Source organism: Trachypithecus francoisi, unplaced genomic scaffold (assembly GCF_009764315.1).
Source record: "Trachypithecus francoisi isolate TF-2019V2 unplaced genomic scaffold, Tfra_2.0 Lachesis_group5, whole genome shotgun sequence".
Classification (NCBI taxonomy): domain Eukaryota; kingdom Metazoa; phylum Chordata; class Mammalia; order Primates; family Cercopithecidae; genus Trachypithecus; species Trachypithecus francoisi.
In genome coordinates, this window is record NW_022681470.1 from 64,401,071 (window position 1) to 64,473,159 (window position 72,089).

The window sequence follows — 72,089 nt, forward strand, 5'->3', positions numbered from 1 at the left end:
ATAAAGAAAATGTGGTACATATATACTGTAGAATACTATGCACCCATGAAAAAGAACAAGAACTATGCACCCATAAAAAAGTATAAGATCATCCTTTGCAAAAACATGAATGGAGCTGGAGGCCATTGTCCCTAGCAAGATAATGCAGGAAGGAACAGAAAACCAAATACCTCATGTTATCACTTGCAAGTGGTAGCTAAACAATGAGAACACATGCACACATAAAGGGCAACAATGCACAGTATTGGACCTATTGGAGGGTGGAGGGTAGGAGGAGGGAGAGGATCAGGAAAAATAACTAATGGGTATTAGGCTTAATACCTGGGTGATAAAATAATCTGTACAACAAGCCCCCATGACACAAGTTTACCTATATAACAAACTTGCCCATGAACCCATGAACTTAAAATAAAAGTAAGATTAAAAAAAAGAAGAAGAAGAAGAAGAAGTTTTTGGGTTGTCTTTCTCGTGCTACGAAAACCCTATGCAGTTTAAACATGACTAAGGACATTTTCCTTTTTAATAATATTTCTCTAAGTCACAGATATCTCAACGTTCCAAGTTTCTAAATTACCCTTACAAGCTTCTTTCATTAGCAACTATTTCGCTTTGGGCCCTCCCAGAGGCAGATCTGGGTATAAGTAGTCTACGGGGAAGGTGATGCCGGGAAGTACTGGTAGGGCCATGTGAGAGTGAGACAGGAAAAAGAAGGAAACTGACAAAGTGTGGGTGTCCATGCTAGTTAACACTGAACACAGCTGCTGGCATTTAGCCTTACTGGGGACCTCTGAGGGATGGTGAAGAATCCACCTCATACTTATCTCAAAGGAGGGGCAGAGAAGTGGGAGTATTTTGCCACCAACTTCCCATTTGCCATTAGTTGAGAACTGCTTACGGGAGCATGACTCTCCAGCAGTTCTGACTTGTCCTGTGCTGGCCCAACATGCTCCCATAGTGAGGCAGAGAGTCCTAGAGTTTGCCATAAACAGCCTTAGGTGGGTGGGTAGAGGAGAATGCCAAGGGTCACGTATTGCTATCTATAGCATCTACTGCCACAGCTCTTTTCACAGAGACCAAAGGATATGTGCCAAGACACAGTCTCTGTGCTTCTGCTTTTCTTTCTTTATGTGCATTTATCAAGAGAAGTCATTGTATCACCCATCACTTCATTTAGCTTCTCTGTGCTGAAAATTTTTAGTCTGTATTTCATATTCTGTTTTCTCCCCCAAACCGTTTTCACATTCCTGATTGTCAGTAGCATAAGTCCACTTGGATATCTCAATGTCAACCTTCAAAATCCCAAATCGTTTCTCGTTGTTCTTGGAAAATTTCCATCATTCAATAGATATTTTTTGAGCCCTAACTAGGATGCCAGGCATTGCCTCGGTAGTAGGGATATGCCAATCAATAAACTAGATTTGCCTTTACAGATTTTAATGTCTGAAGGCACATATAGGAATATAAGCAAATAAGCAGGTAATCCTAGATCAAAAAGCCCTGGGATATGGGGCAGGCTAGAGTGCTATGGGAGACAGTGGAAGGGCCTACAACCTATGCATGAGGATTCAGGAAAGCTTCTTGAAAGAAGTGAAGCCCACAGTTCACAATTGCAAATATGTGGAACCAACCCAAGTGTCCATTGACTAATGAGTGACTAAAGAAAATGTGGTATGTATACACCATAAAATACTACCCAGCCATTAAAAGGAAAGAAAGAATGTATTTTGCAACAACTTGGATGGAGCTGGAAGTCATTATTCTAAATGAAATAACAGAGGAGGGGAAAACCAAAAACCATATGTTCACACTTATAAGTGGGATCTAAGCTATGAGTATGCAAAGGCATACAGAGTGATATAATGAACTTTGGAGACTCAGAAGGGGGAGGGTGGAAAGGAGGCCAGGGATGAAAAACTACACATTAGATACAATATATGCTATTTGGGTGACAAGTGCACTAAAATCTCAGAATTCACCACTATGTAATTCATCCGTGTAACAAAAAAACCACTTGTACCCCAAAAGCTACTGAATTTTTTTTTTAAAGGCCCAGAGTGAGACCAAAAACATAAACAAAACTAGTGATGGTTACCATGGGTATCTTCCCAAGACTTAGCACAGGGCCCAGAGCAGACTCAGTTCCCAATTAATGTTTGACAAATGCATGAATAAGGAAAAAACATTTTGGACAGAGAAAAAAATAGATGGGAGACTCAAAGTTTTGAAAGGAAGTGCTTTGCATTTTGCCGAATAGAAGGACTATTTGTTTTTTGTTTGTTTGTTTTTTGTTTTTGTTTGTTGTTGTTGTTGTTGTTGTTTTGAGATAGCCTCCATCTGTTGCCCAGGCTGGAGTGCAGTGGCATGATCTTAGCTCACGGCAACCTCCACCTTCCGGGTTCAAGCAATTTTTCTGCCTCAGCTTCTCAAGTAGCTGGGACCACAGGTGCCTGCCACCATGCCTGGCTAATTTTTGTATTTTTAGTAGAGACAGCGTTTTGCCATGTTGGCCAGGCTGGTCTCAAACTCCTGACCTCAAGTGATCCACTTGCCTCAGCCTTCCAAAGTGTTGGGAGTACAGGCGTGAGCCACTGTGCCCAGCCTTAGAAGCACTCTTGCATGGATAAGAAATTGATTAATCTTCATCTGGGCTGAATAACAGAGTAGAGGAGAAGTATTCAGTCCAATAGATAGAAATGTGACTGCAAAGTTGTAGCATCCACTGTGCACTCCCTTCTAGCTCCAGTAACATTTTGAGCAGTTAAGTAGTAAAAGCACTTATCTAGTCTTGGGGAGTAGAGAAGGATCCCCAGGAAATGTGAGATCCAAATTGAGACCTGATGGATTCAGAAGATGTCCTAAAGAGCAGTGGTGATGATAGTGGCAGACAAGGAGGTGGAAAAACATCCCAGGCAAGGAAACAGCTCATTCAAGGATGAAAGCTCGGAGACTTGGCAAGTTCAGGTGGTAACGCAAGCAATTAAGTACTTCAGCAGGAAAGACAAGGCAAGAGGCTGAAGGATCCTGATATTTAGTCTTACAGTTCATGTTAAGATATTTGGGGTACATGGAATGACGGGATCAGGTAGCATAAAGGGTAAGATGGTGAGAAAATCAGACTGGCCAGTCACCCACAGAAGATTTCTCAAGGTTAACATATGTGTTCTCATGTTCCAGGCCTCATCTCTGGCTTCACAGTTTCAGAAAGTGGCTTCCATCAGCATAAGGACCATGGATTGTTTTCTAGTGGAGACATTCACAGAAACAAAACTCCCAAGCAACCGTTTTTATAAATTGTATGGCTTTTCCAGTGACCAGTACCTTCATGTCTCCTACATGGAGCCTCTCCTGTTTTTTCCTAACCAGCATCTAGGCATCAGAAGGCTACTTCTCAATTTGGAATCAAAGAAAAGATACAAGGAAAGTATATTGAGAGAGGTTTCGCCCGATTTCACGCAAGGCTGAGACTCTTAACCCTGGCTGTACATTAGAATCACTTGGTGAGCTTTTTAAAGTCACCGATTCCCCTTTGAGACCAATGATCAGGTTGGTGCAAAAGTAATTGCGGTTTTAATTAAAAGCAGTTGCACAAACTGCAATTCCTTTTGCACCAACCTGATAGATCAGAATCTCTGAGAGTGAGCCCTAGTTTATTTCTGTGAGCCTCTTCCATGAGTCTAATGCTCAGCCACTGATCTCACCAGCAAAGCTGTCTCATCAGGTTAAGGCAGGGCCCAGATCAGTAGCCAGATCAAAACCGCAATTACTTTTACACCAACCTGATAATTGGTATTGGAAAGGAATCAGTGACTTTAAAAAGCTCCCCAAGTGATTCTAATGTACAGCCAGGGTTAAGAGTCTCAGCCTTGCGTGAAACTGGGCGAAACCTCTCTCAATATACTTTCCTTGTATCTTTTCTTTGATTCCAAATTGAGAAGTAGCCTTCTGATACCTAGATACTGGTTAGGAAAAAACAGGAGAGGCTCCATGTAGGAGACATGAAGGTACTGGTCACTGGAAAAGCCATACAATTTATAAAAACTGTTGCTTGGGAGTTTTGTTTCTGTGAATCTCTCCACTAGAAAACAATTCGTGGTCCTTATGCTGATGAAAGCCACTTTCTGAAACTGTGAAGTCAGGGATCAGGCTTGGAACATGAGGACACATATGTTAACCTTGAGAAATCTTGTGTGGGTGACTAGCCAACCTGGATACACAATGCCAACTTTCTTGTCTCTGGCCCCAGGTTTTCTAGTTTCTGTTGCAAACCACCTCTGTTCCATTGAAATGTTCTTTCTGTTTTATTATAAAATGTTTCAAATATACAGGAAAATCAGAATAACAATGATCAACTATAAGCCCACTACCAAACTTTGCCACATCTCATTATCTTGCACATGCGCTTCAGAATTTTTACAATAAAATAACAGCTACAAAGCCCTTGTACAATCCAAGTTCCCTCCTTCTACACTTAGAGATAAGCACTATCCATAAAGTGGCAATCATCCTTTCTATGAATGTTTTATCATTTTACCAAAAGTAGATACATTTTAAAACAAATGCATTTTGTTAAAAATGTATGCAAAACAGTACTGTTTTGTATAGCTGTAATTTTTATATAAATGGCATCATCCTTCATGTATCCTGCAATTTGCCATCTTTGCTTCAGCACCATTTTGAGCGCCATGCTAATACATGTAGCTTTAATTCAATCATTTTCACTGATAAAATCATTAAAAATTGTATAAATGCTTGAGTTTCTCTTGGGTGTGTGTAGAGGTGTAATTGTTGGGTCAATACATATATACATCTTTAAATTTACTAGATACAAACAAATTATTTTCCAAAGTAGTTCTAATTTTATGAAACTCCTTGATAATTCTCAGAATTCTATAAGACTCCCCCTTCTACAATATGTGAATGCTGGCAGAAATCGTTTATAAAGCAGCATATACAGACACAGAATATTGAGACAAGGAAAGGGACTAAAAGTAAGTTAGCCATTAAAGATGTTACACTAAGAGAAATAGTGTACTACATTATTGCATGATGAAACTGGAAACTGCCTTCCAACTCAGTGGAAGCATCCTTATTTTTCCAAACAGACCTCAGCAAAGATAAGTGGGAGAATTATGAAAAAATTTACTGACAATTTAATGAATTTTCAACAGTTTAACATTAAACTGAAATGAGAGAGTGATACAACGTGAGAGTAAATAATAATCCAGTAGAAGAGAGACATAAATAAACAACGACAATAACACCTTTTACTGAGCCCTGACGAAGAGCTTCTTTGTGAGATTATGTGCTTTTCCTCTTCCTAAAAGCTAAAGTAGAGACTGAAGTCCAGTCCAAATTAGGCTTCCCAGCACTGGGCTCTTTATGCCTGGAGGGAGGGCCCTGTTCTAGAAGTTATTGCAAGGTGCTACAAAGTATATCAACAAATTTTCATAACTGCTATTAAGCTTTCAAAACCACCAGACAAAGAAATAGCAATGGATTGTAAATTCCCTAGAGAAAAACTACATGTCTAACTACTTTGAGCAAATCCACATTTTATTACTTATGGTACTTCTTATGCAAACTGCTTTGGAGAAGTAAAATTGTTAGGATGTATGATGGACAATATACTGGGGAATTATTACCTGCAATTTAGGATGGCTGAAAACATTCACTATGTTAAAAGAAAAATAGTTACTAATAGAAGTAGTAAATATCTTTGGATACAATGGTTTCTTAATATTTTCATGCATTGTTTAACTTTGATGTATGAACTATTTTCTAAAACTTATGAAGGAAGAAAGATTTTCTTTCCTTTGATTGGCTGTATACTGGCAGTGGAACTTGAAATGTCTACTGATGACCGCTTTAAATTGTATGTTATCTGGCAAGAATTTATAGACTTTCTGGGAGGTTAACAGTTGGGGAAGGAAGCCAATCTTATGTATCTCTGCTCCTATTAATTGGAATTAAAAGTGATATTGAATATATGTAAATGTATTTCAGTATATTGACTCACTATTGTCTTTTGATCATAAGTTACAGACCCTTTCTGGACTTTGAGCTTTTCATATATTTGCTATATTTCCAAATATTAACTGTTATTGTTCTACTTCTATTCTGTGTGTGGCATTTTTATATAAATGGCATACACACACACACACACTCACAGACAGAGAGAGAGAGAGAAATCTCAAATTGTTTTGTGTTACCAATGATCTAGAAAGTTTGGAACTGTTTATAAAATAAAGGTTTTATTACGTATATTTTTGCTGTTGTTTTTATTGCTTTTAAGTTTAGAGAATTATTTGTCACCTTCAAATCATGTAAGCTAAAGTGAACATACTCATTTGGAGTCTTTCCCAATGTGTTAAACTTGCTTTAATAAGTTTATCAACTTCTAATGTATATTGTTACTCCTGTAACAAAGAAACTATATTTTAGCTTGGTTAGTTGTGTTATTTGTCACATATTAATAAGTAACTTTACAGCTTATTAATTCTGAAGAAATTCAAAAGTACTTCACTTGATTACACTGTCTTATTTCCAGTATTGATAATAATTCTTTTTAATGCCTCTTAATACCCAAATTGAACTCCAACATATGAAAATCATTTTGCTTCCTCTCAGAATACCAAGTACTCTTGTGCTTTAAAAATGCCTCTTCAAGTTCTTACTTTGGGCTGGGCATGATGGCATGAGTTTGAGGCCAGTCTGAACAACATAGCAAAATCCCATCTCTAAAAAAATTAATTTAATTAAAAAAATAAAATTTTACTTTGCAAAATTGTAAAATTTCACTTGGTAACTGGTATGTACATTTCAATTAACTACCAATTATCTGGATATCCTGGCAGTGCCTTTTCTCAATCTTCAGTGACGAAGTTTTTAAAAGTTGATTGCTGATCAATTAGGGAAGGGAAAGTAATTTATTTTTACTAAAATACTATTCTAAGTGTTTCAGATTTAGTTTTGTGTCACCACTAAATTACATTAAGTTACATCACTAAAGTAAATTTGCTTATTAAAGTTCTTTTTAAACTGAAGTCTCCATAAAGAAGGTCAACTATAGGACTTCTCCACACGTCAGGGAGAAGTAGAAATAAAGATGAAGAGACATGACTAATCCTGTGTCTTCTTGAAGCCAAAGATATTTGTTTAAATGAAGATTTGGAAAAACTCCAAGAGAAACAAAAGGGCTATTAAGAAAAGGTAGGGAATTCTGGAAGGAGTGTGAAAGGACACCCTCTTCCACTACTTACTGGCCCCTCACTGTTCCTCAGAATCACGGCCACCTCTGGAGGCAGACAGAGGATGCCCCTGATGACAGCAATCCGTCTCTGTTCCCAAAGGGTATTCTGCATCCCTTAAAACAGTGAGGGTTCAAGTCTTTGTTTCAGTACCTCATAAACACAAAATCTGAAATAAGTAAAATACAGTAAAATATGACACGCAAATCCATGAATTTTGCAGGAAGACAGGTCCAAATGGAAAGAAAATGTTTTTCTGCTTTGACTGAAAGGAATGAAAACAGAAATGGTGATGAAATGCCTGCAAAGCATTAGGCAGTCTGGAAAGTCCCTGCAAATGTCCCTGTCCCCCATCCTCCAGACCACCCCACACCATTATCACCACTAGCAACACGACCAAGTCACAGAGATGTTTGACCATTTTTGTGGACTGTTCATTGATTAGCATTATGTGACAGAGGTATTCTGAGGCAGCTTACTGCTTACTGTAGAGGGTGCTGGTTTTCAACGAAGATAGTCAAGTGGTTTGGAAAGGGAGGGATTATCTTAGCCGGAATCTAGACACTGATTCTACTCATTCTGATACTACATTAATTCTGCTTTGCAAAGGGGGAAGAATATTCTTCTTATGTGACTTCTGAATGAACTTCTTTCACTATTGAGGGCCCAACATCCCACACATCCCAGGCCAGTGCGGAAACCCCCTAAAGGAAGCAGTTCCTCTTCTGCTTTTTGGATAACTGACCAGATTTTTTTCCAGGAAATCTCTAGGACTGATTTTGTTTTTTTATATATGACTTTTGTGTTGTATTCAAGATACCCAAATTCTAAATAATGTAAGTTTAATTAGATTGCAAAACATTGCAACTGTTTTAAAACTCCATGTTAGTGTCATGACAGGAAACCATAAATGATTTTTAAAATACTTGAATAGGGAAAAATTAAGTCTCATGGAGAGTGATTCTCTTATCTTGCAGCCACCTGCATGGTCTCTACCATGCCCCTACACTTGCTATGTGTTCTTGGCAATACCCCAGGAGGTTCAGACAATAGCTCATCAACACTGAGAACCACAACTTGCAGATGTGGTAGCCCCATTTACACAATGGCAGTTGCTTTGTGTTGAAGCAAGGATCTCATCCGCAACCTATGGTCTGAGGGTAACTTGTGCATAAATAGAATTCTGCTGTAAGGCAGGAGGACTAGAGATGGTTTATAATGGCTTGATATCAAACTTCTTTATAATTCACCAGAAGCTAGGAAGTTCCAAAACTGATCATAGAAACAGATAGTATCTTTGGATAAATCACAGATTGAGAAACATTTTGCTAAGGACTTCTGGTTGGTTCATTCTGGTTGCTGTTGACAGCAAACATACCCTGTCTTCTTGATCAATCTGCAGTAATGATCCCTTATACCTTTGTAATATTCATCATTACTTTTATTTTTATCCTTCTCTTTATTCTTGATCATTCTTACTAGTCATTTGTCAAATTAATTCGATTTTTTAAGAACTCAGCTTGGCTCTTGTTTGTGATTTCACTGATCTTTTGTTTCTCTCTCTCGCTCGCTCGCTCGCTCGCTCGCTCTCTCTCTCTCGATGGAGTCTTGCTCTGTAGCCCTGGCTGGAGTGCAGTGGGGCCATCTCGGTTCACACCATTCTCCTGCCTCAGCCTCCCGAGTAGCTGGGACTACAGACGCCCGCCACCACGCCCGGCTAATTTTTTTGTGTTTTTAGTACAGATGGAGTTTCACCGTTTTGGCCAGGATGGTCTCCATCTCCTGACCTCGTGATCCGCCCACCTCAGCCTCCCAAAGTGCTGGGATTACAGGCGTGAGCCACCATGCCCAGCACCTTTCTTCTACTTTCTTTGGATTTTTTTTTTTTTTCTGACCTCTTAAGACAAGTGATTTTCAGGTTTTCTTTTTTTCAACATATCTAGTATCGCTTTCTAAAACGCGAATTAGCTGTATCCCATAAATTTTAATATGTTATTTTCTCCTTTGGCTCAGTTTGAAAAACACACTAATATATGTTCATGTCTATTATGATTTTTTTCTGCCCTATGTATAATTTAGACATGTCTATCTTAATTTTCAAACATATTTTTAAAAAATATTTATAGAATATTAATTTCTAGCTCAATGGCATTGAGATCAGAGGACATATTCTGCATGATTTCAATGTTTGAAGTTTTTAGAGACTTGTCCTATGATCTAGCTTGCAATCAATTTTTGTACATTAGCTTTCTGTACCTGAAAAAAGGTGTCTTCTGCATTTATCAGGTGCAGTGTTCTGTAAGTTCCCTATGCCTGGCACGTTAATCATGTACAAATTTTCAATTTATTTGTGAATTTTGTCGACTTATTCTATCAATTATCAACAGATAAATTAAAATGTATCTGTGAGTTTAAATTTGCATTGTAAATTTGTCTGTTTCTTCTTGTATTCTGTTGAACTTTGTCTTAAGTGTTTTGAAGATGCACTATTATATGCAGAAAAACTTAAATTATATCATCTGAGTGAGTTGTTCTTAAATTCTCTTTTGTCAACAATTGATACAATTACATATATCTTTTACTACTGTTTACATACTGTATCTTTTTCCATTACTGATTTTCAAGTTTTCTATATCTTTAGGGTTTTTTAAATAGTTTTATTAAACCATAATTCATATACCATACAATTCACCCATCTAAAGTGTGCAATTCAATGGCTTTTAGTGTATTTACAGATACATTTAGTCATTATCAGAGTCCATTTTAGAATATTGTCATCACCTGAAGAATATTCTTTAGTATCACCCTCTATCCACTCTCTATTATCCATCCTCCCATTATCCTCCCCTCCACTCTAAGCAATCACTGATCTATTTCCTGTCTCTATAGGTTTTCCTGTTGTGGACTTTCACATGAATGGAATCATACAATAGGTGGACTTTTGTGACTGACTTCCTCCACTTAACATAATGTTTTCATGTTTCATGCAAGTTGTAACATATCAGTACATTATTCCTTCTTACAGTTGTTTCCGTTATATGAATGTACCACACTTTGTTTATCCATCAATCAGTTGATTGACATTTGAGTCATCTCTACCTTTTGGCTGTTACAAATAATGCTGCTATGAACATTCATGTACAAGTTTTTGTGTGAACATATGCTTTCATTTCTATTGGATATATACCTAGGAGAGGAATTGCTGGGTTTAATCATTTGAGAAATTACCAGATTGCTTTCCAAAGTACGTGCACCATTTGACATTCCCACCAACAGTGTAACAGGGTTTCAATTTCGCTACATCCTCATCAGCACTTTTTATTATCTGTGCTAATTTTAGCCATCCTAGTGAGCTTTGATTTCTATTTCTAGTGGCCCAAAATTCTAAAAGAATCAAAGCTCAAATTCTCCCACATCCCTAAAATGACCTAGTGGATTTCCACTTTCTCTTTTATGTTGCCCTAATAATTTCACTTATACATTCTGATTATATATATTTATAGGGATATCTAGATATCTAGATAGATAGATAAATAGATAGATAGATAGACTAGATAGATAGATAAATAGATAGATAGATAGGATAGATGGATAGATAACATAGATAGATAGATGGATAGATAAATAGATAGATAGGATGAATAGGTAGATAGATAGATAGATAGATCTAAACACACACACACACACACATATTTCAGCACTTAGGGTTGTTTTCAGTGGAATTATTCATCCAGTTAATCTAGGACATAATATTACTGAAAATAGAATTCCATTCTTTTACCCATTTTAATTGGTATATCCTTCCTATGGATATGCAGCAGTTCTTCATATGTTCTACATAACAGTCTCTTTTTAGTTATATGTGTTGCAGATGACTTATGTCTTATGTAAGTCATGTGGTTGTGCTCTTGTAATAATATAGTTTAACAAATGAAGTTTTTAGAGTTAATATACTTGAATCCATCAAACTTTTCCTTTATCACTTGCATTTTTACGTCTATTATAATAAATATTTCCTTACCCCAAGGTCATAAAAGTACTGTCATGTATATGTTCTTCCATATTTTTAATGTCTTACCTTTCACATTTAAGCCATCATCCATTGGAAATAGAATTAATATGTATGGGGTTGGGATCGATTTTATTATTCCACTATATGTAATGAACTGTCCCCAAATTATCTGTTGAATAGTCTAATCTTTCACCAGCAATCTTCAGCACTACCCATGCCATGAAGCTAGTTTCTATATATGAGTTCTTTTTCTTTTTTCTTATTAATCTATTTTTCTACTCATTCATCAATACCACACTATCTTAAATATTAAGAATTTACGTCTTGATACCTACTAGAACAAGTATCAGCAAGTATCAGTTTAACCGTTTGTATCCCTTTGCTATCATGTATTTTAGAATGACATTGCCAGATTCCTTTAAAAATGTTAAATTTTGACAAAAATTGCATTGACTACACATCTGATCAGTTTGTAGAGAGCTCATATTTTTTTAATCAAGTTGTCCTATACATGAATGTGCTTATTTATTCATTTCTTTAGGTCATATTCACTTTACCTGAATAAAATGTCATAATTTTCTCCATAAAGATTCTTCAACTATTCTGTTAGATTTATTCCTATTACGCACTTTTAGTAAGCATCTCATCTTCTTAAGATTTAAAATGAGCTCAATTTTAAAAAGATACTTCTGGTATTTTACCATAAGGAATGATATTTGCTGAGGTATTTTTTGTAAATATCTTTATAGGGCTAAGGGAGCTCTTTTCTATTTCTCTTTAGTTAAAAGGGCTTTTAAAAATCAGTTAAATTTTATTAAATCTTTTGTGAGTTTATGTTTGTGGTAGATTTTAATCTGTTGAAAATCTGTGTTTGTAATCTTAGCACTTTGGGAGGTCATGGCAGGAGGATCGCTTGAGGCCAGGAGTTTGAGACTAGCCTGGGCAACAAGTGAAACCCTGTCTCTAGAGAAAATCTTTAAAAATAGCCATGCACGGTGGCATGTGCCTGTAGTCCCAGCTACCGGGGAGGGTGAGGCAAGAGGGTCACTTTAGCCCAGGAGTTCGAGGCTGCAGTGAACTATGATAGTGATACTGCAACTCCAGCCTGGGCAACACAGCAAGATACTGCCTCTAACAAAACAACACAAAAAAACTGAAGGTTGCTTCCTCTGAGAAAGAATGTGTTTCCTTCTGTCGGAAGCCAGAAGATCACAACAGTACCCTTCCGGGTCACTTGGCTTAATTCAAGTATCTTAAGCCAAATTACCTACCTTGTGCAACTGCCTACATACAAAGCTTAGTCAATTGTAGTAAAAATTAACACAGAACAACCTCCTTTGTGTACACCTACAAATCACTGCTCCAGTTTTAGTTCCATTTACCTTTTTTTAATTGTCCCCATTGGCACCAACATGTATGTACTCTGGATTTTGTTTATTATAAACAACTACAAAATCCTTTTAATGTATATCTAATGTCTTAAGCATATTACAGGATGAAAACCCTGTGCAGAATCCCCATTTTCTGATGAGATTTGTGGATTTATTCATTCAAAAAAATTCTATGGAGTGTCTACCATGGATCAGGCAATATTCATGGAACTAGGGGGTTTGAACATAGAGAAACAGACAGACAAACAAACAAAATCTTTCCTTCATGGATCTTACATTGTAAGAGAGACAAACACAAATGAGGTCATTGTAAAATATATAATGTGTTCAATGGAGCTAAGTAGTAAGAGAAGAAAAACAGACCAAAGAAGGGGACATGAATGGAAAGGCAGGTAAAAGTGTAAGAGGATATCTAGGAAAGATCTCACTGAGACGGCGTCTTTGAGGAAAGACTAGAATGAAATGAGGGAGCTGGCCACTGGGCTATTCAGGAGAAAAACAATCTGGGAAGAGCAAACAAGACCCTCCGAGGGAAAATGACCCCAGTCAGAGTACAAAGAGTGAATACTAGAGCATCAAAGGCCATTGTGGCCAGAAGGAGAAAAGAAGGAGAAAAGGCTCGAAGATGAACCCAGAGAAGTTAAAGGAAAGCAGATCACATTGGACTGAATGGATCATAGTTATGACATTGCCTTCTACTTTGAATGAGATAGGAAATTATTGGAAGGTTTGGAGCAGAAAGCAGTGATTTCTTTTTTCCTGACAAGCATGTGAACAGGATCACTGCAAGATACTAGACATCAACACACTAATCTATAGAGGAGTTGAGCTTTCGTGTTGGTGAGAAGTGTTTATTCATAAAAATATATTTGGGAAATTTATGAGGGTGGACAAGAATAAGCATCAAAAAAACATGAATCTAACTGTAAAATAAATGAAACAATACAAGTGCAAGAAGAAAACATGGATGAATTATTGTGTAACTTGGGTATACAGAATGGTTTTTAAAACCATGGCTCCTAATCCAGATGCAATAAAAGAAAAGATTTATCAACTTGACTGCATTAAAACAGACAATGCTTACAAGGCAAAACGATGCCGGAAACAAAGTCAAAATACAACTGACAAACTGGGAGGAAATATTTGCAAAATACATCCAGAATAACAATCTTAATATATATAAATAAGTCTCAAACATTGAGACAGGAAAACGTAAATACACATGATAAAAATATGTTTTATGAATGTTCAGACTTACTCATAAGGAATGCAAATTAAAACTACACTGAGATAAAATGTCTCATTTATTAGATTGACTAAAATTTAAAACCACGATGACAGCACATTAGATTAATGAGGTGCTCTCACAGTTTTGTAGGAATATAAATGGTACAACTCTTATTAAGGAAATTTGGCAATATCTAACAAACCTACATATGTGTTTGACATTTGACCCAGCAATCCCACTTCTAGGAATTTGAACTGAAGACATGCTTCTAACAGCAGAAAAATAAATATTCACAAAGTTACTCTTTAGAGTATTGAAAACAACCGAACTGTCCACACAGAGAGATGGTTGAATAAACTATGGCATATCCACACAGTGACGTATTGCATGCAACTGTAAAAATGAATGAGGAATATTTGAATTTGTAGGAAATAGTGGATTCCAGCATATTCGTTAAGTTAAAAAAGAAAAGTGCAAACGAATATCTATAGCATGCTTTTAAGATGTAATAAAAAAGGAGAACTAAGAAGACAAATGTGTAGCAGCTCATTTGAGCAAAACTAAAGACAAACCAGAAACTATTGAAATTGAGTACCTATGGTGGGAAGGATAGAAGTGATGGAGGGAAGTGACATTTCCCTTTTATTGTGTCTTTTTATATCAAGCTGACATTTGGGACTACGTTAATGTTTTATTATTATTATTATTATTATTTTTTTTTTTTTTGAGACGGAGTCTGGCTCTGCCGCCCAGGCTGGAGTGCAGTGGCCAGCTCTCAGCTCACTGCAAGCTCCGCCTCCCGGGTTCACGCCATTCTCCTGTCTCAGCCTCCCGAGTAGCTGGGACTACAGGCGCCCGCCTCGTCGCCCGGCTACTTTTTTGTATTTTTTAGTAGAGACGGGGTTTCACCGTATTAGCCAGGATGGTCTCGATCTCCTGACCTCGTGATCCGCCCGTCTCGGCCTCCCAAAGTGCTGGGATTACAGGCTTGAGCCACCGCGCCCGGCCGTTAATGTTTTATTTAAGCAAAAAAAAAAAAAAAAAAAAAAAAATCAAAAAGATTGAGGGGAAACTAAAATAGAATACAAAGAGAAACAAATTAACAGTATTTTACAATCACACTGAAAAGGGGGAATAATCTGAGTAACTTTTGAACGCAACAATGCTGTTTTATATTTTTCGGGCTATAAACAAAACAAAACTTTAAAAACAAGTAGATCTGATTTCCATCATGGTATAGAGTTAGCAATTTTAAACTTCTTTCTGTGTATTCTAGGATTAAGCAAATAAGTAAATACATTGTGGATGTAGGTGTTTCACTATTGAAGAAGGGAGTTACACATATGGAAAGACGGAAGAATAGAATGAACTCTATGCTAACAGACTGAAATTGGAAGAATTGCTATGAATTCATGACATATATAAATATAGATATGGGAATGGATATACGTATATATAATACATATCCTTGATCTGTCTGCTGAGAGGGTGCAGAAGCAATGATACTCCAATAAAAACGAACACACTTAGCATCCAATTCTGGCATCTAAATGCCATTCTCTGCCAGAAAGAACCAGCATTCCTTGGAGAAACAGCAAATTCCAGTGTCAGGTCTAGAGGTGAGTCTGGAGCACCTTTTTTTGTGTGTGTGTATACCAGAAAGTAAGGAAGTGCTGAAAGAACAATAAGAACAAGTCAAAATGACACAGGAACTATTTTGAGGGCTCCCACTGGCCCAATCAGGGAGAATTTAAGCATCAAAATAAATAATGGTAGCCATGAATTATGACCCATTGAGTAAATAAATAAAATTCATATTGATATAGTTTATGCTGATATAGATAAACGAATAAATAGAGAAGGGAAAACTTTTATTTACAGTAAAATGCCAACAGATGAATATAGAAGTAATTATTAAATTAGAAAAAAACACCCTTTGACAACCATCATAGTAAAAATTGATTCAAGAAAGGATCATCAATAGACACTAAAATTTGTGGGTAAAAATTTGATGAAAAAATGAGGAATTTATATAGTTTTAAAGTATCTCCCTATAAAATACTTCTTAATTACAAAGGGAAAAATACTGAGTCTACACTAAGAAATATGGCAGGCACCATCTTAACTAAGTGATGAAAGTTACCACCACCAGTAATAGGACAAATAGACAACATATGCCTCCCCATAAGGACACGACATCCTTTCTGGTATGCCTGTCAAATAATTAGATTCAATAACCTGAATCTATCATGAAGAAATGATAGACAAACCCAAATTGTGGGGTGTGATTCTGTCTCCTGACATTCCCATCCACGTATACTGCCCTCCTACACTGAAAAGGGCTGATCTGTATAATCAATAGGATATTCTGGAGATAATATATTGTGATTTCTGAGGACAGGTCACAAAGGACATTGTGGCTTCTTCTTTCTTGTTCTCAGAGAAGCTAGCTGCCATATCACAAGGACACTCAACATACAAGCAGCGAGCCCTATGGCAAAATCCACTTGGTGAAGAATGAAGCTTCCAGTCAAGGGTTGGTAAGTGAGTCATCTTAGATGTGGATTCGCCTGTCCCAGTTAGCCCTTCAGATGACTGCACCTCCAGCTGACATCTTATCTGCAATCTCCTGAGAGATCCCAAGCCGGAACCACCTGACCGACCCACAGAAACTGTGAGATCATAAATGTTTATTCTTGCTTTACACCACTAACTTCAGGGTATTTTGTTATTATAATAGATAACGGACTTAAAAGTCATTCTCCAAAAATAATTGCAGTGTATTCATCAAAAATGTAAAGGTCATGCAATATCAAAAAGGCTGAGGACATTTTTCCAGATTAAAGAAGTGTGGGGGAGGGGGGATGGCATAATGATCAAACACAATACATGATCATGAAATGATTCTGGACCAGGAAAAACAAAGGTTGGTTTCTATTGTTGTTATTGTTTTTACCATAACGCAGGTTATTGAGATGATTGTCAAAATTTAAATACAGATGGTAGCTTATAAAATAGCCTTGTGTCAATATTAAGTTCTTATTTTTGATCACTGCACTCTAGTTATGGAACAGAAACTCCTTAGTGAACCATTTAGAGTAGGAATAAATGCTAGATGGTTCCAAAGTAATAATTACATAATTATAATTATATAAGCACATCTATGTACATATATGTCTATAGAGAAAGAATAGAGAATGGTAAAAAAAATATAGCAAAATGTTAACATGCAGAGAATCTGGATGACAAGTATATGGGAATTCTCTGCAGTACTCTTGAAACTTTTCTGTAGAGATTACTTCAAAATAAAAAGAAGAGCAGAAGTGGCTGCAGTTCCTATATTCCCTAAGTCAACTTACAGTGTTTTTTCAAACTGGGAGATGAATCCACTAATAGATTTTGAAATGAGTTTGGTGGATTTCTAATATATTCTTATTAGAAATAAGAATTAGGATAGCCTAGCCTAGTCTAGCATAACACAGCATGGCACAGAAGACGAACATTGTAGTTACTAAGGGTGAGTACTAATTCATGAAAGTTTTGTTTAAGTTCTAGAAAGAGAAACAAGTGAGTGTAGTGGGTTGCGTGGTCAAAAAAGTGGGGAAGACACCTCATCGAGGGGTGAGTCTGAGCCAGAGTGGCTCAGAGCTCCCTGCCCACCTCGTGCGGGAGGCCCCTCCCGCCTGTCCCACCCTCACCGGCGCCGCGTCAGCCCCCAGGCCGCCTGCAGGTGTGCGCGGACAATATTTAAGGGCCCGCCTCTCCTGGCTCACAGCTGCTTGCTGCTCCAGCCCTGACCTCGCGGAGCTGTCGGACGCTCGCGGGTCTCGGAACGCATCCCGCCGCGGGGGCTTCGGCCGTGGCATGGGCGCCGTGGGCCTGCTCGGGGTTTTCTTGGCTCTCGTCGCACCGGGGGTCCTCGGTGAGCTGGGAGGGGGAGCACGGAGGTGGGGACGCGTCCCGGGCAGGGAAGGCTTCTGTGCCGCTATGCAAACCAGGGGCTAAAAGCGAGAAGGTGGGGACAGCCCTCCACGCGTGTCCTCCTCCCGCTAGCTTTGAGGGAACCCTGCAATAAACCGCCTGGTCCTGATTGTCCCCACTGGCTCCTCCGGGAGCTGGGACCTCCAGAATTGGAAGCTGCGCCACAGAGGGGCGCTGTCTGGTCGGCCCCGTGTGGCTGGCGGTGTGCTGGTGGTGCTTGCGGTCTCCTGGCTCCCCGCCCCCGGGATTCTGCAGGTGCTCATCGCTCTCTGGCCGGCGGTCAGCGCTACCGCTCGCCGCAGGAAATCTACCCACTGCGTGCGGCACCAACTAGCCACGTGAGGCTGTTTCTGTACACCCTGAACTGCGCTCCTGCCCAGCAAAAGCGGTAGAGCCTCGGCTCCCTTCCCTAAATAAGAGTAAGACCTGGTTCCCAAGCATGGGTCTCAGATTTTCTGAACTCTAATGTGATATTGGTAAAGAGATCCTTGACATTAACCATCCGTAGTTATTTTTGAGACATGGATTAAAACTATTGTTTTCTTCTTGTTATTAACCTTCTGTAATGATGTGGACGTCCCCAAAGGTCTCATTCACCGTTTATTATATCTTTTTTCCTCCAGATTGGCTTGATTTTAATGGAAGATTATAATTAAGATTAGCATCTCTTGGCTACAGGATGGGTCTAAGTTTCTAATTATCTCCCTGGTACTATGCATTCCTAGTTGATAAGACGTTTACTGTATGCAGACCTCAATAACTGGGTGACTTTTGGCAAGTCATTTAGCTCCCTGATCTTCAGTTTCTTCATCTGTAAAATGAAACTAATGATTACCTGGCCTTCCACCTCACTGAGCTGCCCTGAGTACAAATGAAACTAAGCAAAGAAAGTTGGATATTAGTTGTTACTACTAAATGTCAGTAATAAGCCTCCTGTACAAACTTGTTTTTATGGAGCCAGCATTTAAGCTAACAAGCTGGGTGTCCAATTGTTTTTGTGCACATCCAGCTTGTTAAGGTGTCTGGAATACTGCACATATTGGCTTATTACAACTTACTGTTTGCTTTCCTGACATTTTACTGTCTCCTGACCCTTAAACTTTTCTCCAGACCCTTATCTTCATCTCTCTTTTCTTTTTCTGCATATTAACTCCCTTTGAACAAATGCACATTCACAACTTTTTCTAAGAGCAGAATACAGTCCCTGACTTCTCACCTATTTCTAAATTTCAGAGAGGATATTATCAACTGAAAATCAACTTCTTCACCAGTCCTGCCAATTCAGGGCCACAGCATCAGCATCATGTAGGTCACTTAACTGGAGACCCATGAAATACCGGGTCTACCTATCTGTCAGCCATTCAAGCTCCTGTGCTTCTGTTGTTTGTCCATTTCTCATTTTTCTACCAGTATTCCCCTCCTAAGCATTGTAATTACCTGTGTAACAACCTCATCTCTTTTAAGAGATTTTGGTTCTCATGATTGGAAAGATTAAAGAGTGACCTATAGGACACTTTCCAATTACAAAAACAACAAATTGAGAAATATATATATTTTTATTATTTCACTCTATTGTTCAAAAATCTAAAAGGCCTCTAGTGGAAGAAAATCTAGTTTCTTCAGCCTTTCTAGCCCTTTGGAATGGGATCTCACTGAAGCTCACACCCCCTGATTTCTCCAGCTCCCTGTCATGTATGTGCTGCTCATGGGCTTCCCCACCTGTCTGCCGTGGCTCATGCCTAGTATGTTAGATATACCAAGTCTGAATGGAAATGATTCTGAACCAATTCCCTACCTGAAGGCCACAATACACACACACACACACACACACACACACACACACACTCCTTTTTCAGGCTTTCCATCCTCAGAACAGGGTAATTCCATCAATTGTGTAGCCCAAGTCAGAAGTCTAGAAGTCAGGAATCCTCCCGTTTCCTCAGCCCCACATGCAAAACAACAAGAAGTCTTGCCAATTCTATTTCTAAAATATATCCACTGCTCACTCCTTTGGTCCAAGCATCATTTTTTTCCCCCTAACCTGTACTCTTTGCTTCTAAAAGTAGCAGTTCGATCCACTCTCTACCCAGTTGTCAGAATATTTCTTTAAAAAAGTAAATCAGGCCATGTGATTCTCCTGCTTGAACTCTCCAATGACTTCTACTCAGGATAACATTCACATATCTGTGGCCTAAGAAGCCCTGCATGATCCCTTCTGCTGAGTTTTCTGCCTTGATCTTGTATCATTCTGCTTAGCTCATTGCATCCCAGCTACACTTGCCTTCTGTCTGTCCCTGGAGCATACCAAATTCATTCCTCCTGTTAGACCTCTGCCTAAAATACTGTACTCAGCAATTTGCCTGGCTGCTTCCTTCTTCTTCCTTGTCCTTCAGTCACAACTTAAATGTTGCTTTTTCACAGGCCTTCCTTAACCATCATAACTGAAGTTGCATGCCACCCTGTCCCTTCTCCTTCCAGTGCATTACGTTGTGACATATCATTCCATTTCATATTTCATGTTCAGCACCTTCTTATTTATTTCCTAGTATCTACAGTCTGTCTCTTTCTGTTGGATTATACATTCTATGAGGGTGGGAACCTTGTCTCTAATGTTCACAGATACATCTCCTGTGCATAGGACTGAACTTTGGTTAATATGTATAACTGTTTTACTAAATAACAAACAGAGAAAGACTCTCTAAAAGAAAAAGATATTTGTTTGGGAATAGAACATTGCAATGGGAATATGTGTGTGATCATGAACTGTGTGTATATTCAAGGAAGGAAAGGAAGACAAAGGTTTTTAAAGGAAAAATAATTGTTTTAGAATAATTATCCTTGGCTACAAAGACCAATAACAAGGGTGATGCCAGTTTGAGGTTATACAGACAGATGCTGGAAGGATGTTCTCATAGGGTTGCAGTGGCCTTTGTGCACGGTTGTGGTTTTTCAGTCTTTTATGATAGTTTGGGTTAACAGGCATACAAGCATGAGAAGGTTTTCATGGCCTTCCCTGGCTTTGTCAGGGTGTTTTTTTGTTTTGTTTTGTTTTTCCATTAGTGACTCTATTTTGATTCTGACAACTTTGACATCATCATTCAAAACTTGCTTATCAAATAGCCAGGAAACCCAGTATTAAGGTATTTGATTATATGAATTATCATTCTCAATAATGATTTTCCCTCCTACCTGCTTTCTAAAATTTTGGTTTTATTTTTATTATCCTATATGTTTGTTTTTCATCCATTTCAAATGGATTTCCAAGCCATTCCTGGTAAAGTCCCTGGGCCCAAGTAATTAAATATATCCCTGTTGATTTAACTCAGAAACTGCTTCGTCTGGTTGTTTTTAACATGGTACATGGTTGGAAGGATGTGTGTCTGAATGTCAAGTCACCATCTTTGATCTTTGATCCAGTCATGATCTCCTCTGAGTTTTATTCCTGGCTGCAGAAAGATGTGAAGAGGGTTCAGTGGCCTTCAAGAAAATTTGTATTATTTGATGGCTCATGGATTAACCTTCCCTTTTCCGATATGATCTGCCTTGTGACCTGGGATTTTGGCTTTCATTACTAACGAGGATTGATGCTCCCAAAGGAAGATAGCCCTTAAGTCTCCTTATTGGAAATGAGACTTTCCCATTTTTTTCCCATCCAGAAAGTGTGATCTGTATCTCCTTTCATCATGGGAAGTTATGCTATGAAGCACCCTTCTGCTTTTGCTGCTTCCAGATCTTCATTCCATCTTCATCCAGGTCATTGCCACTGATTAAATCTTGTAAATTTAAATTGGTTTTCCAGTTTGTGGAGGATAATTTGATATTGTCCTTATTTACATTTGATAATTACAGATTAAGTCACTTGACTACAGTCACTAGTACAAGTAGTATCAGGATCATGAAGTTTGTCTCCATTGAGGTCTAACCCTGATATTCCTTGTAGAATTTTGTTATTTTGCACAGAGTAAGCACTTGGAGACTTTTGTAGTTGTTAATAGAGAAAACTAAAGTAACTGAGGAAATAAATCGAAGGGGACCTATAGTGATATCTGGCTCCCAATAATGATGCCTATTCTTAGAACCAGTCTTTGCGACTTCTCCAGTAGCAATGTAGGGTCACAGCTAAGGTCTGGCTGTGTTTTGGAAGCTTTGTGTGTGACCTTGTGGCAGCTGGTTCATGTTTATGCTTTGACTTTCACCTGTACCTGTCTCAGACCTGTTTGAAAAAGAAGGAGATTATAAATTTGATATTTAAATACACTGCTATTCTAGGAGGGCCTTACAACTGTGTACTTTTTTTGCCTGGACTACCATCTGATCTGGAAGAAGAGTTAACTTCTTGTTTTCTGCTTGTCAGTTTAGGGCGTTGAAACTTGAGCTTGTTCTCATACATAGAAAAATGACTTTTCCAGCTATATCCCTAAGTATATCATTGCTATAGTTTCTTACCTAGTGCCTAGAATAACTTCTATTCCATTATTAATAATAATATTGTTATTTTAAGTTACAGGAAACTGTCTTGAAATGACTATCCCTTTATCTAGTTCCCATCAGAAAGTATTTACTGAGTTCTCTTTGGGGGCATGTTACTCTACTAGATTAACAGAATAAAATAAAGAAGAATAATAAACATGTTTTCTCCTCTCTAGGCATTAAAGGTTTATTAGCTAAGATAGTTATGTAAATTCATTAAAGTAATTTTACAGGATCATATGTGTACTGAGCTTTTACAAGATCTCTTATGTACTTTAGTTTCTTATGCTATCCTGGGAAAGTTTGTATTTAAAATTTTTATTTTTTTGTCCCACAAACTCACCAAATAGCATACATTAGTTACGTGCAGTTTTTTTGCATACAAATAATACCTCAGTGAAACTGGGAAAACATTAATATCCATTCCCCCTACTACCCTTATAAAAAAAATCAAAACATATGTACTCATCCTTCAAGGCCCTTGCCACGTGCCTTTCCTGTTTTCCCCAGTCTCTGACCTCACTGTGAAAAAACAAGCAAACAAACTAAAACTACTAATTTTTACTTGTAAGAGTGAAGGAGATAGAACAATTCTGAGGATTTTCTGAAATTTTATGAAAAATTACTTTCTCCATCTCTGAGGTCTACCCTAAAAATTCTCTGAACCTCTGAGCTTATTTCTATGTATATTCACCCATGCTGCAATGACATGCGTTCTTCATTCCACAAAATATTGCCCTATTTTAGACTGACATCCTAAAGATCAAAGTTTTCAGGATAATTGGTAACAAGGCAGAAGCAGAGAAGAGGTTTTAGCCTCTCTTGGTTTTTATGTTTCTGTGGCCTTTGTCTCTAGGTCAGGATAAGTTTCTGCCAAGGTTTCCTTTTGCTAAGCCTAAAATTCAGAGTAATCAGTCTTAAGTTTGCTGTTGGGATGTCTTGCAAATACAAATGCTTTCTTGGGTGTATCAAGAGGCATTCTTTTTTTTTTTTTTTTTTTTGAGACAGAGTCTCGCTCTGTTGCCCAGGCTGGAGTGCAGTGGCGCGATCTCCACTCACTGCAAGCTCTGCCTCCCGGGTTCATGCCATTCTTCTGCCTCAGCCTCCCATGTAGCTGGGACTACAGGCACCCGCCACCACACCCCGCTAATTTTTGTATTTTTAGTAGAGACAGGGTTTCACCGTGTTAGCCAGGGTGGTCTTGATCTCCTGACCCCGTGATCCGCCCGCCTCGGCCTCCCAAAGTGCTGGGATTACAGGCATGAGCCACCACGCCCGGCCTCAAGAGGCATTCTTTATCACCTCCCTAGAGATCTTCAAGTGGTCAGATGCTCAGCAGTTCTGTAAACATGAGTAATCCTGTAATAGAGGCATCTTTGGGTCTGTCGCTGTATCTGGATGAGATAATGTGTTATGTTTAAGATAAAAGACCAGTAAATTCACATGTCATCTCAAGTGAAGAGGGCTCCTAGGTGCTACATGCTTCCTTTTACTCCTAGGGGCACTGGGTGTGAGGGTTAAGTCATGATAGCTGGCCAAAACTATTCATCCTGTGATCTTTATGACTTTGATCTATGGTCTCCACACTGTGTTAGGGTGAGGTTAGAAGTTAGAGTACAAAGAATGTTAATATTACCTCATCCTCGTCCCATTCAATTCAAAAAATACTTTTAAGTAACTACTAGATATGAAGCTCTAGACCGGACAGTGGGGCCTGGGAATTACATAAAAGCTAATCTGATAGTCTTTGCCTTTGAGAAACTCCTACAGTAGTTGTAAAGACTGACTTTTAAATATACGTTGTACTATGATGTAGTTCTCTTATTTATGAAGTGTTATGAGGTCATAGGTAAATAAATCATAAATGCTACCTAGAAGAATTAGAGAAATATAGGCCCTCCAGGCAGAGGAAACAGCATTTGCGAAAGCATAAGTGTGCAAGAACATAATGTCTTTGGAAAAAAATCAGTGTCGTTGGAGTATAGGCTACATAGTGATGAATGGTAGTTGATTAAATGGATTGGAGCTTACTTGTAAAAAATCTATGCATTTTTTCCCTATAAACAATGGTAAGTCATAGTAAATTTTTAAATGTGCAGAGTGGCATGACCACATTTGTGTTTTAGAAGGATAATATGTGCAATGGTATAGAAGATGTACCAGCCCAAGGGAGAACAATTGGAAAAGTAAATTATGTCATTCAATGATCCAATGAGAGACTGCTGCAATGACAAAATAGTTCATTTGGGGTGAGATTTCTGGAGTCCAGTCACTAAACTTTGGTAACTAATTGAATGAAGAGCAGAGAGTAGAGGATGAGTTACAAAAAGGAAATGGTTAATGTGAGTTTTTTTTAAGGCAGAAGACTTGGGAGATGATACCATAGATTAACAGAATATATATACAAATGGAAAATGAAGACTCTAAGTTATAATTGACCACAAATAAAGTTGGTGTCCATGCACAGAAATATAGACTGTGTGCATTAAACAAGTAGTGTTCTAGAGTTGACTGATCCTTTGGAAAGTTTTGTAAATGTAAGAATTTCTGTGAGTAAACATAAGCAGGCCTGTCAGCAAGTCCAGTCAGGTTAAGATCTAATATAAAACATAAAAAATCTCCAAAAAGTCTCCTAAATCCCAGTCTGAAATTCTGTTTGGGTTGGTTTGGCATAGAGAACTCCTTTAGGACTCTGTGATTACACACATGGGTATTGCATTTGGGTCGACAGTGACATATTTTTGTAATAAAGGGTGGGTTGGCAGGAGACATTTCCAGGGTACATGGATACCAGAACAGCAGTTCCAACCAGAAACCGTCACTCTTCCAAAAGAGATCTGAGTAATTGCTACATACTTTTTAAAATAAATAAGGAAAAAGGAATCACCTCCCTCATCTACTCCAGAGACACTGCTTCAAGATTACCAGCTAGAGAGGATTCCTAGGAGACAAGGAAGTTTGGGCTACTCTCTTCCAATTTTAAATCTCCAGTGCTACTGCCCAGGAGCTTGATTTTCATTTGACTTTAAATTGTATGAATCCTTAATCTATCACTCCTACTTGTCATAAATGATATTCTATTCTTTGCTATTCTTTCAGTAGAGAAAGAACTAAGCTTTTCTAAAATGTAAGTCTAGCTGGGAGATGATCATTCATCTCTTTTTTATTTTTATTTTTATCTTAAGTTCTGGGGTACATGTGCAGGATGTGCAGTTTTGTTACATAGGTAAACGTGTACTGTGAGATTTCTCATCTCTTTGTGTTTAGTGACTCATCTGCTACATGTATTATCTCAGACAATATTGTAACCTGGGATAATGACATACATTTTTAAGAATGTAAGTAAAACAATCTCTTTATTGCACCCTATTTAATTCCTCTTGTCCCCTTCCAGAGGGAAATTGGGCATCTGCACACCAAAGTGAGTAGCCAGGAGGGTTACACTTGGGTTGAGTAGCTCTAAGCACACAGCTATGACTTACCCATCTTCCTCATGGCCCCCAATCCTACCACACTTTCCTTTGTTTACTGTCCTTTGATTATAAGTTATTTCATAGTGAATAAATGCTTACATCTAAAACATTCAAGGAGATTACACACTGCCAACTTTATTCCATGCAAAAAGTAAGCTACCCTAGGTCCCTTCTATAACAATTTGTCTGTGGTCTGGGGTGGGGACTGGTGACCAGCTCATAGCTTTTTGGTTTTTACCAGCCCGTTCCTTATATCTTTTGACCTTGCTACTTCCTATTTAGAATCATCTTTGAGATCAGGATACAGAATTTCAACAAAATGGGTAAATTGCAGGCTGAGTTGCAGTTTGGATTGCAAGAATGAAGAGAAAATTCTCAGAAAGTATAATATTCTCTCTTTCTCCACCTACTCCTTAAAAAGGTATTCCTTGTAAGTCACTCCCAGCCATCCCCAGTGACAGCAGCAGCAGGGAGAGAGGTTTACTGTGAAATCATCAGTGCCATATTGGATGTAATAGGGAAAAGCTGTTTGACCTCTTGGTTGAGAGTCAATGCATTGCACCAGCAAAGGTAATAAAGTTGATATCTGGAGCTGTGCAGCAACTCTCCTCTTCAGTGTATTACTCTTATTTGAATGCTCAATTATAGAAGTTGAAAATGGAGTTGTGGAATCTGGATTATGTTCATTTTTTTAAAATGATACAGTGATATTTAAGTGTAAGCTTGGTTTTACCATGAAAGGCAGCAATGTAATATGATGTCAACTAAACAGCAAACAGAATCCTCTACTGCCAAAGTGCTTCAGGGGTGAGTTGGGCTGAAACTTCAGGATCTAGAAATAAAACAAGGATTTTTTGGGAAACAGATATATGGTACCTGTGGAAAGGGCAGAAGGAAGATAGTATATGTGGTTGCATTTTCTAGTTAAAGAGGTTTTTATTGTTGTTGTTTGTTTTTTGTTTCTGTTTTTGTTTTTTTGAGATGGAGTCTCGCTCAGTCGCCCAGGCTGGAGTGCAATGGCATGATCTTGGCTCAGTGCAAACTCCACCTCCTGGGTTCAAGTGATTCTCCTGTCTCAGCCTCTTGAGTAGCTGGGATTACAGGCACCCGCTATCATGCCTGACTAAATTTTGTATTTTTGTAGAGATGGGGTTTCACCATGTTGGCCAGACTGGTCTTGAACTCCTGACCTCAGATGATCCGCCTGCCTCAGCCTCCCAAAGTACTGGAATTACAGACGTGAACCACCACACCTGGCCTAGTTAAAGAGTTTAAAAGTAAACTTTGAAAGTAGTATCTAAATGTTTCAGATGTAGGACTTCTTTCTCTTTTGTATTTTGGGGCAGTACTAGATCTGTGTTATTGTAGGGGAAATTAAAAGATGCTTTTTTAAAAAGCAGATAGCACCAAAGTCAATGATTAGAGATTTTGTATGTGTGTGTGTGTGTGTATATATATATATATATATATATGACTAGATTTTATTCAAATGAAGATAAGATGAACTCTCAATTCCATTGGCTGAACTCTCAATCCCATTGGCCACACCAATGGGGGAAATTGGCTGAGATCAGAATTTGACTCAAAATACTGTAGATGGGCACATGTCTCAGGACATCCTGAGGCTGTATCACAAGCACAAAATTAAAAATAAAAAAATACTGTGGACATTATACATTTTCATACTGAAAAATGAAGCCTTTAAGAAAGAAAGCTATTCGTCAGGTTGAGTCTGCACCCTCCACACTCCCCTTCTCCTCTTCTTTTACTGGGAAGTCTCTGACTCTCTGAAAACCTGGCAACATTGAAAGCTTTGCCCACAAAGTTCAGAAACCTCATTAGCCTTGTTTTTGGAGCAGGAAGGAAGAGGTAGATTTTGGTGGTGAAAATGTGTTGCAAAAGTTTGGTTTCACTGGCTACAATATTGGTGAGAGAATGGCTCAGACCCTTTGAACTGAATGAAATGGAAAATGATGAGTAGGGTAATGTTTCCTGTCATAAATCAAGATAAAGAAAACAGTTATAAAGTTCATCATTTCTGAAAAAAAAATAATGCATGTCAGCTCTGCTCTATGTCACCCAAAGGACTATCTGCCTTACCTTTAGGACAGCTTATGTAAACACCTTCATCTCATGCCTACTAACCCCAAGCTGGTGGTAGAGAAGATTGCTCTTATTTTAGAAAGAGCTTCTCTATGCTGCAGAGAAGAATGTCTTACTCTTTTCTCAGGGGATCTGCCACCTCCACGTATCTACCATGATAATTATAACAAAAGAGATAAGGAAGTGTCCTACAGATATAAGCCTGGCTACACTCTCATTGGAACTAACTCTGTGCAGTATATGTCCTTGGAAACTTGGAACCATGTAGCACTAAAATGTGCAGGTGCCCAAAGTTCTACTCCATCTAAGGAAAACTCAATGGTTCCCTGCGTATGTATCAACCTTGTCTCTTTTTTCCGAGTGAAATCATGGGATGCCACTCCAAACCAACTTCTTAATGGTTATGTAGCTCCTACTCCTAATCTTTAACATGGGACAGAGGTTTCCTTTGTGATGAGAGGTGAGTGTGAGGTGATGGGGCCTGAACTGAGACCTAGAACCCATAGTTAAACATTGTGAAGTGTGATCTCTAAAGACAGTTATTTTTTTTCTGACTTTTTCTCTCTTTTTCTTTGTCCTTTATGACTAAAAGCTCTGTCATTCACCAAGCCCTCTTTAGTTTCTCCAAATGTATGTATTACGCATGGCCAGCCAAAGCTGGGAATTGTCCTTTCAGCAGTTGAAAGAGCAAAGCTTTGGATTAGAAGTGAAGGCTCCAAATATGGAGAATGAATAGATGATCCTGGGTTCAATAAGAAGGACTCTCTGGAGTAAACTTGAGGATCAAGATGTTTGATATTTTCTTCACTAGAAAAGGAGACTATTTTTTTCTAGATGGTCACAAGAATCTTGATACTTGGATGCAAAAGAGGGGAGGAAGAATGTTAAAAGGAATACGATTTTTAAGATTTTATTTTTCTATATGTTTTTACCTAATCTGAAGTTATCATGTAGTTGGGTCGATCACAAATAACCTTGGACTTTTTCCCTGAAGTCAAAAATCTTAAAAATATAGATCCCATTAATACCATCAACTTGAGAGAAGTGACTAATTTGACTGAGAATTGGTTTGTTCTGGTGATGACTTGTTACCCTTTATTGTTTAATGTTCCAGTTAAATGGCAAATCTTCTAGTCAGTGTGTCCAAGAAGGAATGACAACACCCTGGAATAATAAATTTCTGTCTGGGGATTGGAAAACAAAACAACCAAGTATGGATCTTGCCTTTTGATGTTTGGTGTGTTCCCACCCATATATCAATTATCACATCTTATCCATATGTGTGCTTTGAACATATATATGCCACTCTTCTCTGTCTTCTGGAATGCAGACCAAATATGTTAAATTGATTCAGTTGAGTACATATTATATTGCAGATTCTATATATATAAAAATAACAGTTCTCAAAAGTTACCCTTACTGAAACCAAGTATAGCACTGATGTGATGAAACAGTTTGGCTATATCTTCTTATGCCAGTTCTCACTCAAGACCTCCTCTTGGAGCCAAAAGAAAGTTAACTGAAAGTTCTAGAGGTTGGCAATTTTCCCTTTATTCTGAGACTGCCTCAGAAAAGGTGTGCATAACAAAGTAACTGTAAACAATATCCTTCATGGTTGTTAGGACAAGTAAATGAAGAATATGAGGCCATTATTCAAAACCTCTGTTCACTTCCTGTGGCTTTTTCAAAGTGTCCCAGCATCAAGTCATGACAAATCACCTGTAGTGAGGCTCTAGTATCTTCAGCAGCAGGACCAAATGTGGTAATCACAGCCTGTACCCCCAGTTGTGTGTTTGAAACAGCCATTGAATAATTAGTATGTTCCAGGTATTGTACTTTCTCTGTTCATGTACGTTTAGCACTGGATTCTCACTACACCTTATGAAGTAGTTTGCATTATACTATAGACTAAGAAACTGAAGCTTAAAGAGGGTAAGACTTGCTTGAGGTCACACAGCTGTTGAATGACTGTGGGGATTTGAAACTAGGTCTGCTGAGCTCAAATTTCCCTAATCCATGGTACCTTCCCACGTGTAACTAACGTGCCACTAATATGTTATTTTCATGTGCTAAATTTGCCTTTTATTTCATTATTAAAATTGATCAGACTCAGAACTTTTGGATACATTCTTTTCATTATTATTGTTTGATCAGGATGATTAATATTGATCTGTTTGCTGAGGATCAAGAAAAAGGTAAGAATTTAGGAGCTTGGGAGTAAGCAGGGAAGAAATAAACTATATGTATTTTTAAGTCTGTTTCTGAAAAGGTTATATGATATATATTTGGATATTTTACCTACATTTGAATATTTTATCACCATGATCAGTATGCCTACCAAGTTCCTTTTCTACTTTTCAGGAATTTCTTGTGGCTCTCCTCCTCCTATCCTAAATGGCCGGATTAGTCATCATTCTACCCCCATCGCTCTTGGTACTGTGGTAAGGTACACGTGTTCAAATGGCTTCCGCCTCATTGGAGAAAAAAATACACTTTGCATAACTAAAGACCAAGTGGTTGGAATCTGGGATAAACCTGCTCCTAAATGTGAATATTTCAATAAATATTCTACTTGCTCTGAGCCCATAGTACCAGGAGGATACAAAACTAGAGGCTCTGTACCACCCTACATACATGGTGATTTTGTGACATTTGCCTGTAAAACCAACTTCTCCATGAACGGAAACAAGTCTGTTTGGTGTCAAGCAAATAGTAGGTGGGGGCCGACACGACTACCAACCTGTGAAAGTGGTGAGTATAAAAAGAAAGCTGGGGTGGGAGGTTGGGGTCTTGCCTTTCTGTGCAGACCACACTTTGTACCCTCCTGAAGGATAAACAGTGTGAACATGCAATGATGGGGGTGTAAGAAGGAAACAAGGGAAAAGGTGAAAGTTATGGCTTCTTCATTTTTCTTCATGGAGGAATATAACTGCTCATTCAAAAAACATCAGTTGAGCAAAGGAGTTTAAAGTACAATGGAAAAATGTAATTAAACATACCTAATAATTGAGTAGGGTAAGTTTTGCAAGGATGGGGCCTGAGTTTGTTGGGGTTGTAGGAATGGGGTGATTTTCAACTGTATATCTGTGTTACTGTTAAAATGAGAAGAGAGGTGGGATCTTATAGCAAAAATACACCCAATGGACTTGAAATTAATGTATAAGTATCTGCTAATTCAGTCTGGCACAGGTGATATCCTTCTCTCTGTAGTCTCTGTAAACATGTTTTGAAGCTATCCACTATTTCCCCAAGTCATCTTCTGAGCCATCACATTTCAAATAAATGCCTTTGAAAATAGGGACCAGGCCGGGCGCGGTGGCTCAAGCCTGTAATCCCAGCACTTTGGGAGGCCGAGACGGGCGGATCACGAGGTCAGGAGATCGAGACCATCCTGGCTAACACGGTGAAACCCCGTCTCTACTAAAAAATACAAAAAACTAGCCGGGCAAGGTGGCGGGTGCCTGTAGTCCCAGCTACTCGGGAGGCTGAGGCAGGAGAATGGCGTAAACCCGGGAGGCGGAGCTTGCAGTGAGCTGAGATCCGGCCACTGCACTCCAGCCTGGGCGACAGAGCGAGACTCCGTCTCAAAAAAAAAAAAAAAAAAAAAAAAGAAAATAGGGACCTACTGTAAATTCTTTATTCCTTTTCTTTTGGTTTGGTTTATGTTGCTGCTGAAATATAAATCTGAATTTGAATTTCACAATTACAAGAATCGGCAATATTTAACAAAAATTATACTATCAAATTAGGTATTTATTTTCTTAATAAAGAACAATGTTGACAAATTTTAAGCAGATTAATGAGCTGACAAAACTATTAAATTAGTATAAAATGGGATTGTATTTATTTATCTATTGATAAATAGCATTGGAGAAAGGAGATCTTATGATAGTCAGAAAGCTTAATGACTGTTGAAAACAATTAAGCCCTTTGTAACGATTTAGACAGACATATATGTATGGACATGGAAGGATATTGTGTACATGTTGCTAAGTAGAGAAAGTAAGGCATAGAATATGTATTAGTTATAAACACACACTATATATGTATCATGCATAGGATCCCAATAAACTATATTACTAATATCTACCAGGATAGCCCTTGAAATGATAGCATGCTACTTTTGGAACAGAGAATAAGCTTAAGGATAGGGTGAGAATATAGGTGAAAGCTGACATTTTTGGTAATTGAAATTTTTCACAAGGCAAATGTAATTTGCATAGTGTAACTAAAAATGAAAAATAATGTACTATTCATGGCTATTTATGGCATAAGATGGATACACTTAAACCACACCTGTTTGATCTTTAAAAGACTAGGTCGAAAGTTAATAACAACTGGCTACCATAGATCATGTGTTATTTATTTAGATCTGTATCCTAAGTCAGCATCTAGATCAAGCTTGTCCAACTTGCTACCTGTGGACAGCATGTGGCCCAGGATGGCTTTGAATATGGCCCAACAGAAATTCATAAACTTTCTTAAACCATTATGAGATTTTTTTTGCAATTTTTTTAGCTCATCAGCTATCATGATAATGTGTTAGTGTATATTATGTGTGGCCCAAGACAATTTTTCTTCTTCCAATGTGGCCCAGGGAAGCCAAAAGATTGGATCCCCTTGATTCTAGATTCTGAAGGATGCATCATCTGATGGCTTTTTTTTCCTGGTATGTGTGTGCAAAGTTTTCCCTCTGGAGTGTCCAGCACTTCCTATGATCCACAATGGACATCACACAAGCGAGAATGTCCGCTCCATTGCTCCAGGATTCTCTGTGACTTACAGCTGTGAATCTGGTTACTTGCTTGTTGGAGAAAAGATCATTAACTGTTTGTCTTCGGGAAAATGGAGTGCTGTCCCCCCCACATGTGAAGGTACCCTAAATTTACAATCTATTTTAAGAATCTGGGCTGTTCTGTTATTTGCCACACATTTCTCATCTTTGGTTTGTTTTTTAGAGGCACGCTGTAAACCTCTAGGACGATTTCCCAATGGGAAGGTAAAGGAGCCTCCAATTCTCCAAGTTGGTGTAACTGCAAACTTTTTCTGTGATGAAGGGTGAGTGTCAGGATTATTTATGAGATTTAATTCATTTGGCTTGTGTGTGCATGGTGTGGACTGTGAAACCTGTAGAAGGCTCCCCTGTGAGGATTTCTGGGCAGCCTGAGGTAGGGTTGTGAGAGGTAATGCTGATAAAAGGAACAGGTGCACACCGATTGAATGAACTTGTCTTGAATTGTAAGTAGAGGCTGCTGTTCTTCAGCACAAACTGCCTAATAGTTCTGAATGACAACCTTCTGTCTCCAGGTATCAACTGCAAGGCCCATCTTCTAGTCGGTGTGTAATTGCTGGACAGGGAGTTGCTTGGACCAAAATGCCAGTATGTAAAGGTAGGCTAGGCAACAATGGTCTGACAGCACTGCATTCTCAGCTTAACTAAAGTTTTTGGTTCAGTCATTGCCTTACGGACTCTTACAGAACACAGAACTCCTAGAGATCTTTAAGGATATGGTCTTCACCAAAGCATCCTTATATTTTGTTTCCTCAAGTAAAATAGGGTTCCTAGGCTTTCCCTCCTCTGAAAGCTATGTAGACCTTCTAAGTAGGTAGCCAGACCATGTACGTAAAGAAAATTGTGTATCTGGTAAAAGAAATCAAAGGATCAGTAGAGTACATATACTCAGGAATGAAGCTTGAGAATCATACTTCTAAATTATGTTGCTTTAGCTGCCTTAATTGATTCATTATAGATTCAGATATCACTGTCCTAGGATAGTGGTATCAAGGAGCATCTGGGGCATTCTTTGTTTTCAGTACATCTATGATCTTGTCATTTCTTTCTGCAATTTCCCTAGAAATTTTTTGCCCACCACCTCCCCCTATTCTCAATGGAAGACATACAGGCAACTCACTAGCAAATGTCTCATATGGAAGCATAGTCACTTACACTTGTGACCCGGACCCAGAGGAAGGAGTGAACTTCATCCTTATTGGAGAGAACACTCTCCGTTGTACAGTTGATAGTCAGAAGACTGGGACCTGGAGTGGCCCTGCCCCACGCTGTGAACTTTCTACTTCTGCGGTTCAGTGTCCACATCCCCAGATCCTAAGAGGCCGAATAGTATCTGGGCAGAAAGATCGATATACCTATAACGACACTGTGATATTTGCTTGCATGTTTGGCTTCACTTTGAAGGGCAGCAAGCAAATCCGATGCAGTGCCCAAGGCACGTGGGAGCCATCTGCACCAGTCTGTGAAAAGGGTGAGTGTTCCAGTACTCAGAAAAGGTGCTTCTGATTTGTTTTCTTGAAAAATTAGAAGAAGGGGTTATGGGCTTTAAGTAGGGCCTTGTCCAGTTTATATTCCCCTCAAATCTACTAAATGTAATCAATATAAATTTTGTAGAGGGCATTCTTATCACCAGCCCCCACCATTGTTTTATTTTATGGGAATATGCTTGGGAAAATAAATGTTAGGAATCACTAAGTTTCCCATATCTATAGGGGAAAAAACGAGGAGAAAAATGCTTGTTTGTCTTAATAGTGACTTCTTATAAGAGAAGTCACTCAAGCCCTCATTCCTAGGGATATATCAGAATCTCCCATAAAAACATACAAGGTGATTCCTTATGAAGGGAAAAGACAGGAGAGGAGTTGCAGCACCCAGTGGAAACTGAACAACATCTGCAGCAGCCTAAGTGCAGAAAACAACAACAACAACAACAACAAAAGATTGGGAAATGGTGACCTAAAATTGCCCAAAGCTGGTCTGCAACATATGTTCTGTATCATACAGCGGCCACCAGAGTGGAATTGTAGCATGAATGTCAATTTCTTTGGCTCAGTTTCTTTCTGTGGTTGTTTACTTAAGCAGTTATGTTTTGTTTTGTTTTTGTCCTTTCATTTAGAATGCCAGGCCCCTCCTAACATCCTCAATGGGCAAAAAGAAGATAGACACATGGTCCGCTTTGCCCCTGGAACATCTATAAAATATAGCTGTAACCCTGGCTATGTGCTGGTGGGAGAAGAATCCATACAGTGTACCTCTGAGGGGATATGGACACCCCCTGTACCCCAGTGCAAAGGTGCCAGACCTCAAATGTAGATATTTTGTTCACTTTAAGATTACCTTGAATTAAATTCTCATCCTAGTCTCTTTTCTTAGTGGCAGTGTGTGAAGAAACAGAAAAGCAACTCTTGACAAAACCTCAGCACCAATTTATTAGACCAGATGTTAATTCTTCTTGTGATGAAGGGTGAGTGAAGGTTGACTCAGCCTGACTCAAGTCTGATGTATCAGCACACACTGCAGGCTCTGTGTAAGAGTTTGTGTCAGTACACCCTGCAAGCTCCGTATAAGAGTTTGTCTCAGGTGCTTGCCTGACACGTGGTTATGGAAGTGTCTATCATACTATTTTTCCGTGCATGGAAGTTATGCCTGTGCAATGAGAGGTTGGTGCTGATGTTGGCTACATTTTTGGTGTTATTGCTCCTTGGCCTGAAAGTAGTGAGTCTGCTTGGGAGCCCATGACTCTTGCTTAACTTAGTGGTCACCTGATGGCAAAATGACATACATGACTCTGTCTCTAGGTACAAGTTAAGTGGGAGTGTTTATCAGGAGTGTCAAGGCACAACTCCTTGGTTTATGGAGATTCGTCTTTGTAAAGGTGAGTAGCAAAAATGATACAGGAGCTGAAATAATGTGAGATCTATACATTTCCTGGGAGATTTTTGTTTTGGGGCATGTTAGGGGAATTAAAGTATTAGATTATGTTCTATTAATTTTGCCAATAGTTATGGTTGCAGTTTTGCCATGTCTTTCTTTTACTACCTTTTTCTTCACCGATAACTTAAATGTACTTGGTTATTGATTCTATTTTGTGATTTATGATTATGGGAATAATGATAGCAATGAGTATATGACCCACCATCTTAATTTGGGTATACACAGTTTAGTGTAGAGAGTAAAGGATTGGTGTCAGATCTGAATTCACATTCTGTCTCTACTGCTTACTAGTGTGAGACCTTGAACCAATTGTACAACTCCTCTGAAACTCTAGCCTTTCTTCTGTAAAATCTGCATAAGACTACAGACTAGGAAGTCCAGAGAATGTAAATAAAAAGTAAAAAGGACCCGGTGCGGTAGCTCACACCTGTAATCCCAGCACTTTGGGAGGCCGAGGGGGGGAAGATCACGAGGTCAGGAGATTGAGACCATCCTGGCTAACATGGTGAAACCCCATGTGTACTAAAAATACAAAAAATTAGCTAGGAATAGTGGCATGTGCCTGTGGTCCTAGCTACTTGGGAGGCTGAGGCAGGAGAATGACTTGAACCCAGGAGGCGGAGCCTGCAGTGAGCCAAGATCACACCACTGCACTCCAGCCTAGGCAACAGAACGAGACTCCATCAAAAAATAAAATAAAATAAAATAAAAATAAAAATTTAAAAAGACTACAGACTTCAAATTATTCAAATTAAATTGTACTATTGCTACTTTCTAAATGAGGAAACTGCCTATCACAAAGTAGGTGCTCATTTAACAATAAGTTTTCTCAGCTAACCATATAAATTATCATATCAGCTGCGCACGGTGGCTCATGCCTGTAATCCCAGCACTTTGGAGAGGCCAAGGCAGCCGGATCACAAGGTCAGGAGATCGAGACCATCCTGACTAACACGGTGAAACCCTGTCTCTACTAAAATACAAAAAGCTAGCTGGGCATGGTGGCGCACACTTGTAGTCCCAGCTACTCGGGAGGCTGAGGCAGGAGAATGGCACGAACCTGGGAGGCGGAGCTTGCAGTGAGCCGAGATCGCGCCACTGCACTCCAGCCTGGGCGACAGAGTGAGACTCTGTCTCAAAAAAAAAAAAAAAAAAAGAAAAAAGAAAGAAAGAAAGAAAAACTATCATATCACCTCAGCCCAAAGAGAGTACTCAAGAAAGCATAATTCTATTCCCTTGTGTCTTTTATTCTCCTATTGCCTAGTTAAGAAGAATTCTTCTTTTAATTAGCAATTTACTATTGGGCCTAAACTCATAATGTGATATTAATCAACCACATTCACTTTTAATAAAGATTTTCTTTCCTATGAAATGTGTCTAAATTGAATGTTACATACTTAATGAGCTTTCACATAACTCACCTCATGAAAATGTACCCATACCATCCAGGAAACAATAGATTCATAGCCAGCATCATTTCTGTTCTTTGGTGTCTAATACAGGAACTCAATTCTACAGTATCTTTTCATCTCTCTAGAAATCACCTGCCCACCACCCCCTGTTATCTACAATGGGGCACACACCGGGAGTTCCTTAGAAGATTTTCCATACGGAACCACGGTCACTTACACATGTAACTCCGGGCCAGAAGGAGAAGTGGAATTCAGCCTCATTGGAGAGAGCACCATCCGTTGTACAAGCAATGATCAAGAAAGAGGCACCTGGAGTGGCCCTGCTCCCCTATGTGAACTTTCCCTCCTTGCTGTCCAATGCTCACGTGTCCATGTTGCAAATGGATACAAGATATCTGGCAAGGAAGCCCCATATTTCTACAATGACACTGTGACATTCAAGTGTTTTAATGGATTTACTTTGAAGGGCAGTAGTCAGATTCGTTGCAAAGCTAATAACACCTGGGATCCTGAAATACCAGTTTGTGAAAAAGGTAAAAACCCAATAAGGGGGAAAGAAAAGGAGAGATTTACTTAATTATTCTTGTTTATTATCACACACCCAAAACCACATCATGGAAAGAGGCAAGAGGGGCACAGATTACTTTCCATTTCTTCCATCCTGTAATAGATGTTCTCTGTGGTGTGTGTGTTTATGCGAATGCCCCCTTGGATCTGGGATCTATTCAGGGTAGATAATGAGAGAGCCTTTTTAAAGAGCAAACAGCATTCAGTGGTGAATTTGAGCTTCATGATCTTTGGCAGCAGAGTTTCAGATTGTCTGTCCAATGTTGTACACTTAGTGTTCTTCAGTACAAATTCCTCTGTGTTGGTATTTATGTAGGGAGTTTTTCTCTTCAGGCTGCCAGCCACCTCCTGGGCTCCACCATGGTCGGCATACAGGTGGAAATACGGTCTTCTTTGTCTCTGGGATGACTGTAGACTACACTTGTGACCCTGGCTACTTGCTTGTGGGAAACAAATCCATTCACTGTATGCCTTCAGGAAATTGGAGTCCTTCTGCCCCGCGGTGTGAAGGTACTTTCAGTTCCAGAGTTGTCCTTCTCTTTGATATGAGACATCTATAAATACTGTAATTCCATCCTTGCTTCTCCAGAAACATGCCAGCCTGTGAGAGAGGATCTTCAAGAACTTCCAGTTGGTTCACATGTGGAGCTAGTTAATACATCCTGCCAAGATGGGTGAGTATGAAATGGTCTATTCTGAGAAAAGGTCTCCACCTCGTTTTGTGGATTAACTCGACCTTCAACTTGTCTTGGTGGAATCCTTTAGAGGCTCCTCATTGTCACATGCATGGAGAATATGAGGTTCCAATGGCCTAACTAGCAACTCTGACTCTTCATTCCTCTCTTGACATGGAAAGAGCTTTGCTTAACTCAAAAGTAGTTTATTATTATTTTTTTTACTTGGAGGACCAAGAATTTCAACTCCTCTCTGCCAGAGTTCTTATTTAGAAGTCCCTTTGTGTATATGGTTTGGAGAGAGGTGATATTGGGAACAGGAAATGCGTTATAATCTGTCTCTCTGTAGGTACCGGTTGACTGGACATACTTATCACAAATGTCAAGATGCTGAAAATGGAATTTGGTTCAAAAAGATTCCACTTTGTAAAGGTAAGTTAGAAAAAATAAAAGCCTGACCATGGTAATGGAGGACTAGAGAGGGCAGGTTGCTGAAGAACTAGTCTACCACTGCTTCAGCAGTCTTAGGGATCTCCCTCATTGGAGGTTAGGTATGAAAAATCTTATGGTGTTGTTCAGCGTGGACACTGAGAAACATTGTCAAGTAGAAAGTATTTTCCATGCATCTGCTAATTTTGCTAATAACAAAATATATAGCCCATATTCCTAGATCATGGGAACATAGCTGTATTTCTTTCTTCCTTTACACTTTATTTTCTGAATGTTTATGGAGTATATAGTACTCATATAATCACATTTAATAAAGTTGTTTTTTAAAAAAGCATAATCCATATTCCAAAATTTAAATTATTTTTTGTTATGTGAAATATATGCAGTTGCATGTTGTCATTTGTACCTGAACGAAGACCGCTCACCTTGAGGTACTAGCTGAGGCAGAATTCCCTAAATCTCTTCCGCAGTTATTCACTGTCACCCTCCACCAGTGATTGTCAATGGGAAGCACACAGGCATGATGGCAGAAAACTTTCTATATGGAAATGAAGTCTCTTATGAATGTGACCAAGGATTCTATCTCCTGGGAGAGAAAAAATTGCAGTGCAGAAGTGATTCTAAAGGACGTGGATCTTGGAGTGGGCCTTCCCCACAATGCTTACAATCTCCTCCTGTGACTCGCTGCCCTAACCCAGAAGTCAAACACGGGTACAAGCTCAATAAAACGCTTTCTGCATATTCCCACAATGACATAGTGTATGTTGACTGCCATCCCGGCTTCATCATGAATGGTAGTCGCGTGATTAGGTGTCATAGTGATAACACATGGGTGCCAGGTGTGCCAACTTGTATCAAAAAAGGTAAGATACTTGAAGAGATAAATTCTGGGATGTTGTACAGAGTAAAGAAAAAAGGTTTTGAATCTGCACTTGACATTCTGCCTAAAGAAAAGCATCTAAGAGCTAAGGCAATTATATTGTTTTACCAGATATCTGCCTTTTCCTATCTTCTCACTTGATTGTTTGTTTTCTCTTTCCTTTCTCAGTGTATTGAGCAATAAATAGTACATGAAAGGATAATGGCTAACTTCCAAATTGATAGAGTCTCCAAAACTGTTATTCTTATGACTTTAGTGTAAGAAAAATGCACATACATTTTTGGCAAATGATTGGCAGTAATATTGCTAATAATTTGATATTTAAGGCTATGTTGCCAGCCAGAAAGAGAACTTTGGGTGTTCTGGAGAATTAATTGGCCCTCCAACCCATTGAGTTGTCTTTCTTGTCATTGTAGTTATCATTTGGCAGCCTTATTCCTGTCCATGACTATCTACAGCAGAGGCTGCTGATTGGCGACCCAAGAATTGGAACTCAGCTCCACAGAATGGTTGTCTTTGGCCAGCACAGTAATCTTAAGTGAAACCCATCTTCAGTTTAAGATAAATAGTGAGCTTGTGAGACATGAGAGCCCCCTTTGCTTCCTGGCAAGGCACCAGTAACTTGAGCTGAGCAATGGCTGCCACTTTTAGAAGGACAGGGGCTCTCTGACTTGTCGGATCTGGTGGCTTCACTTCCTAGCCCTCGTAGACATTTGAAGGTGTAACCCTGTCTGCTATTTAAAGGGAAAAGATAAGAAAACTGTTGGCTGATGGATTACTATTGTGAACTGTATCCGTTAATGTTTCATTACCTTATTTTTTAACACTTTTCTTCAAATTATGCTGGCTGTCAGTAGGAAATGCAGGTCTCCGTCCAGTGTTGCTGGTCTGGGTGGAATGAATGAGTGTTTCTGGACACCAGTTAGTTGGCTTGTTGCCTCTGGCCTTCCTGTATCGCTATCACCCAGAGATAGTGCAGGCTATGTGCTCCTCTGTGCTGAGTTAAAGACCCTTTCTTATTGATGTCTAAGCCTTCATAGGGTGTCAGCCTCCGCCTAAGACCCCCAACGGGAACCATACTGGTGGAAACATAGCTCGGTTTTCCCCTGGAATGTCAATCCTGTACAGCTGTGACCAAGGCTACCTGCTGGTGGGAGAGGCACTCCTTCTTTGCACACATGAGGGAACCTGGAACCGACCCGCCCCTCATTGTAAAGGTGCTTTGTCTATTTTTTATTCTTATTTTTATGTCAAATTTGTGCCAAATAGATATATTCAGTTGGGTACTTTCAACTTAAAATAGTCAAAGAAATGCATTAATTGCCTCATTACATTAAATGCTTTAATTAGATTAATACAGTCATTAATCTAAATATTTCAAAATAATAAAAAATGTCTCAGGCTGTAGTCTATCTGGTGAATGACCACTTATGTAGTCATTTACACATAGAAACTTGGAGTATGTCTGTAAATTAAGCAACTAAAGCACGGATTGCATTTATACACTGTAGTTACAGTTATGATAAGTGTGTATTTGATAAAGTACCAATAAAAAGCACAACAATCTTTTGAGAATATTTACTGAGCATTGGTGGGATTATGGGTACATTTTTATAAAAGTTTCAGAAAGTCATTTTCATTATCATAAACAGTGCTTATGAAATATGACTAGTAAATTAGTGTCTAGTATTTGTTGATCACTTTTTACTCTATGCCAGACACTGTGCACAGCACCTGACATGCATTATTTCATTTAGTCTTCATGAGAGCCACATGAGGTTGGTGCCATGATTATCCCCGTTTTATAGATGAGGTTTCAGTAGCATGGAGAGATTTGGAACTTACCCAAAGTCACACATCTAGGAAGTACTAGAGCCAGGCTTCAAATCCAAGATCTCACTGTATGAGTCCATTCTCACACTGCTAATAAAGACATATCTGATACAATATCAACCTACATGTGATGTCTATAGCAGAATTATTCATAATTGCTAAAACTTGGAAGCAACCAAGATGTCCTTTAGTAGATGGATGGATAAATAAACTGTAGTACATCCAGTAAAGGGAGCATTACTCAGTGCTAAAAAGAAATGAGCTATCAAATCGTAAAAAGACATGGAAGAAACTTAAATGCATATTACTAAGTGAAAGAAGTCAATCTGAAAGGCTACATATTGTATGATTTCAACTATATGATGTTTTAGAAAAGGCAGAACTATAGAGTCAGAAAAAAAAATCAGTGGTTGCTGGGAGTTAGTGGGGAGAGAGGGATGAATAGGTGGCAGAGCGCAGAAGATTTTTAAGATAGCAAAACTATTCTGTATGAAAATACAATGGTGGATACATGTCATTATACATTCATCAAAACTGATAGAATGTACAGCTCCAAGAGTGAGACGTAATGTAAACTAAGGTCACTGGATAACAATGATGTGTCAATGTAAGTTTATGGATTGAAACAAATGTACCAGTCTGGTATGAGTTGTTGATAGTGGGTGAGGCTATGCATGTATTGGGGCAGGAAATAGATGGGAAATCTCTGTACATTCTGCTTTATTTTGCTGTGAACTTAACTACTTTAAAAATAAAGTCTGCCAAAAAACACAAAGGAACCACACAGAATTATTTTAGCAATTAAAAAAAAAAAAGTGATTTGAAGATCCAGAGTTGAATGCTGGCCTGACTGGGAAGTATTGAGGTTTAGAACCCTCCAGAATAGTCTTCATTCTTTGTATGTTGAAGGGGCTCTTGATGTATATCAATAAATGGAGGTGCATAGCCCTGTAACTAGAAAAAAAAAAAAGACATATCCGAAACTGGGTAATTTATAAAGGAAAGAGGTTTAATGGACTCACAATTCCACATGGCTGGGGAAGCCTCACAATCATGGTGGAAGGTGAAGGAGGAGCAAAGGCACATCTTACATGGTGGCAAGCAATAGAACATGTACAGGAGAACTGTCCTTTATAAACCATCAGATCTCATGAGACTTATTTAGTATCACAAAAACAGCACAGGAAAACCCACCCCCATGATCCAATGACCTCTCACCAGGTCCCTCCCATGACACATGGAGATTATGGGAGCTACAATTCAACATGAGATTTGAGTGGGGACACAGCCAAACCGTATCACTCACACTAATGATGACTACACCAAAAAGATGAAAGAAATGAGAAAGCATACACATGTATGAGGAATTAGAGAGCAAAACTAGAAGCAGAAAAAAAACAGTAATTCAGAATAATTAATAATATTACCAATTCAGCCCTCACCATTTCTCCAAGAAGCCATTAAAATTATCCATCACTGTTTGGATAGAAACTGAAGCAAAAAACAAAAAATATAATCTGGCTTAAATTACGCAGAGTTTATTGAGATAGAGGGCTGACAGTAAAAGTTTGTGTCTAGGATATTGTCTTATCCTATTTCAGTGCAGCTTTCCTTACTGAGAGTGAAACAGGTTGGTTGTGTAAATCTTTCTACTAAGGGAAATCTCTGTTTTCTTGGTAAAAGACCAAAATATGACTGTGCTTGAATTAGATTTCTTTAATTTCAGAGGTAAACTGTAGCTCACCAGCAGATATGGATGGAATCCAGAAGGGGCTGGAACCGAGGAAAATGTATCAGTATGGAGCTGTTGTAACTCTAGAGTGTGAAGATGGGTATATGCTGGAAGGCAGTTCCCAGAGCCAGTGCCAGGCAGATCACCAATGGAACCCTCCCCTGGCGGTTTGCAGATCCCGTAAGTACCAAGGGCTTCACCGCCGCTTGTAACTGGCTAAAGGAGAGAGGAGAGTGAGGGTTTCCCTCAACGTGGAGAGTCCTGGGTTTTAAATTGACATAGGTTTGTGACCAGTGATATAATTACAGAGGAACTTGAAGTCGGTGGTCTATTCTAGAAAAAACACAGCTTGGCCAGGTGTGTGACACCTGCCTGTGATATCAGAATTTTGGGAGGCTGAGGCAGGAGGATTGCTTGAGCCTAGGAGTTTAAGACCAGCCTGGGCAATGTAGTGAGACCTGGTCTCTATAAAAAAAAAAAAAAAAGCCAGGCATGGAGGTGTGCAACTGTGGCCCCAGCTACTCGGGTAGCTGAGATGAGAAGATCACTTCAGCCCAGGAGGTCGAAGCTGCAGTGAGCCGTGATTGCACCACTGTACTCTAGCCTGGGCAACAGAGTAAGACCCTGTCAAAAAAAAAAAAAAAAAAAAGGAAAGGAAAGAAAAGAAAAGAAAAGGAAGAAAAGAAGGAAAGAAAATAAGAAAGAAAAAGGAAAAGAAAAAACACAGCTTTCTTAGGAAGGGGAAAGTGAAGAAAAGAAAACAGAGACAAACACTAATTTAAAAGGAGCAAAAATGTGAAACCAAGCAACCTGACATTTTGAAAGGAGTTGCTGCATAGACCACCCTACATGATGAATCTGAGTTAATAAGTGCTTACAATTTGACAGGGAACAGAAATAGGTTAAATAACTAGTTGTTACAGTTAATATTTGCATTCTAACCTGAGAAATCTCTGATTATAAAGTTGAGTATTTTGGTTTTGTCATTGGTGAACTCCCCCAACCTATTTAGAGTGGGGGGAAAAAAAAGCCCAGTGAGTTGTTACATAAAAAGCAAGTGGGTATAACTCAAGGTTCCAATACATCTTTTTTACCTGTTTGTTTTTTTAAAAATGGAGACAAGATCTCATGATGTTGCCCAGGTTCGTCTCAAACTCCTGAGCTCAAGTGATCTTCCCACCTTGGCCTCTCAAAGTACTAGGATTACAGGCATATGCCACTGTGCCTGGCTCCAATACATCTTTTAAATCGACTTGGAAGGCAGCTAGAGTGTTGATTTCTGGGACACTACCATGAAACGTGGGTCTACATTGAATTATGACACTAGACTGATAATCATTTTCATGATTTTGTATTATTTTTAGGTTCACTTGCTCCTGTCCTTTCTGGTAAGTCTTCTTAAATACTTGAAGAAAAGCTCTTATAATGTTTTTTAAAAAATTGTAATGCTAGAAGTCCTATATCCTATCTGATGATAATATTTAACTCATAGGGGATGCTCTTTTTTGGTGTTTTAAAGATATTTCAATGTACATGTCACATTACAAAATGTTACTCTGGCATAGAGTTGGATAAATTATTTGAACAGCCAACTCTTTCTTCTTTTTAAATTGATATTTTAGTTTTTATTAACTCTGGGTCTTTGGCTTGATTTGGTCTATTGAAATAGGCAGGCTTCTTCTGCTGTAGTAAAATATATTTCACAGCTGAGAGTTCAATGTTGTTATGCAAAATTATAAGAACCTGGTGTCCTGTGCTCCTAATTTCTATTCTTGAGATTTCTTTCTTGTCACCTCAGTGACAAGATTGTTACTAATAAAACTAAAAGGAACAGAAAAACTCAATGAAAAGTTGACCGGAACCTTGTGGTCATATGCTTGGTGCTCTAGATTAAATGTGGACTGGGTCAAATCAGAAAAACCTTAAACTCAACTATGATTATTCAGGAATTCAGTGTTGATGTCCAAGAAGGGCTAAGTATGAGTCACATAACATTTTCTCTTCCACTAGCAATAGACCCCACAATCAGTTCAGAACAATGTAGGTGATAGTCTTCTGGCATTTGATACTTGCTGGATTTTTCTTCTAGGTATTGCTGCAGGTTTGATACTTCTTATCTTCTTGATTGTTGTTACCTTATGCATGATATCAAAACACAGAGAACGGTAAGTTCAGATGCAAATACGTGCTTGACCAACTTGCACAAATGGTTTTGGCTTCTTGTCTGAAACTAAACACAGAAGCACAAGTTATGTGAAATAAATACTGCAATGTGATAACTAAATGAAGTATCTCATGCTATACAAAAGGAAGACTTTTCTGTAGTACTTAAGAGATATCAAACACTTAGCGTATTTCATTGAATGATGTTTATTCAGATAGTATATTGTAAATAAATCTAGAGAATAGGAAAAAAATCCCAGTGGGAACAACTGCAAATATTTTGGTGTATTCCTACCTGATCTTTTTAGTATATTTTTTTCTCTCTTGAAACTGAAATTTTGTCATTTTCATCTTCTGTCTTGACTTTCTCCATTTAGACTCATGTTTATATTTTTATGTCTTTAAGTCATGTTTTCAGTTACTAAATAACATATTATTCTACTCTGTGTATTTATGTGTGTTAAGTTGCTTCCAAATTTACTTTGATAATATATAAAGATATGAGTAACGCCTTTGGCTAAACCTTTTTTCACACCCATTTATTTCCTTAGAATAGATTTCTAGAATTACTAAAGATAAGTGCATGAGCATTTAATATACTTGATAACTATTGTCAGATGACTTGCCAGAAAGTTTGTTCTTAGTAATAGTTAATGTACCTAAATATGCTGTGTTTCTCAACCCCTTTTCCTGCTTCATTGATTTGCCTGTTCTTCCATTACAAACCACTTTGTGTTTAATTAATACTTTTATGTTATTATATCTGGTAGGGCAAGAATTCACACTACAATTTTATCGGACTTTCCTCCTATTCTCTTCTGTTTTTTCCTATAGGTGATTTTTAGAATCATTTGTAATTTCAAAAAAATTGTGATTACACTTAAGTCGATAGATTAATTTGTGAGAAATTGGCATCTTTTCCATAATGTCTTCCCATTCAGAAACATATTAGGTCTTTCCATTTGATCAAGTAATCTTTTCTCTCCATTAGTCATTTTCATGATTACTTGATTACTTAAATATTAACTGTATTATTAGGTTTCTATGTTTTGGTATGTTATATTTTCTTATCCAGAAATTAGATATATTTTACATATTATTTTTAATTATTTTTAAACACCTGAATCCTTTGGGAATTTATTTTATGGTACGGTAGTTGAAGTAAACCTGCTTGTACTTTTTTTCTCTATATATTCAATTTTTTCTAAACCTATTTTGAGTAAATCCCTTCAACATTGGTCCATAGTTTTCTTTATCAGATAAAGCACACTTATTCAATTCTTATGTAAACTGGGGCTTATGTCAGAGATATCTGACATAGATATGCAAGATAGATCATATTCCACTGATCGGCCTGTCTTTATGAGCCAGAGCTACTCTATTAGTAAATGTAGCTTTATAATAGCTTTTTCTGAGATATGTTCCCCCTCTTTAAAACTATTTTGAAATTTTCTTCTATTTATTTTTGCAGATAGGCTATAGAATTATTTGCACCACAACTACACCTCCCATACCCTAGAAAAATAAAATAAAATGTTAGATCATTGATAGGAAGTGCCTTAAACCTACATATTTATTTGGGAAGAACTGACCTTTTCATGATATTCACTATTTCCTTCCAGAAACACCAGATGACTAATTATTCAGATGTTTTGTTATATCTCTGTTAAAATTTAATAGATTACTTCATATAAGCTACATAGACATAAAAGTATCTTATTTTTATTGCTTTATAAATAGAATCATTTTTGGTTATGTCTTATAAGTAATTGCAAATGATATCTAGGAAAGTCTGTCTTTATACAATCATTATTTCTAATAGCTTTTCAGTGAGTTACCCAATCATCTAAGTAGAAAACTATATTTTCTACCAATTATTATTATTGGTAGAAGTAATTTCTACCTCATATCTACTGATTATACATTTTCATTTATTGGTTTTTGTCTCATTTTACTGAGAAGAATTTTCAGGAAAATCTTCAATACTACTAGGGAATATTGGCATATTTTAACCTTTATTTTTAATATAAAGCCTCCTGTGTTTTATCACTAAAAATGATACTGCATCCTTTTTTCTTTTCTATGTTACAGAAAGTGTATTTCTAGTCACAAATGTTGTTTTTCCCTATTTAAAATCACTGAAAAACCTTGTTTCCCTTCTTTAACATATCTTTTATATCACTATAAATATTTGCATATGTTTTTAAAATACAAAAGTAAATATGCTTGTTGTAACTAATTAAATACTTTATAAAGAAATTGAATAGTCTCTTCCACTGCACAACTGCCGCTGCTTCAAGTCCAACATGTTAAGTTGATGGATATCAGCAATTTGCTGTAGACACTTTCATATGTTGCTCTATCTTATATATACATGCATGGTTTTTAAAACATTTGAGCAGTAATGTTAGAGAAATAGAAGTCACGTGAAAAGAGGTAATGACCACGTCCATTCATTCGTTTCTTGCACAACAACAGCTGAGTGCCTACTATGTCTTAGCACTATACTAGGCTAGAATAACAAAGCCTAGTAGCATATGGCCTCTGTCATCAAGGAGGTCACAGCCTGGTAAAGGAGGACAAGCACATCACTAAACAAGTACCATAAAATAATGTCGCCATGGTGGATTATATGATATTTGGTGAGGATGCAAAGCAAATGGTCAATATTTGGGAGTTTTAATCAGGAAAAGTTTCAATGTGGAAGAGATGTTTCTGGTGAGCCTCAAGAGAGTGTAGACAAGGAGAGAAAGGCATTCCAGACAGAAAGAGCAGTTTGAATAAAGGCCCAGAGGCTTGGCTTTCCATCATGTATTGTGAGAACTACATAACCCATTTGAAATGGCTAGGAAATTGTGTGTGTGATGGTGATTGAAGGTAAAAGTGGCATAGCTTTAGGTGGAGGCATGCCATTAAAGGAAGAAAAAAAAAACTCTGACACATAAATCTTGCTGAAGCTACAGAATACTGATATGTGCAAAGGATACATTTTTAGCAAAGCATACCGTCAGGTGTTGGCCTCAGATGTTATATGTGCATAGGTTTGTGAGTCTTTGTACATGCTAGTGTTAGGGTGGATAATCCAATGAAGTCTTACCAACTCTCAGGTAGCTCAGACTGGGGAGATGACAAAGTCATGCCACCTAAAACATGTCACCAAAAAGCTCCAGCGAAATTCATTTAGTGTGCCAAGTCCCCTGGATCTATCATTTACCCTGCCACCAGTGCCATATGATGCCATGGCTCAGTTATGTAATTCCCAGTCTAGGCTCAGACATGAAGGGGTTGCACTGAAACTATGTACTGAGGGTATCTACGAACCTGAGCAGTTTGTTCTAGGCTGGGGGCATGAGGGTAAGGGCTGCCTATGGGGTTCTGGCTGTGCTGTACAGTTAGCGTGTACTTACAGTGTAGAGTTTACCAGAGTGTGTGCCACACAACCCTGTTTTCATGAATGACTTCAGAAAAAAAAAAAAAAAAAAGGGTGTTCTATGGCAAATAAGATTTGGACATCTTATCTGTATTTTTTTCTTGTGGAGACTCACAAGGACCATGAGAATATTTAATAAGAGGTTCTTTGCTATCAAGAGGACAGGATTTCCAGGACTTGGTGACATGCTGGATGTAGGGAGAAGGAGGCACATAGAATGGCTCACATGAAGGTGATGATGTGGACTCCCTGACTCACTAAAAGAGGAGAGGGGCAGGTTTGTGGGGGAAGATGAGGAGTTCATTTCTGACCTGTTACTTTGAGGTACTCATGATTTAGAGCTTGGGAGAAGGGTCTGGACTCAGGTGGGTGACACTTAAATCACAATGGAAGCTGTGGGACCAAAAAGAACAGAATAAATAAAAATTGGGATGAGAACAGCCCTCAGAAGAACAGTAATGTTCAAAAGGCGGAAAGTGAAAGAAGAGAGGCAGGGGGAAAACTAGGAGAGAGTAGTGTCACAGAATTCAAGGAGAAAAGGGTCTCAAAAAAAATAGGGATGTCATTTGCAGGGCCTTCCTCATAGCAAGTCACAAGATAAGTTCAGCCAAGAGTATTTAGAAACATAAACACATGGAAAATACAGTCTGTATCTCTTTCCTTCATGCTACTGAGTTTGCTATCAGAGCATTGCATGTGTATAAAAATTTGCAAATTTGGGGAATGCTTATGAGTGCAAATGATTTGTAATGTTCCAGTCTAATTATTGTTTATTAATATGATTATATCATGTACTATACTTAAGTGCCTCAACTGATATGAACCAAACATACCTGTTTAACCAGATGCCTAGGTGTCATTCATTTGTTTTATTTCCATTTGCTAACCCACTTCAATTGATTTTCCAATAATTGATATAGACGTTTGAGCGGCCTGAAATGCTTTTTGTAAATAAGATGAGTAATCATTTAAAAATGAATGTCTAGTGACAATATTAAATATTTTTAAAAGCCCTCTAAACCTTTGAAAGATACTATGCTATTCTTTTCTAGTCATCTAAGATATTGTAACAAAGCTTAAATCTCACATTGACTTAAAAATTACTGTTTTGTAATCTTCTTAACGTATCTTCTATACACGGAACTCTTCAATATTGTAGTGAGTGACATGGTGACAGTGTCCTTAGCAGTATTCTTTCTTCCCCAGTAATTTTGTATTACCTTATTTCAGAGCTCTACATGGTAGTATAATCACATTTTATTGTCTTTTAGTAATTCTGGCAAAGTGGTTTTAGAAACACTATGAAATATGTGTACTTTCAAAGAAGGAAAGCAAAAACATTCTCTTCAAACTCATTTAAAGCTTTTAAGTTGGACTAGAAGATTGAGTCCCAAAAGGGTAAAGTTATGATCAAATTCTCAAATAAGAACCTTATTTTTGCTTCTTTTCTTCACTTTGGAAGTTGTAGTTGTTAGTCATTAAGCGTCCTGGTTCTAGGGTAAAGCTGCCTAATGTCAGCCTCTGACTTGAACACTTACAAGCCTAGATCATTAATTTTTTATGTGCTTTTCCAAAAAAATGGAGTTACAGTGTTTATACTTCATAGGATAAAAACAATAAAAATGAAATCATCACAGAAAACCAAACACCACATGTTCTCACTTATAAGTGGAAGTTGAACAACGAGAACATGTGAGCACAGGGAGGGGAACATCACACACTGGGGCCTTTCACGGGGTGGGGGTCAGGGGAGAGATAGCAGTAGGAGAAATAACTAATATAGATGACAGGTTGATGGGTGCGGCAAACCACCATGGCACATGTGTACCTATGTAACAAACCTGCACATTCTGCACAGGTACCCCAGAACTTAAAGTATAATTTTAAAAAATGAAATCATCCACAAAAGTACTTACCATGTGTTGGGAATTATGGAAAGCAAACAACTGCTACATTGAATCATGGTCAATGAGTAAAGATACTACTTTTTTCTTCTTCTGTTTAGCAATTATTATACAAATACAAGCCAGAAAGAAGCTTTCCGTTTAGAAGCACGAGAAGTATATTCTATTGATCCATACAACCCAGCAAGTTGATCAGAAGACAAACTGGTGGTATGTAATGAAATGGAAATATTATTAATTTACGTATAAAATTTCCTTCACTTGTATTTATCAATAAGCATAGCACTCATGGTATATATACATGCTTCTTACTATTGCACAAGTCTTCAGTAATCATGCATAGCAGTTGTTCATTTACCTACTTCATATTGCCAACTAATGTTCCAATTTTTTAATCCATTCATCCATTCAACAAATATTAAACTAAATAGCAAAACAACTAAGAATAAAATAAATAAGATGATAAGCATTATATAGAGACATAATAAAGTAGGCAAGGGGGATAAAGAGAACAGAGTGGTTGCAAGGGAAGCTCTTATAAGAGAATGCCATTTGAGCAAAAACTCAAGAGAAGTAAAGAGCCAGGGCCAGGCATGGTGGCTCATGCCTGTAATCCCAGCACTTTGGGAGGCTGAGGCAGGCAGGATCACTCAAGGTCAAGAGTTCAAGACCAGCCTGTTCAACACAGTAAAACCCTGTCTCTACTAAAAATACAAAAATTAGCCAAGCGCGGTGGTGTGCACCTGTGGTCCCAGCTACTTGGGAGGCTAAGGCAGGAGAATCACTTGAGGTGGAGGTTGCAGTGAGCCAAGACTGCGCCACTGCATCCCAGCCTGGACAACAGAGCAAGACTGCATCTTAAAAATAATAATAATAAAATAAAATAAAAAGCCATGTGGCCATATAGGGGAGGAGGATTCCAGAAAGAACAGTAGGTGCGAAGGGCAAAGGCCATAAGGCAGTTTGTGCCAGCTGTGTTGGTGGCACAGCAGGGAGGCCAGTGTGGCCTAGAGTTGTAGAGATGAAATCAGAGAGATGAAGGTGGGATGCAGGGGAGAGGATGATCGTACAAAGTCTTGCTATGTCATTGCAATGGGATGGTGGGCAGGAGAGGATGATTGTATGAAATCGTGGTAAAGAGATTGGTTTTTATTTGGAAGCTTTTAAGGAGAGGAGCAACACATTCACCTTAACTGCTGTGTTAAGAACAGACTGTAGGAAGCCACGGGTGGAAGATGGGAGTCAATGAGGAGGCTGCTGCAATCATCCAGGCAAGAAATTGTCAATGGCTACCACCAGGCTGTGAGAAGAGGCCAGATTCTGCATGCATTTTTAAGACAGTGACAATAGGGTTTGTTGATAGTTTGTATCAGAATATGAGAGGAAGAGAACTATCAATAATGACAGGAGGGCTTTTGCCTAAGCAACTGGAAGGATAGAACTGCCATTAATTAACATGATTGAGAATGCAAACAACAGGATTGGGGAGAAAAATCAGGAGTTCCACTGTGGAGATGTTAAGTATGGGTGTCTAATAGACTTGGCAAGAAGACAGCTGATGTACAAGTCTGTATTTTGGGCAATTGGTCCAGGCTGGAGATACAAATTTGGGCTTTGTCATTGTGTGGATGTACATAACAATGAGACTGAATAAGATCTCCAAGGAGAAGTCAAAGAGGCTATAAGGAAAATAAAAGGTCCAAGTATTGAGCCCTGGATCCTCCAACGTTAGGAGTCATGGAGTGAGAAGGTGCCCACTAAGGAGTGAAGGAGCAGCCTCTGATACTATCTGGAGAAGAACCTCAAAGTCAGGTGAAGAAAGAATTTTAGGGAGGAGGGAGTGATCAACTCTGTTCAGTGTTGCTGGTAGGCCAAGAAAGATGAACCCGGAAAACTGACCATTGAAATTCAGTAGCACAATTTTTTTTTTTTTTCTTTTTCTTTTTTTTGGAGACAGGGTCTCGCTCTGTCACCCAGGCTGGAGTGCAGTGGTGTGATCTCAGCTCATACTTCCTGGGTTCAAGTGATTCTCATGCCTCAGTTTCCTGAGTAGCTGGGATCACAGGCGAACAGCACAAAATTTGCTGGTGAACTTGACAAAACAGTTTTGGAAGAGAGGAAGGAGGCAAGAGCCAGACTGGACTGAGCTTAAGAGCGAATGAAAGGAGAGACATTGCAGCTATCAACTAGAGACAACTCTTTCCAGGATTTTTTTCTATAAAAAGGAGCAAATAAGTAAAGTGCTAGAAAGAGTAAAATGTGAAGTCAACAGAAATATTTTTTAAGATTGGAGAAATAGCAGCTATGCTCTATTCCTACACGCTGATGGGAAGGATCTAGTAGAAAGGGAAAGAGTGACAGCGGAAAGAGAGGCAAGAATTACTGGAGCAAGGTCTGGGTAAGCTAGGAGGAACAGACTAAGCAGAGGAGCTGACCTTAGCTGTATGGGCTTAGTAACAGGAGGGAGGGCAGAATCTGCAGGTGCAGATGAAGGCAGGTGGGGAGCTGTGATAGGAAGTGAATGTGTGGAAGTTCTCTTCCGATGATTCAGTCCTCTCAGTGAATAGAAAGCAAATTGTTCAGCTGAGAATGAGGCTGGGAAAGGAGGTATTAGAGAGTTAAGAAGAAAAAGGAAGGCATTAGATCATCAACTAATAATTGAAGACTGAATTATAGGGAGTACAGAAAAGCGGACAGGTGACATGAGGTGTGCACCTGAGGTTCCCATGAGAAAATGGGGATGAACATTTGAAGGTTTACTCTGTCCAGGGATTATGCAACAGTCTTTCATGCCCTCTCTTACTTAGCCATCAATAGCACTTTGAAAGGTGGGTTTTCTCCCAAGATAATACCAAGATGAAGAAATAATATCCAAGAAAACCTAGGCTAAAAGATTCTCTTGGGCAAGGTCTCAGGGTCAGTCATTGGCAAAGGTGAAATGCAAGCTCATGTCTAACTTTAAACTGTTTTCTCCTACATAATCTATAAAATAAAGATACCAGCTGGGAGCAGTGGTTCACGTCTGTAATCCCAGCACTTTGGGAGGCTGAGGCAGGCAGATCACGAGGTCAGCAGATCGAGACCATCTTGGCCAACATGGTGAAACCCCGTCTCTACTGAAAATACAAAAATTAGCTGGGTTTGGTGGTGCATGCCTGTAATCCCAGCTACTCTGGAGGCTGAGGCAGGAGAATTGCTTGAACCAGGGAGTTGAAGATTACAATGAGCTGAGATCACGCCACTGCACTCCAGCCTGCCAACAGAGCGAGATTCCATCTCAAAATAAAATAAAATAAAGATATCACCTCTGTCCTCTTGGAATTTATTTTAATAAGACAAATAAGACCCATACATATCACAGGTAATAATACATACCATAAATAAGGTATAGAAAATCTGTGATGGCAGTTGAGGAAGAAAAGGTAACTTGCTGCTGGTGAGTCATGACAGGGAGACCATACTAGTGACCTCTAAATCCAAACCAGTAGGGGTGCAGAGTACAGCTAGCACATAAATATTTGTTGAATGAATATATGAATGAGAAACATTATTACTTTCATTTCTCACCCATTTAGATTAATTCACATTCATATGAATGTATATAAAATGTAGTTATTTGGCTGGGCACGGTGGCTCACACCTGTAATCCCAGCACTTTGGGAGGCCGAGGTGGGCAGATCACGAGGTCAGGAGATCGAGACCATCCTGGCTAACACGGTGAAACCCCGTCTCTACTAAAAATACAAAAAATTAGCCAGGCATGGTGGCGTGTGCCTGTAGTCCCAGCTACTCAGGAGGCTGAGGCAGGAGAATGGCATGAACCTGGGAGGCGGAGCTTGCAGTGAGCCAAGATCGTGCCACTGCACTCCAGTCTGGGTGACAGAGGGAGACTCCATCTCAAAAAAAAAAAAAAAAGTAGTTATTTGTTCCAGATCATGTTATATGAAGAAAGGCCTTTCAATAGAATGATATCTTCTAATACATTTGTTGCTTTGTTGGTTATAACAGTTGTAACTGGTATGTAAAGAGAATGTTAGCATTATTGAAACTTCGAGTTGCACCGCTGCTATTCATGCTGCCTCCTAAACAGAAATGATCTATTTCAGTGTGCCTTGTTGCTTGGAATTCAACGGACCATTGATTAGAAAGAAACTGCTCTAATATCAGCAAGTCTCTTTATATGGTCTCAAGACCAAGGAAATTATGTCATAAGCAATCACTTCCTATATGCACTTATTCTCAAGAAGAACATCTTTATGGTAAAGATGGGAGCCCAGTTTCACTGCCATGTATTCTTCAAGGACTTTCTGAAGCCTCACTTGTGAGATGCCTGAAGCCAGCCCATGGCTATAAACAATTACATGGCTCTAAAAGTTTCGCCCTTTTTAAGGAAGGCACTAAAAAGAGCTGTCCTGGTATCTAGACCCATCTTCTTTTTGTAAACAGCATACTCAGTGTTACTATGTGATTTTGGTTATAATGTGGTTTTAATTATCCAAATAAAGTATGAAGCATTTTCTGGGGTTATGATGGCCATACCTTTATTAGGAAGAATGGTTTTATTTTGATAGTAGCTTCCTTCTCTGGAGTTGTTAATCATTTCATTTTTACCCTCACTTGGTTTGAGTTTCTCTCACATTACTGTATATACTTTACCTTTCCATAATCACTCAGTGATTCCAATTTGCACAAGTTTTTTTAAATTATGGGAATCAAGTTTTAATCCTAGAGATTTTGTATACAGTTCAAGCTTTGGATGTTTCCTTAGCAGTTTTGTGATAAGCTCTAGTTGCTTGTAAAATTTCACTTAATAATGTGTACATTAGCCATTCAATAAATCGTAATTGTAAAGAAAACATACAACACTTGCCTTATTTTGTTTTTTCTGGAGTCAATGAACTCTTGAGTAACAGAGAGTCTTTGGGCTTTAGAGTTCACGATTTAACTGTTATTCATTCAGGATCCCATCACTTGGTCGTTTTAGCCAAACTTTCAACCCACAAATTCAATTTCCTCACCCTCAAGACTTTCTCTTATATTTGTCCAGCCAATACCTTCCCTGGCTCACTCATCCTCTCCCACCACACCCTTGATATAGATATAGCTGTTAATTTTCTCTGTTCCAACATTTAAACTCTTGAGAAAATAAAACTTTGCTCACTGGTGACCACAAATTTACTCTCTACCTTCCCCTAGACTAAGTATGCTGTTCAGCATCTTTTTTTCTCTTTTATAAAATTGTGATTAAAAACACATAACATAAAATTTACCATCTCCACCATTTTTAAGTGTACAGTTCAGTAGAGTTAGGTACATTCACATTGTTGTAAAGCAGATCTCCACAACTCTTTTTCTCTTATAAAACTAAGACTCTGTATCTATTATATAATAACTCCATATTCCCCCATCCCTTCAGCCCCTGGCAACCGCCATTCTGTTTTCTGTCGCAATGAATTTGACTACTCTCAGTACCTCATATAAGTGGAATCATACAGTACCTGTCCTTTTGTGACTGACTTATTTCACTTAGTATAATGTCCTCAAGGTTCATTTATGTTGTAGCATGTGTCAGAATTTCCTTTTTAAGGAAAGAAAGAAATTCATTGGGTGTATATGCAATTTTGTTTATACATTTTGTGTATCTATCTGTCAGTAGCCATTAGATTGTGTATTAGTCTAGTCTTATATTGCAATATAGAAATACCTGAGACTGAGTAATTTATAAAGAAAAGAGTTTTAATTGGCTCATGGTTCCACAGATTGTATGAGAAGCATGATACTGGCATCTGCTCAGCTTCTGGGGAGGCCCCCAGCAAACTGACAATTATGGCAGAAGGTAAAGAGGGAAGCCAGGCATGTTTTACATGGCAGAAGCAGGAGCAAGGGAGAGAGGGGAGGTGCCACACACTAGAACAGCACCAAGGGTATGGTGCTAAACCATTCATGAAGGATCCACCCTCATGATCCAATCACCTTCTACTAGGTCCCACCTCTAACAACTGGGGATTACAATTCTACATGAGATTTAGATGGGAACACAGCTTTCTTCTGAGCCTTCCATATTTTTCCAACCTCTGCCTGTTACCCAATTCCAAAGTTGCTGCCACATTTTCAGGTATCTTTATAGCAATGACCCACACCTGGGTACCAATTTTCTGTATTAGAAATACCTGAGGCTCGGTAATTTATAAACAAAAGAGGTTTAATTGGCTTATGGTTCCAGGGTCTGTACAGGAAACATGATGCTGATTTCTTCCTGCCTTCTAGGGAGGCCTTGGGAAGCTCAAAACCATAGAGGAAGGCAAAGGGGGAGCAAGGCATCCCATACGGTGGGAGCAGGAGGAAGAGAGAAAGGGGGCAGGTGCAACACACTTTTAAACTACTAGATTTGGTGAGAACTCACTCCCTATACAGTACCAAGCTAATCCATTCATGAGAAATCCACCTTCATGATCCAATCACCTCCCACTAGGCCCCTCTCCAACACTGGAGATTACAGTTCGACATGATATTTGGTGGAGACACAGATCCAAACCATATCAGGTTGTTTCCACTTCTTTGCTATTGTGAATAGTGCTTCCATGAGCATGGGTGTGCAGATATCTTTTCAGACATTGCTTTCAATTCTTTTGGATCCATACCCAGAAGTGGGATGCTCTTCAGCATCTTTTATTCATGTACAGTCAGCAACACTTTCATTTCCCCATGATGTCTGTTCACTCACCTCAAGCCATCTATTCTACATTCATTCTTTCTTCTATTAAGGGATGATGAAAATATCCGAGGGTAATTCTCTCAACTTCCTCTCCCTCCACCCTCCATCATACCTACATCCACCTACCCTTACCATCATGTCTGTCTTACACTTTTCACAGCCTGTATCTTTCTCTCCTCATCCCTTTCTGTCTTTTCCAGGACATTGTTCCTTCAGTTAGACCCTTTATCATCACTGGCTCCTTCGTTCCACCTCCAAAACTCCTGAAGCCAAGACCTGCTGAGCTGCATGTGACAGAAATCCACCTCACACTGGCTTAAACCAAAACTGAATTTTACTAAATCACATGACAGAAAAGGCCAGGCGTGTAGTTGGCTCTTGTCAAAACAGGGATAGTCAAAGCATGCCTTCAGGAATATCTTCTCCTTCTGCTTTGCCTTGCTGGCTTCATTATCTGGAAGAAACTCCCTAAAAACCAGCAAAATATTTGCTTACCATGTGAAGTGCACATCTCATCAGCTTAGCTTTCCAGTACAAAGAGCTTCTCTTGTCCAATAAGTCTTTCAAAAGTCCCTTCAATAGCTCTCATTCTCCAAACAGGGTTACATGTCCCCAAAGGAAGCAATAACTAGGAGCAAGACAGTGAAATAAACACAGGGCAAGGCCTGAGTTGCCTGCCCAGCCTTGGAGATGGGGGTAGGGTTGGTCTACCTCATTGATTCTCAAATGGGATGATTTTGCCCTCCCAATGACATTTGGCAGTGTCTAGAGACATTTTTGGTTACTACAACTGGAGGAGGGAAGTGCTTCTGGCCTCTAGTGGGTAGAGGCCAGGGATACTGCTAAACATTCTCCAAGGCACAAGACAGCCCTCCAGAATGAAGAATTATCTGGTCCATGATGTCAATAATATGGAGGTCGAGAAACCATGATCTTCCAGAATCACATTGAACTATGGGAAAGAGGGGATTTCCCAATGGAAAAATCTAGGGGCAAATCCCAGAGGAAGGGACACATTTAGAGCAACAGATATCCACCTTCCCCTCCATCTGAAAACAAATCTTCCCCCAAACCATCTATGTTTCTCTTTTAAACTATCTGTCTACCACCAAATTTTCTGAAAGACTGGTTGACCTTGGCTGTCTCAACCACTGTAGTCATTCATTCAAGAAATAATTGCAGAACTCCTTCTCTGTGCTAAGCATTATTTTAGGTCATGGGATTTGGCAGTGGTAAACTGACATGTTCTCATGCAGCTTTTATTCTAGTGGGAGAGACACACAATAAGCAGATTTTCAGATGGTAATAAAATGAAAAAATGATAAGTATAATTTTTTAATCTATATAAAACAGGCAAAAAGGAAAGGAAGTTCTGAATTAATGTGCAATTTTAAATTGTGGCCAAGGAAGGCTCCATTAAGAAGGTCTCATTTGAGCCAAATAACTCAAGGAGATGAGGCAGTAGCCATGCAGACAGATATCTGGGCAAAGATCGTTCTAAGCAAAAGGAATATTAAATGGGAGGAAAAAACTGAAGAGAAAAACACACCTGCTGTACTTGGAGAAATAATTTGTTTGCAAGCTGATGGTAAAAATCCAGCAGAAAGGGGGATATGGTAATGCTGGAGAAAGTGAGAATTGCTGGTTTCCTTGAGCAAGTGAGAGCAAACTGAATCTAGGGCACAAGTGGAGAGATTACCCTTAGACTTAGACTGTGGACAGTATAAATACACTAACAAGAGAGAAGGAGGTTACATGGGCCAAATACAAGAATTTTGGCGGAGCGATGGTAGAAAATTGTAGATCTATTTGATTGTTTCTATTTTCTCAATAAAGAAAGAAACAAAGCTATTCACAGAGATTAAGAATGTTGGAGAAGGTGTCAGAAATAAATGTCAAAAATATGAAATAGTCCTTTAGGAGAATGGGAGAATAAATGATTAGACAAACAATAGTGGAAATGTCAGGCAACAGTACAATGGTCCATTTGAAATTATTTGTTACTAACGTAAGGCTAGTCATTGTATCTCTGTGTCTTTTCCAGTCACATTCAGTTTCACAGGTATGGGAGCAAAATAATGGAGAATTGATTCTAACCAGGATTGTCATTTTGTCTAATGCCTATAATAAAGCAAGAGAAGGGTGAGGGAGCTAATGGTGAGTGCAAGATGATGATTATAATGACAGAGTATGAAATTTAACCTGGTAGTGATGAAAGTGAAGACACGAAGGAGGTGAGAGGCTGAGAGAGAGAGCAGTAGGATCAATGGGCTGCAGGCACTGAGACAGACAAAGATTGCTGGATTCAGTTTAATGGTAAAAGAGAAGACTAGGATTGGTGGTTAGAGAGTGGGATCACTGAAATCATTGAGGGTTGCAGTGAAAGTGACAAGTTTCAGAGCATGCACATGAGCATTAGTGTCAGAGGAGAGTAGAGGACAAGACTGCAGGCAGAGAAAAGGTCAAGGCACTGGAAGGCCAGGGATTTGAAAATACTATTGCTGTGAATATTGAAATCACCAGGGACTATGGCAGAAGTAATAGTGGAGAAGGTGGCCATGAGCCAGGAACTAAAATCTTCAAGGAATGAGGGGAGAAAGTAGATACTAGGAGATGGATACCAGCAGAAGTGGTAAGGAGTGTGGCACCTTCTGATAGCATGTGATGGAAAACTGGGAAACTGAGCCTTCTCCTCTTCTCTTTTCCTAAACCTACTTCAATCTGACTGCTTCTCCCATTACTCTGTCGAGAATAACTTGAAATGATGATAGCAAATCCTTAAAAGAATGTCACTGGATGTATTAAAAAGTGTGATAAGTGATATGATCAAAGTAGACATTTCTTACACTAGAATTTTGGGAGAACGCCTAATGGAAACCAGTGAGCACAGAAAGACAAATCCTGTATGATACCAGTCATATGTGGACTCTAAAAAAGCTCATCTCATAGAAGTAGAAAGTAGAGTACTGGTTACCAGAGGCTGGGGAAGGGAGAGACAATGGGAGATAGAGACAGATTGGTTAAAGGGCACAGGATCACAGATAGATAGGAGGAATAAATTCATCCTTGAATACTTAATCGTTGCCCTAAATCTGTCACTCCTACATCCATATTTCTTATTTCAATAAATAGCACCACCATCCATTTCTAATCCTGGTGCTAACTCTTGATTGCTTTCTTCTCACCACCAACCTTAAGAAAGGAAGTAACCAATACCCAAAATCTTTGTTAATTGTCCACTTTATCCACCCAGTCAGGGCCACCATCAAACCTCACTTGGATGTCAGCAAAACTCCCTGACTGGTCTCCCCCTCCATTATTGCCCTATTCTAATCTACCTTCCATACTATACACAGATTTACATTTTTAAAATGTGTATCTGATCGTCCCTCCCTTTTTAAAAATCTTACAATGGCATGACATCTCAATTCACGATAAGGAAATTGGTTCTTCACATTCTCTGTACGCTGTACACATCGCCTGCAATTGCCCTTCAACACAGTGACCAGGCATTTCATTAGCTGACCTTCCCGCACACATTCTTGCAAAGAGGAATAGTCAAGCAGGGTGTTTGGAGGCGAGCTGCCATCATCCACCGCCTTTGTCTGGAAGCGCAGAGCCTCGCACGCGGGATCCATTGGAAGTCCAAGCATTGTCAAGATCTACTGCTTCACCTGGGTCCGCAAGGTGGGCTCTGCCAGCGAAACCCGTTAGAAACAATGCAAATGGGGAGTAAACATGGCCTCGCCCATGAAGAGGAAGCTGTGGTCAAAAGCATTTTGTCCCGGAACCCCGCAGCCCTCCCCATACCCTGGGCGCGGAGCACAAGGATTGGCCACTCCTCTTTGTACTGCTCTTTTCCTCTTATTTCAGTTTTCTTCGAGAACAAATCTGGTTTGTAGATGTGCTTGGGGAGAATGGGGGCCTCTTCTCCAAGAAGCCCGGAGCCTGTTGGGCCGCCGGCGCCCCGTCTCCCCTTCTGCTGCAGAAGATCCCTGCTGGCGGTTTTGGTGCTGCTCGCGCTGCCGGTGGCCTGGGGTGAGACGCGGGCGGGCGTGGGGAGGCGCCTGGGCGGACGAGGAACCCGGGGTCCCGCAGGGAACTCGCGTGCCTGGCTGGGCTGCGCTGCGCTGCGCGCCCGGGTCCGAAGGCAGTGCAATGGGTCGGCTGAGCGCGGGACCTGGCAGGCCGGCGGGTCTGGGATCCTTCTGCGCACTGGAGACCCTCGCTGCTTCTGGGTAAGCGTGGAGTCCCCATGTGCATGGGTCTTAAGTAGTGACCAGCGCAGAGGAAGGCGCAGATGCTGAGCAGGTGTCGCTCGAAATTCCTTGCATTTGTGTATTCACAGTCTAGGCTGGCTATAGCGGAGCATGGCGTTGATCCTAGCGAAAGGGGACTTGGGGATCCGACAACCCTGAGTTCTGGTCCTAGAAACTTAACTATGAGGCAACTTAGCACACCCAAGTCTGTTAGATCTTCTGTAAAATGGGGACATTGATATCTGTGCATTGTGGAGTTGCTGCCTCAGTGGCATAAAGCCTGTCGAGTGTCTAACACAGGGCCTGTTCCCGAGTCCATTTCTATCCCCCCAACCATTACCTCTGCACTTTGCTCCTAATGGTGCTTAAACAAGCAGTCCTAGGGATGCCCTGCATGGAACTGTCCTCATCCCCAACCCCAAGCCACCACCGCCATCATCACCATGTGCTTGATTGACAGCTTACTTTAAGACAGATGCATGCCAGGCACTTGGGGGTTAGAAGAGCAAGGGCAGCCCCAGAACATGCAGTGTAACACCTGCAAGTAGAAGGGACAGTAGATATGTTTACAGTTTGCATTTTAGTGATGTGTTTAGTACAAAATAAAGCCTATTACAACTACTATGGAAATTTTGAGGCCACACCTCTTCCTTTTTTTAACTTCAAGTAGGTAAACATCTTCAATTACAACCCTTCTATTATTATTTTTGGGCTCCCCAGAAGTCTTCTTGGTTGCCTAGACTCACTGGCAACATCTCATTTGAAGTGACAGCCTTGGTTGTTCTTGTCCACCCTCTTCTGACAACTCCAGGTTCGCCCTTTTCTGCTACTAGACATTTTGCATTCTTTATTTGAGTGTTCCTTCTTCTCTAAAAGAGTAAAAAATAAAATAAATTAAAACCAAGTTCCTGCAAGAGTTGTTATTAATATTTTATCTCCTTAGGCACCAGAAAGTAACCTGTCAGGTGAAGGGATATGATAAAACTTACAATTTTATTTTTAGGAGAGAAGCATGCCCAGTAAGTTAAGCAATCTGTTGTCAATGCTTAAGAATTTGTGTCATCCTTGTGAGTACTGACCCTCTTCTTACTAGAATGTTGTTTTAGTTTGCCTATGTTGATTAAGTTACTGTTATAAACAATCCCAGACACTATTAATTGCAAAAAAAAAAAAAAAAATTACTGAGGTTCTCACAATAACCTCCAAATGTGAAACAGCCTAAACTATACTACCTAGAAATTTTCTTGCTGACATAATTTAAATTTTAAAATGCAGATGGATGTTTCCAGTGTGCACGGTCCTTTAGAATTTTAAAGAAGTATAAGAGCTATGCACCCAAGGCATATGCATGTAGAAGTAGGTGGTGGAGTTTTATGAAATCTACTTATTAGGAAGCCAGTGTTCAGCTTTTTCCAGCTTCTGCTACTTACCAGCTGGGGTCTTGGACCCAGTAAGTTAAGTCACATCACTGACCTTCAGTGTCCACATGTATAAAATGAGCATAACTGACATCCTGATCTCTGAAAGAGGTATTTTGAAAATCAGATGGTGTAATGCATGTGACAGTGTTTTGTAATCTGAAAGCCCCCATGCATGTCTGAAAAATCATGACTAAGAAGTGGTGCAAGACTGCAGGATCACTGAAAAGGGAGAAGTCTTAGCTCCTATGATCAGGAAAGTATGAGTGAAAGGTGTATGGATTTACTAGCACTTAAAGAGTGAATCCAGAAACACGTTGCATAGGACAGTTTATGGGGATATTTATTTCTATACAAAACATAGCAGAGGAACTAGGATTGTTTTGTTATTATGATTAACTCACAGTAGCCGTGAAGTGGTATAGCGCTATTTGAAAGAGGACTTAGATTAGCTGCAAATAGATATTGCAAATGTAGGACAACCACTGAAAAAAGTGAAGAAAAGAACGATAATTATATGTGAATAAGGAAGAGAAAATTGCATCATATAAAATGCTCAGTTAAAACAATAAAGAGGGCCAGGAACGGTGGCTTATGCCCGTAATCCCAGCACTTTGGGAGGTTGAGGTGGGCGGATCACCTGAGGTCAGGAGTTCAAGACCAGCCTGGCCAACATAGTGAAACCCTGTCTCTACAAAAATACAAAAATTACCTAGGCATGATGGCATGTGCCTGTAGTCCCAGCTACTCGGGAGGCTGAAGCATGAGGCATGAGAATCACTTGAACCTGGGAGGCAGAGGTTGCAGTGAGCCGAGATCATGCCATTGCACTCTAGCCTGGGTGACAGAGCACAACTCCCTATCAAAAGAGAAAGAAAGAAGGAAGGAAGGAGGAAGGAAGGAAGGAAGGAAGGAAGGAAGGAAGGAAGGAAAGAAAGAGAAAGAAAGAAGGGAGAGAAGAAGGTTAAGGAGGAAGGAAGGAAACCAATAAAACAATAAAGGGCAGGAAAAGAATGGAAGACAAAAAATAGAAACACAGAACAAGAGAACAAAGGCAACAAATAGAAACCAGTAACAAACACTAAACCAACTATATCAACAATAATTTTGAGTGTCAATGATCTAAATGCACCATTTGAAAAGAGATCATCAGAGTGGATCAAGAAACAAGGCCCAACAATATATTGTGTACAACAAGACCATTTTAAATATAGACGATATATATTAAAAGTAAATGGATAAAGATATACCATGCTAATGCTAGTTATAGAAAGCAGGAGTAACTGTATTAATTTCAAACACAGCAGACTTCCGACCAAGAAAAATTATTAGGGATAAAGAGGGGCATCATATAATGATAAAGGGGCCACTTATCCAAGAAGACACAACAATATCTCATATGTATGCACCTGATAGAGAGACAAAATATGTGAGGCAAAACCCATAGAACTGCAAGGAGAAATAGATGGATTTACTATCATAGTTGGAGACTTCTATGATATCTTTCTGATATCAGAAAAGGTGCTGAAGTCTCCTTATCAGAAATGGGCAGATTCAGCAGGCAGAAAATCCATAAGGACATACTTGAACTCAACAGCACCATCAATCCACTTGGATATAATTGACATATATAGGTGACTTCATCCAACAACAGCAGAACACATATTCTCTGGCTCACATTCATGGAGATAGACCACATTCTGAGCCATAAAATAGTACACAAATTAAGCTTTACCAGGCAGTGTTTCGCATAGGGTGAACTCTGGCGCCCTCATCTGGTCCTCATGTAGGATCTGGTTTGGTTATCTCTGCTAGGTAAAGGTGCAAGATAGAAAGGAAGTTCCAATTTGCTTTCTGTGGTTTGTGATGTACTTTGGTTTACATATGCTCAGATGAGTGGATGTACGATTTATATTATCTATTTTAATCTAAAATAACCTTCACATTTGGACAGGTAACATCAAAAGTGTCCTACACAGAAATACTGGGTGAAGATCCCTGTAATAAAACCAACTCCAGAAAACAAGAAAATGGCAGAGTTGACAATCCCTCTCACCCTCCCTGCAAAGACACATGTATACACATTTTTTGTCAAGGCATTAAGAGGAAGAAATGCTGTCAATCTAATCACAGCTGATCACAACTTGATGAAACTAAAAAATCTAGAAAGTATCATGAAGACAGTTGACATACAGCTTTACATTCACTATTGTGACCAGAGAAACTCACTGTGGCTGTTTTTTGTCCCATTAGATGTTAGCTAATGATTGTATTAAGTCATGATGATTAACAAAGCATTTAAAATGTTTATTTTATCTGTATTACGTTTCAAAAAATTTATATTTAGGCATATAATTTATATATTTGTGTACATACATAATTTATAACTTTATATTTTTGAAAGTGCATGCTCTTTTTGCTGCTATAAAGACACATGTACACGTATGTTTATTGCAGCACTATTCACAATAGCAAAGACTTGGAATCAACCCAAATGTCCATCAGTGACAGACTGGATTAAGAAAATGTGGCACATATACACCATGGAATACTATGCAGCCATAAAAAAAGGATGAGTTTGTGTCCTTTGTAGGGACACGGATGCAGCTGGAAACCATCATTCTTAGCAAACTATCACAAGAACAGAAAACCAAACACCGCATGTTCTCACTCATAGGTGGGAACTGAACAATGAGATCACTTGGACTCGGGAAGGGGAACATCACACACAGGGGCCTATTATGGGGAGAGAGGAGGAGGGAGGGATTGCATTGGGAGTTATACCTGATGTAAATGATGAGTTAATGGGTGCTGACGAGTTGATAGGTGCAGCACGCCAACATGGCACAAGTATACATATGTAACAAACCTGCACGTTATGCACATGTACCCTAGAACTTAAAGTATAACAATAATAAAAAAGAAAAAGAAAAAAAAATGAAAGCGCATGCTCTTTTTTTAAACTGATAGAGGTGCCTAAGCAAAGCAAGTGCAAGTCTATTCCTTAAAGGGTAAGTGTGCAGAATGGAAAGCAGGAGTGTTCTTTGGGTTGACAGCTCATATTTCAACAGACATGAAAGTGATGATGTGTTAATTGTGTGCATAGCACAGAATAAATCAACTTGCTTTGAATGGAAGATCTGAACCAGGGGAATGTGAAAGTGGGCTGAGTCATATAAGACAAAACCCAAAAAGAGATAACAATATATACCCACTAGAAGGGCTAACATTAAAAAGAGTAACTAAGCCAAGTGTTGGTGATAAGGTGGAGCAACTGGAATTATAATATACTGCTATTTGGCAGGTCAAATTATAATATTAACTTCAGAAAATAGTTCAACAGCTTCTTAAAACCTTAGACACACACCCTGTCATGTTACTCAGCATTTTACTCTTAGTTTTTTACCCAAAAGAAATGAAATCATATGTCCACACAAAGACTTGTACATGAATTTTCATAGCAGTTTTGCTTGTAATAACCAACAAGTGGAAAGAATACAAATGTCCCTGAATAAGTGAATGGATAAACTAAATTAAGATATATTTATACAATTGAATATTACCCAGCAAAAAAAGGAAACAATTTGTATATGTGCAGCAACTGAGATAGAACTCTAATTATGCTGTGTAAGGGCTAAAACATAAAAAAAAAAAAAATCTGAATGATTTCCTTTATACAATAGGACATAAATGAAGTGATTCGGGTTACATGAAATTTTAGGAAGTCAAATCAATCTGTAGTAAGAGAAAATAGGCCGACGATTGCCAAGAGAAGGAAGTGGATGTTTGGATGTATTACAGAAGGACATGAGGGAACTGTGTGGGGGTGAAGAGTATGATGGAAATGTTTGTTGTCTTCATCTGGTGATGGTTTCGCAGGGCATATATATAAGTAATCAAACTGTACTCTTTAAATACTCATCAATCATTGTATGTAATATATCTTAATAAAGCTATAAAAACTTTTTAAACTTATGGTAGATCTTGAGTTTATGGAGTTTATATTAATATATTTATCATAGGAACTAGCCACAAATTGAGGGATTAGTAATAAATGAGGGAAAGGAAACTACATCAAGCTTTCTTTGTTGAAGGCTCATATATTCCTTTTTTGAGCTATTACACAACTTTACTTTTTATAATTACCTACACTATTCATATACTACTATGCAGGTAAGAATATTATGTAAGTAAGGGGAAGGAACTTCTTTCCAAGAAGGGTTCATTCAATTTGTTTTGTTACTTTAGGTCTTGTTCTATCCTCTCATTGCAAGCTTTGCTGTGACATTTACTGTCTCTTAATACAGCTTTTGGCACTAGGTGCTTCACTTGGAATTTCTTCCTTTGTCCAGCATCAATGGATAAGACAAATATCAAAATTGTATTTCATCTCATGTATCAATTAGAGGAAAGGTGAATGCATAACACTGAAAATAACAGCAACTGTTTTACGCAGTTTTTTTTTTTTTTTTTTACAGTGGTTCTCAAAGTGCTGTTATCTATCAAAATCAGCTGTGAAAATTTTTAAAAATGTAGACTCCTGGGCTCTAAACTAGACCAACTAAATCAGAGATTTGGGGGACATAGTTTGAATTCTTGATTTTTTTTAAGTTTTATAAGTAATTCTTCATTTGTTGTTCTTTGCAGCAAATGTGCATTGAGTGCTTATAATTAAGTGTTAAGCACCAGGACTAGGTATTAATTTAGAGGTACAAAAAACATATCATCTCTTGCCTTTAAATTATTCATATCTAATATCTATTGAGAGAAATAGATCATTCTAAAAGCACACAAAGATAAAAGGCACAAGTTGTAATAACAAACAATTATTGATATGAAAGGAAAAGGAAAGGGCCTGACTAGGGATTATTATAGGGTGGGGTAGAGGGAAGTAGTTTGATTCCAAATCCCTAAGAGCGTCAGGGAAGGCTTCAGATGAGATTGGGTGTGTTCAGGGTGGTATGGCCATAGACAGGCCAGGGAAGGCTTCGATAAGAAAGTACCATTTTAGCAAACATCTGGAGGAAGAATCGAAGGCAGAGCGAAGATAAAAGTGCATCACACAGAAGGAATGTCATAGACAGGGGAAAAATGTGTGTCTTCGGGAAACTGAAAAAGGGGAAAGGGCCACACCTTGGTGAGGGGACCGAGTGGCACGAGATGAAGCACGAAACGTAGACAAGGGCATCCTTGCTTAACAACTGCTGGCTTAATAAAGCAAATGTGTGATGATGGATACAGGCTGTCTGGGAAAAATAAGTGGGAAATATGAGCTTTCTTGGAGCATCATCCTTTGCTTCAGTAGAAAGCACAGAGTTAGGCTTCCAATTCTGACTAAAGCCATTGTCAACAGGGAAAAGGCAACCTTAGCAATTCTCCTCTCTGTCCGGGGTCCCATGGGCACTATGATGGAGCTCATGAGATGCAGAAGAGAAGTCCCAGGCTGAATCAGGGGCACATTCACTCAGGAGAGCTGAGGTCCCCAATCACTGAGGTCATCCAGTGCATTCCTGAAAACATGGGCTCATTCCAAACTAGCTCTGCAAAGGAGCAGAAAATAAACTCTTGGAAGCAAAGCAAGCACTCCCACTTTAGCAGAAAAATAGAATTTAACTCTTAGAAGTCCCCCCCTTTTCTAAAGGTAATAATCATAAGTATAACTTATGAAGTGCCTTCTGTGTATGTGAGAGCATATACTACTTCTGATTCTCTCTACAAACCTGGTAGGAAAATATTACTCCCTTTATGAAGATGAAACTGAGGCTCAGCAAGATTAAGCAGTTTGCCTAAAACCTCATAGCCATTAAGTAGAAGACATTGGGTTCAAAGTTCAATCTATGAACCCAACATTTTTAACACTATATACCATTCTCTTTTTGCATTAGTTTTCTATTGCTGCCGTAACAAATTTTCACAAACTTAGTGGCTTAAGACAACAGAAATGTATTCTCTTCCAGTTCTGGAGGCTGACGTCTAAAATAGATCCATAGGGCTGTGTTCCTTGTGGAGGCTCCAGGGGAGCAGGAGTTTTCTTGCTCTTTCCAGTTTCCAGGGTCTGCTTCCATCCTTTGGCTCATGGCCTCCTTCCTCTACCTTCCAAACCAGCACCATAGTGTCTTTAAATATCTTACTTCTGTCTCCTTTCACCCTCTTGCCTCCCTTTTATGAGGACCTTTGTGATTACATTTAAGGCCCACCTGGATAACCCAGGATAAATTGTTTTTTTTTTTTTTTTTTTTTTTTTTTTGAGACAGAGTCTCGCTCTGTCGCCCAGGCTGGAGTGCAGTGGCCGGATCTCAGCTCACTGCAAGCTCCGCCCCCCGGGTTTACGCCATTCTCCTGCCTCAGCCTCCCGAGTAGCTGGGACTACAGGCGCCCGCCACCTCGCCCGGCTAGATTTTTGTATTTTTTAGTAGAGACGGGGTTTCACCGCGTTAGCCGGGATGGTCTCGATCTCCTGACCTCGTGATCCGCCCGTCTCGGCCTCCCAAAGTGCTGGGATTACAGGCTTGAGCCACCGCGCCCGGCCGATAAATTGTACATCTCAAGATACTTAATCACATCTGCAAAGCCCTTTTACCATTACAGGTCACATTCACAGGCTTCAGGGATCAGAACATGGATATCTTTGAGAGGTCCTTACTTAGCCTACCACACCTTTCCATATAGATTCTCAAAATTTTAGCTGAGCCTAATAGGGGAGTTCATTACCATTAGGGTCCAGTTTAGTAGCAAGTGCTTCCTTTAAGTGAAAAGGTGAAAGTTGTCCATTTAATAAGGAAAGAAAAACATTGTATGTTAAAGTTGCTAAGACCTAAGGTAAGAAGGAATCTTCTAACGATGAAATTGTGAAGAAGGAAAAATAAATTTGTGCTAGTTTTTTTGTCACATTTCAAACTGCAAAAGTTACAACCACAGTGCATGTTAAGTGCTTAGTTAAGAGGGGAAAGGCATTAAATTTGTGGGTGGAAGATGTGAACAGAAATGTGTTCTAGTTGATAGCTATCAGGTTTGGTACTATCTGAGGTTTCAGGTATTGGCTAATGTCTTGGAACATGTCCCCCACAGATACGTGGGTGACTACTGTATATTCAAAGTAAACATTTATATATTGGGGAGTAGATCTCCCAACTCATTATTTATTTTTTATTTGTCCCACAAATAAAGTAAACAAAGTAGAATTTTAGGCAAGATTCATTTCTAGAGATAGAGATATTTTATTATAACAAAGAAGGTTGCTCTACCATAAAATATAGCAATTTAACTTTTTATAATCCTGATAACCTCAAAATATATAAAATAATAGATGGACAACATTATAAAAAGAAATAGACAAAGGAACAATAAATAAAATATTTTAGTACAACTCATTTAGTATCTAGTAAAACAAGTAGCCCCCCAAAATCAGTAAGCATCTAGAAGATTTGAATAAATATTAACAGATTGGATTCACTGACTGATCTCATTACAAGAAAGAATTATGCATGATGATGGGAGAGATGAAGTCACAGCACAGGCACTTACTGATTAATTAATTTTGAAGCTGTGAAATGCAGCTCCTCCTTTAGTGAAAGATGATATAAATAGCTTAGTTTCCTTCAAGCTAGCAGAGACTTTTTGAATGGATGGATGCTGATTTTTTAAAAAGGAGCTTATTTCTGAGGCATCTTTTAAAGCAGGTTTCCTCAACCCCTGGGCCATGAACCAGTACTGTCTGGTGGCCTGTTAGGAACTGGCCAGAACAGTAAAGGTGAGCGGCCAAGCATTACTGTCTGAGCTCCACCTCCTGTCAGATCAGTGGCAGCATTAGATTCTCATAGGAGCAAAACCCCTATTGTGAACTGTGCATACTAGGGATCTAGGTTGCGTGTTCCCTATGAGAATCTAATGCCTGATGATCTAAGTGGAACAGTTTCATCTCAAAACCATTCCCCTGCACCCTCCATTCCAGGAAAAATTGTCTTCCACAAAACCAGTCCCAGGTGCTAAAAAGGTTGGGGACCACTGTTCTAAAGGAATCAGTGCTTTTGCTATTATTATTATTAAGATGGAATCTTGCTCTGTCACCCAGGCTGGAGTGCAGTGGCACAATATTGGCTCACTGCAACCTCTACCTCCTGGGTTCACGCAATTCTCCTGCCTCAGCCTCCCAAGTAGCTGTGCACAGGCACATGTACAGGCACATGCAATCATGCTCTGCTAACTTTTTATATTTTGGGAGAGACAGGGTTTCACCATGTTGGCCAGCCTGGTCTCAAACTCCTGACCTCAAGTGATCCACCCACCTTAGCCTCTGAAAGTGCTAGAATTACAGGCATGAGCCACCACTCCTGCACACCTAGGCTATTACCGAAGTGTTCTTTTTCTTTTTTGATCACATCTATGTAGTATATTGGAGAGAAAGAGAAAGTAGAATGGGAATTTCAACAGGGTCACGGTGGCTCACTCCTGTAATCCCAACACTTTGGGAGGCTAAGGTGGGCAGATGACCTGAGGTCAGGAGTCGAGACCAGCCTGACCAACATGGTAAAACCCCGTCTCTACTAAATATACGAAAATTAGCCAGGTATGGTGGTGGGCACCTGTAATCCCAGCTACTCAGGAAGCTGAGGTAGGGACAATTGCTTGAACCCAAGAGGCAGAGGTTGTAGTGAGCCAAGATAGCGCCACTGCACTCCAGCCTGGGTAATGGAGCCAGTCTCTGTCTCAAAAAAGAAAAGAAAAAAGTATGGTAATTTCTTCATTAACTTTGATGCTGCTATGGTCTTGATCTCCAGGTCAATGCAATGCCCCGGAACGGCTTCCATTTGCCAGGCCTACCAACCTAACTGATGCATCTGAGTTTCCCGTTGGGACACATCTGAAGTATGAATGCCGCCCTGGTTATTATGGAAGACCATTTTCTATCATCTGCCTAAAAAACTCAGTCTGGACAAGTGCTAAGGACAAGTGCACACGTAAGTAACTCTGGAGTGGGAACCCCTCTGTTAGTCAAACATCTGTAAGATCTGATTCAATTTG

At 39.1% G+C, this 72,089-nt stretch overlaps 2 protein-coding genes across 5 annotated transcripts in view; both read left to right on the plus strand.

Moving 5' to 3' along the window:
* The first annotated feature begins 17,582 nt into the window (after nt 1–17,582).
* Nucleotides 17,583–55,539, plus strand: CR2 (complement C3d receptor 2). Of its 4 annotated transcripts, none has more exons than XM_033195671.1 (20): nt 17,583–17,800; nt 30,267–30,656; nt 32,591–32,779; nt 32,864–32,963; nt 33,213–33,295; nt 33,761–34,168; nt 34,814–34,990; nt 35,071–35,161; nt 35,496–35,572; nt 37,169–37,576; nt 37,944–38,120; nt 38,200–38,284; nt 38,634–38,716; nt 39,205–39,597; nt 40,646–40,831; nt 43,174–43,359; nt 44,544–44,567; nt 45,269–45,344; nt 50,778–50,886; nt 54,783–55,539. In XM_033195671.1, exons 1-19 carry the CDS (start codon nt 17,743–17,745, stop codon nt 50,866–50,868), a joined length of 3,282 nt encoding a protein of 1,093 aa, XP_033051562.1. In that variant the 5' UTR covers nt 17,583–17,742; the 3' UTR covers nt 50,869–50,886; nt 54,783–55,539. The 4 variants fall into 4 exon arrangements, with proteins under 4 accessions (XP_033051562.1, XP_033051563.1, XP_033051564.1 ...); XM_033195672.1 differs by lacking the exon at nt 54,783–55,539 and adding an exon at nt 53,672–53,730; XM_033195674.1 differs by lacking the exon at nt 17,583–17,800 and adding an exon at nt 17,979–18,278.
* A 5,648-nt stretch (nt 55,540–61,187) lies between these two features.
* Nucleotides 61,188–72,089, plus strand: part of LOC117075401 (complement receptor type 1-like) — a 21,088-nt gene continuing 10,186 nt past the window's right edge. Inside the window, exons 1-2 of the mRNA XM_033197723.1 lie at nt 61,188–61,429; nt 71,846–72,025. Coding sequence (XP_033053614.1) covers nt 61,294–61,429; nt 71,846–72,025 — 316 coding nt within the window. The 5' untranslated portion in view covers nt 61,188–61,293. The remainder of the gene's footprint in view (nt 61,430–71,845; nt 72,026–72,089) is intronic.

Bases quoted from the DNA above. Each gene is read 5' to 3' on its own strand.
- CR2 (XM_033195671.1), top strand. From the start codon at position 17,743: ATGGGCGCCGTGGGCCTGCTCGGGGTTTTCTTGGCTCTCGTCGCACCG. The intron at 17,801-30,266 runs GTGAGCTGGGAG...TCTACTTTTCAG, and splicing joins CGTCGCACCGGGGGTCCTCG to GAATTTCTTGTGGCTCTCCT. The intron at 37,577-37,943 runs GTAAAAACCCAA...TTTTCTCTTCAG, and splicing joins AATACCAGTTTGTGAAAAAG to GCTGCCAGCCACCTCCTGGG.